The 72,089-nt window shown below is 43.7% G+C and overlaps 4 protein-coding genes and 2 pseudogenes across 5 annotated transcripts in view; 2 read left to right on the top strand and 4 right to left on the bottom strand.

Annotated features, from left to right (window-relative positions):
- Window positions 1-1,386, bottom strand: part of LOC133899131 (calcium-transporting ATPase 2, plasma membrane-type-like) — a 4,868-nt gene extending 3,482 nt beyond the window's left edge. The window contains exons 1-3 of the mRNA XM_062340078.1: window positions 784-1,386; window positions 627-681; window positions 1-549 (exon numbers count right to left, since the gene is read on the bottom strand). The exon at window positions 1-549 is cut by the window's left edge and continues 1,403 nt beyond it. Coding sequence (XP_062196062.1) covers window positions 1-549; window positions 627-681; window positions 784-960 — 781 coding nt within the window. The 5' untranslated portion in view covers window positions 961-1,386. The remainder of the gene's footprint in view (window positions 550-626; window positions 682-783) is intronic.
- A 3,190-nt stretch (window positions 1,387-4,576) lies between these two features.
- Window positions 4,577-8,816, top strand: LOC133898862 (wall-associated receptor kinase 3-like). Of its 2 annotated transcripts, XM_062339656.1 has the most exons (5): window positions 4,577-5,964; window positions 6,082-6,210; window positions 6,658-6,804; window positions 7,229-7,939; window positions 8,121-8,260. In XM_062339656.1, exons 1-5 carry the CDS (start codon window positions 5,055-5,057, stop codon window positions 8,123-8,125), a joined length of 1,902 nt encoding a protein of 633 aa, XP_062195640.1. In that variant the 5' UTR covers window positions 4,577-5,054; the 3' UTR covers window positions 8,126-8,260. The 2 variants fall into 2 exon arrangements, with proteins under 2 accessions (XP_062195640.1, XP_062195639.1); XM_062339655.1 differs by having other exon boundaries at window positions 7,229-8,816.
- Window positions 8,817-9,742: 926 nt separating this feature from the next.
- On the bottom strand, window positions 9,743-13,761 carry LOC133898863 (uncharacterized; annotated as a pseudogene).
- Window positions 13,762-42,821: 29,060 nt separating this feature from the next.
- Window positions 42,822-46,456, top strand: LOC133899227 (heat shock protein 81-1-like). The gene is made up of 3 exons (XM_062340202.1): window positions 42,822-43,050; window positions 43,643-44,065; window positions 44,720-46,456. Exons 1-3 carry the CDS (start codon window positions 42,925-42,927, stop codon window positions 46,268-46,270), a joined length of 2,100 nt encoding a protein of 699 aa, XP_062196186.1. The 5' UTR covers window positions 42,822-42,924; the 3' UTR covers window positions 46,271-46,456.
- Window positions 46,457-48,006: 1,550 nt separating this feature from the next.
- Window positions 48,007-50,997, bottom strand: LOC133899676 (pentatricopeptide repeat-containing protein At2g29760, chloroplastic-like; annotated as a pseudogene).
- Window positions 50,998-51,412: 415 nt separating this feature from the next.
- Window positions 51,413-53,423, bottom strand: LOC133899677 (uncharacterized). Its single transcript, XM_062340711.1, is given in 3 exon segments — window positions 51,413-51,897; window positions 51,900-52,243; window positions 52,246-53,423. Coding segments are annotated over 3 exon segments (1,650 nt in total). The 5' UTR covers window positions 53,324-53,423; the 3' UTR covers window positions 51,413-51,669.
- Window positions 53,424-72,089: the final 18,666 nt, after the last annotated feature.

Here is a 72,089-nt window from a genome sequence, read left to right as displayed (position 1 = left end):
TGTCGCCGGCGAGAAGGTCGTATATTGAGAGCTTCTGCCGGTAGCCGCTGCGGGTGACCTGCACCGTGATCTTCTTCTTCTCCTTGTCGAGATCCTTGAACTGCAGGGACTGGCGGTAGTCGCTCGTCGCGGTGACGAACACGACCAGCAGGATGCTGGCCACGATTCCGAGCCCGTCGTGCGCACCACGGGGCCACCCCTCGGTGGCGACGCCGACGACGAGGGAGACGAGCGCGCACGCTGCGAGGATCATGAGCGTCATGTCCTGGAGCGCCTCCCAGACGAAGACCCAGAAGCTGCGGGTCTCCGTCTCCGCGAACCGGTTGATGCCGAACACTTCCTGCCGGGACTCCAGCTTCTCCTCAGACGCGGGAAGGCCGTCAGACGCCGAGGTGGACAGCTTCGTCACCAGGCCCTCGACGCCGCCATGCGAGTTCAGCCTCTTGAGGTCGTGGCTTTCGACGACAGAGGTCAGCTCCTCGGCGCAGATGCCGAAGCCCGCGGCCTCGACGTTGGCGGGGGTCGTGTACTCGCCCTCGGGAGGAAGGCCTGTGGAATCGCGTTGATGGGTAGACTGAGACAAGGAAAGAAAAAATTTCTTGGTGATCCTGGGGTGCACGGCATACCGTGGATGAACTGAAGCGCGGCCTTCGAAACAAGCACGGCGACCCGCAGCTTCTCCTGAAATAGGTACAATCTGTACCATGTCACTTACACGATGCAATTCTCTTAAGATGCACGGCGACGTGCATTGGTGCGCACGTACGTGTTATACGTACGTACCTGGTTGGATCGCTTCATGGCGGCGGCCTCGGAGCGCTTGCCGAGGTTGGCGGTGAAGCGGAAGCGGCGCGTGGGGTTCTTGACGACGCCGACGACCTTGCGCCATCGGCCCAGCGCCTCGTCCGACGAGTGCTTCGCCTTCACGCCCCCAAAGTTCTCCTTCAGGTAGCTCTCCATCTCGCTAATCACTCTCTCCTCTCCTCTCCTCGCCAAACAACCAGCTCTGCCTCCCACCCCCTCAGACCAGCAGAATTTCTCGGACGGCGTTGTCGGGTGAGTTTGTCACGGCGGCCGATCAGAACATGCGCACGCACGTCGACCGCGCTTTCATGGAGGCTGTGTGCGATCTTGGGCAAGGATCGCAAGAGGAGTCGCCGAGAGGTGAACCGATGGAAGGGAGAGGACGGTGGTGTGGTTGTTTGTTTACGATCCGCACAAAACGGTAAGAGAAAGGCGAGGAGTGATCGGAGGGGGCGAGTGGCTCCTCCTCCTTCACTTTTGGAAATAGGCCGGAAACTGGGGGGTCAAACGGATCACCGGTCATCGGCATTGCTATTGGGGGACGCCGGAGGAACCGGGTGATCCGCCGATGCGGTCTAGCGGTGTGCAGCGATGCGCCCCTGCGAATCAAATCACTGTTGAAACGTCGGAGCCAAACCGTGAGACATGCAAAACCGAATCAATTCGCTGTTGCAGGGATGCTGGTTGCAAGCTGGATACTGTAAAATCATGTTGAAATGTGACTTAATTTATTTATAATGGGTGATTGATATTGGTATTTATTTAGTGTAATGAGCTACACGATATTTCTTAATCTATTATCTTAGTAAAAATTTAAAAAATATTATTTTTTACTATGAATTTTAGCTATTGATTAATTGTATTTTATATGGACTCTTTATTTAAGTATTTTATTTTTATAATAATTTAATTTTTGTAGACTATATTTGATATTGATCATTTATTTTTTCTATTCTAACCCCAATCTCAATTATTATTTATTTTATTTTATTTGGACTTTTTATTTAGATATTTTGCTTCCCAAACCGTATAGAAATCAAACTGTTAATTCCCGATATCTTTTCATTCCGAATTTAGCTATTTATTAATTGTATTTGATATGAACTCTTTGGTTAAATCTAGAGTGTTAGATGTTCATAATAATGAGTAGTCTGGATTATTTATTTTTTAATTAACATGTTAATTTCGTAACTTTAAGAATATATGTGGTGGCTCCTTTTTCTTCTCAAATATTAAGATAATAGATTCAAAATACCAAGATCACTTAAGGGCTTGGGGTCTGCAAACAGTGGACCAATTGACAAGGCAATGGCTACTGTGGGCATCATCTTCTTCTTTCTAAAGGAAGGAACGACTAGTTTTGTCCATCTTTTTCTTTGCCCACTTGGCAAGCGGGAAGATCGTAGGGTGGTATGTCGGAATGGACGAGAGCACCGAATTGATTAAGGTGAGATGTCCGGTTTTTGGAAGGAGTCGTCCTTTCCAACCTGGCAGACGAGCTCCCATTTTCTCAATTACTAACAGGTGCCCATGTATTGTTATAGAGGAGGAAAATAGAGAAGTCCAAGAAGTAGCCACATTAGCAGTCTAGCAGCATTGTGTACAAAATTGAAGGGAGAAGACAGGCCTACAATGTGGGAAGTGGAGATGACCCTTGAAAACTTGCTAGTTAAGACAAGGCAGGTTCCATGTAATACAACAGCAGGAGAAATGATGGGGATCGAAGTATGGCTCGTTATAGGTCAACCGATCGAGATACTAAGGAAGCAAGTACGCAATACACCATGGAAGAGGAAATATTGTTATCCACAAGCTATCCTCGTTGTAGGATCAAAGAGACTGACTAGAGGGGGTGAATAAACGGTTTAAAAATGCTAGTAGGATATAACCAATAAAGATACAAAATTAAAAATAATCGGTTACAATACATATGAAACCCTCAAAATCTATGTCCTAATGAAAGTGATCGATTCTATATCAAGATTTGCAACCTAGGGTGATATGTAAGTAATTATAATTCCAGTAATATAAATTGCTCAAAATAAATAAGCTTAAGTAGGCAAACTACAAAGGAGACACCGGATTTTTTACCGTGGTCTCGAGGACTTGCCGATCTCCCTTAATCCACATTGAGGTGAGTTCAAACCTTTAACCACTCCTCTATTAAGTATGTAATTCTCAATATGAAAAGAGGCTCACCATGAGCAACTTGATTTTGAGCCAGATTAATTCAACGAATCACTCACTACCTTAATTCCACTAGAGTTACAGTTTACCACTTCAGCAAGGCGTGCACAAAGCCTCTAACAATCACACCGGGTCTTCTCACAAACTTCTTTGAAAAGATCACTGGATCACAACGCTACCGCGCGCGTCTAGGTCTTGGCAAACACCAAGAGTAACAAGCCAAAATGAGCTCGACCCTCAACAAGTGCCTAAAGCTCAATCACTAATGCAAATACACTTGATTCTTGCCTTATAATCCTCCCTATGTGCAACACATGCACAAATGTGTGGGGAGGACTTAGCTCAAGGATGCTTAATAGGGGCAGCAACAATTGCCCAAGCCGCTGGACACAGGGTATTTATAGGCTACAACCCAAAATGTAGTTGTTGCTCAAAGTCTGACTTCTCTGCGCATCTGGCGATCAAACAGCAGTTTATCTAACCATAAGCATCAAGCACACAAGCTGTTCACTAAGCTTGTCTCGATCTTGCTCTTCCAATTCGGCACATTTAATATCTCAATTCAATATTTGACTTCATGTGTAACCTAACCATAACTTACTCTCAAGCATATATCACATAGGTTAGTCCATAAACCTCAATTGATAATTCTATACATTTAGTCACTTAACCTCCACAAGTAACTTAGCATTCACGTTTATTGTCAATCTTTTTGAATTTCTTCCTTCATCTTATAAGCATCATATAAAACTCAATGACTTTAATACATCTCTTTGATCTTATGATATTCCTCAATGAATCTATATTTTATTAGTTATATATTATTACAAATTATCAAAATTATAATTATAATCTAATATAACCATTTTTACCATAATATCCTTTCCTCCACGTAAGACTTAGTGGCGATGGAAGCTACACGGAGAACGCAACTACTTAGGGCCTGTTTGTTTCAGCTGGAGATTCTGAAAAACAGCTTATAGAAGCTGGATTATGAAAAGCTAGATTGTAAAAAGCTGGATTGTGAAAAGCTTTTAAATTGTAGATTCTAAAAAATGTTGATGAACAGTTTAGTAAAATGGATTTTCACAATCTATCAAAAGCTAAAAAAAACTAGCTTCTCGTATTCCTACAATCTAACCAGTAGATTTTAAAAAGCTATAACTAAAAGCTATCTATTTGTTTCAACTTCGAATTGTAAAAACTAAAAACCACAATCTAAAACTAAAACAAACAGATCCTTACTTGCACCGCCTGTTCCGGATGCTCAAAGAGCACGCCAGGCCTGCTATCTACGTTGGGTTCTTCGTACTTCCAATTATGACGGTTGTGGTCCCAGCTCATAACACAACACCACACCAATAGTCTCGTTAGGCCATGGGCCTGATTCAGAGCGAGAGGAATAAGTTTGGCTTTTGGCCCACATGAGGAACGTGCGCAGTGGCAGAGATGGATGCCACCGTCGTGTAACACGTTACTAACAACCACGCGGGGGAATCCCGCGTTCCTGCCGCGACCAATTTTAATGCAGGTATTTTAAGCGCTGGGGGTTAGCTCGTCGGGCGTAAATGAACGTAAAATACTGTCCTGTCCCGAATCCAGTCACGTGGTTGACACCCATTTTCTCGTTGTTAAGTAGGAGTAGTTTCTAGTCTTCCACTCGGTAACTAGACTGGTGAAGCATGAACTGTCTAACTACCAATACATATAGCCTCCGAGCTTGTAGCTTGGTGGTTGATTGCCAGTGGCACGCTCCGACTTGTCCGGATTTTAGTTATTTTTTGCTTTAAAAATCTATAAAGAGAGTTTTTAAAGTAGTTATTTTTAGTTTTAGAAATTTATTAAGATAGAGCTATAAGTACATGAAGAGTATTTAGATAAGTTATTTTATTTCTATTTTAATTTGAAAATATAGATTTAAATTATTTTATTTCAATCTATAAATACAAAATTTAAGATAGAACTAGAGCTAGATCTCTACCTAACATAATATAATAAATAATCACCGTCTAGCAAGCTTGTGAATATCAAGGCAGCAACAGTTGTCGCGTGCTTGTTTGGAGATGAGGGCAGCGATAAGCAGGAGAGTGGCGCTATTCACGGCGGCTGTGGCTGCATCGGTGCTGCTGCGGCCGCAGCTGTTGAGCGCAGCGGCGACGGTGGCACCTGCCGAGGAGGCAGCGTCGCCCGGCTGCACCAGGAGCTGCGGCAACATCAGCATCCCGTACCCGTTCGGCGTGGAGCCCGGCTGCTACATCGAGGCCGGCTTCAACCTCACCTGCGACCGCTCCCACCGCCCGCCCAGGCTGTTCCTCGGCGACGGCACCGTGCAGGTGTTCGGGATCTCGGTTCCCAACGGCACGGTGCGCGTCAACGGCAGCTTCCTGGAATTCCCTAGCGATCCTGGCACTCGTAGCGCGCGCATCGGCACATGGAGCGGCGCTCTCGGGGAGGGCGGGCCGTACACTCTGGCGTCGGAGAGGAACAGACTGCTGGCGTTCGGGTGCGACGTCCTGGTCATCCTCGTGGGAGATGACAACCAGACCGTAGCCACCTGCTCGGCTTTCTGCAACCAGATCAAGGGTGCCACGATCGATTCTACCGACGACTGCTCCGGCGTCGGCTGCTGCCAGGCGAAGATCTTGCTGGGACGCAGCTCCTACGGGTTCCAGGCTTTCCTGATGAACGGGAAGACAGCCTTCGATGCGGGCGCCGGGGCGTGCATAGCGGAGTCCGAGTTCAGCACTGACCCCAAGCTGCTTGCAATTGCAAACCCTGCGTGGACGTTCCCTGCGGTGCTCGAGTGGAGGATCAACCGCACGACGTGCCACGGCAACGCGTCCTCGCTCGCGTGCCGCAGCAGCCACAGCTTCTGCAAGAACAGCACGCTGCTTGGCGTTGACCAACAGGGGCATCTCTGCCACTGTGCTCAGGGCTACCAAGGCAACCCTTACATTCCCAATGGATGCTATGGTAATCAATCGGCTGAATCGATCGAGTACTCTGCTTTCTTTCCCCGGTTTGAATTTAGAATCTACGCAGTGATCAGCTTCTCCTAATGTAAGTGTTACTGACTTGCTGTTCGTTCAGATGTCAACGAATGCGACTTTCCGGAGACGTACCCGTGTTATGGCGTCTGCAACAACACAGAAGGAGGGTACCGGTGCAACTGTCTTGCAGGCTTCGAGGGGAATGCTTCTGTACCAAATGGATGCAAAGGTACCATATCGCAAATAAGAAATAAGACTCTATTGAAGATTACAGCTTAATTACAATTGTGACTTCATTTGAGTGCATTGTTTAAGTCCTCTAATTTCATATCTATATACATGTGCTGTTTTGGATTTAGTTTTCTAATTCCCACGGTTGAATAATCTCACCAATGTGCGTATTGGTTCATTGCTTGAGCCTGACAATTCCCACTTGCTATATATTAGGGTTTTCTCCACTTTATTCCCAGGATTGAGTTCGGATCCTGAGATGTCTATTACACTAGCCAATTGTCCGCGTTCTAAAAAACCGCTTTCCTATCTATCTAGTTTGATTTTTTTATTGAATTTCTTTATAAACATTTTTCAGTTCTTTGTTGCTCGTTGATTTGTATGGCTTCCTTTGCAGCATGTAGCTTTGTTCATGCATGTGTTTTGTTATGTTGTATCTTTCTAGACATTGACGAGTGCGCGCATCCGGATCTCTACCCATGCCACGGGATTTGCACAAATAGGTTTGGAACTTACGATTGCCGATGTAATAATGGAGCCTATGGGGATCCCTTCACAAAAGAGGGCTGCAACGTATTCAAGAGCTTCTCAGGTGACAAGCTACTCAACATCTACTCCCTCCGTCTCAAAATAGACGATGTATTAGTCTCTTCTACAACGTTCAAAATATATGACGTTCTACAATTTCGATATAACTTTAGACTAAATTTTATAGTCTTACCTCTCTATTAAGTAACTTTCTTTCCAGTGTAAGTCTTATTTCCCATGCAATAAATGGTACTAAAAGATGATAAGATGATCATTTTATCTTTCACCTTAATACTTGTGCTCAACTCTAAAACATCATCTAACCTTATTTATTTACCTATATCTTTTAATCTTTGTATAGTCTATTGTTATGTAGCTGCATAATCTTTTGTTTGTATTTGATAATCATTCACTAGCTAATCCTTTCTCAATTGAATGTGTTCTCTAAGTCCATATCCTGATATTGGCTCTGAATTTGTTTCTTTTAGTTATGAGTATCGGGCTAGGTATTGGCGGTGGCACAGGTCTCTTGCTCTTGGCTCTTGCTGCTCCCTTCATAATGCGTAAAATCAAGCATCAAAAGATTAACAAGATGAAAGAAAGATTTTTCAAGCAAAATCATGGACTGCTACTCCAACAATTGATATCACAAAAGTCAGATATTGGTGGAAGAATGATCATTACCTTAGGGGAGCTAGAGAAGGCCACAAACAATTTTGATGCATCTCATGAAGTTGGAGGTGGAGGGCATGGTGTTGTGTATAAAGGACTTTTAGACCTACAAGTTGTGGCCATCAAGAAATCAAAGATTGTAGTACAAAGAGAAATTGATGACTTCATAAATGAGGTTGCAATTCTTTCCCAAATCAACCATAGGAATGTTGTCAAGCTCCTTGGATGTTGTCTTGAGACAGAAGTTCCAATACTGGTTTATGAGTTTATATCAAATGGTACTCTTGCTCATCATCTTCATGTCGAAGGACCGATATCACTATCATGGGATGAGCGACTGAGGATTGCTCTCGAAATTTCAAAAGCTCTAGCCTATCTACATTCAGCTACTTCAACACCAATACTCCATAGAGATATCAAGTCATCTAACATACTTCTTGATGATAATTTAACAGCAAAGGTATCAGACTTTGGAGCTTCAAAGTATATCCCGATCGATCAAACTGGAGTGTCTACAGCTGTCCAAGGTACCATTGGCTATTTAGATCCCATGTATTATTATACAGGCCGTCTAACAGACAAGAGCGATGTTTTCAGTTTTGGTGTTCTTCTTTTAGAATTGCTTACTAGAAAGAAACCATTTGTCTTCCGAACTGAGGATGGTGACAGTCTTGTTTCACATTTTGCATCACTATTCGCTGATGGTAGCCTAGTTGACATAATGGATCCTCAAATCATGGAAGAGGAGGATGAACAAGTCAATGAAGTTGCCGCACTGGCGGTGAAGTGTACAAAATTGAATGGAGAAGAACGGCCTACAATGAGAGAAGTTGAGATTTCACTCGAAAACTTGAGAGTTACAAAGAAACATGTTCATCATAATACTGCTTCATGGAGGAAATATGATAGGGATCAAACTGCATCTGATTACATGTCATTTGAAGGACTTGCTGTAGAAGCAAGCACACAATACACTATGGAAGATGAAATATTGTTGTCAGCTAGGAATCCTTGATGAGATCCTGCTCTGGCCCGAACAACAATGCTTTTAGTATTCATTAATAATGCATATCAAATTAGCAAGCCAACAAACAATTGTAGTTCTTGTTCTGATCTAAGTATTCTGGAAATATTTTGCTCTTATGTTCCATAGATTTTCATTCACAGGAAAATCGTAAGCTATAAGCCTATAAGTACTTGTGCTTTGATGTTTGTTGGTTGAATGTAATCCGTTCTTTAGTGTATACAAGTGACCAAAGTTGCTGCTAACCCTTGCATAGATGTAATTGGTATAGCTATCTGCTTCTCAGGCTGGTGACAAGAGTTCAATTCCTACCGACCATTAGTTGGCTAGATTATTTGTAGGGATTTTGTAATGTGATTTGTAAGGTTTTCTTAATTTGATTTTCTGGCGTTTGAACCTTTGACATGTGGATTGTAAGCCTCTATATCATTATATGCCTACACTAACCAACTATCCTTGTCTCCTTTAAAAAGGAAAGGATTAAGGTGTTGTGCGCCCCAAATATGTATGTACTTCTGAATCCTGATGTCATGCTACTGACTTTTGCCAGAGTATATCGCAGCCTACCTTATTGGGAAAAAAAATGATGCGTCTGCATCAGACTTGGGCCTCCAAGCGTTCTATCTGTGAAATGTAGCATGACACCAATGTTAGTAAAAAAATTCACTGGACATCCATTTCTCTTCCCGTTTATAGTATTTTGTCGGTCAAGAATTCATCACAAGAAACTTGTAGCATTTCCACAATCTAGTATGTCTATGAATTCTTGAATTCTGTACTTTAGGTTGAATATAAAAAATATAGGCATCGCCGACGGCAATCTGCGATGGGGAAGAAACGCAAAGATTGCCCCGGACAACGAGCCACCTGCTTATCTTCCTCGGGATTTAAAAACAAACTGAGAAGGGTGATGACCACAAGAAAAAAAAAAATTGTTTCATGATCATCAGACGACACAAACCCAGTACTTAAATGGAGAAACAAGAAATCAAAATGGAGGAAGACGGGTGGGGCCTTGCTGTTCGAGAGGGCTCTCTAAGAATGGCTGCCATTTACACCATTCCCTTCTTCTATCCCTCTCTAGGAAAGGCATGTTGAAGTGTTGTAAGAAACAACTGACATTGAAAAATAAATGCAGCGAGTGTTAACATTTGAAGAACAGAAGAGAAGCTCACAGTGAAAAAACTGTTCATTTTGACTGATTTGACTGCAGCAAGATCTGCCAATTCAAGACTGCTGTCATGTGGCTACCAGGGTTCCTCAGTACATCACATGGGAATGCAAGCCATTCAAGTTAAGGCACAGATAAGCGAAAAAAGAGCAGCAAGTTGAACGTTGTGCATGGCATTTCGTTTTTGTGTTTTCATATACAAGTATACAAACAGTTCCTATTCAGGGAATTAGTACATGCCAATAGTCCGTTCTCTTGCTCAATATCTCCACAAAAGAAAATAAGAACCATGATGTATGGCCTTTTATCAAGCCAGGGAGATTTCAAGGGAGGACTTTGCAAGCTATAGCAATCCAGGATCGTTCCTTTTCAGTACTAGCCAATCAATTCAAGGACCTCCATTGCAGCTGGGTTTTTTTGGGGGGAGGAGGGGGGGGGGGAGAAGAAAGGAAACATTTAGTATAGGGCACATTTCAAGATTCTAGTGAGTAGTGACCACTGGTAGAGGTAACAGTTATACCTTTATAGTTTGCTACACTCCTTTCGAAATGCAGATTGGACTGCAAAAGTGCAAATGTTGCAAATGAGAAGGATTTTTAAGATTTGCTTTAGCAAATGAAAGCCATACCATGTAATGATATTGACAAAATGAGATCAACAAAGTATACCTTACGCAACCTCTTATATTTAATATCATCTGGGTGTTCTATCACATTCTTGATAACCTTAAAGAGTGTTTGAATAGCAGAATCTACCTCTGCAGGTGTTGCTTGCAACTGGAGCATTTCAATGGCTTTTCGGAGTCGTGCACAGAGGGCCACTGCTGGTTCTTCAATCCTTTGCAGCTCATTGCTGTTTGAATCACCAGTTTGAACATAAGTATCAGGTTCACCACTTCCATCTCATTTCCAGATTCCAGATCAGCTCGACAAGTAGTATCATCAGGATCAGGTTCTCCACTGTACTTCGCATCAATGCTCCGATCCTCGTTTAGAATAGTATTCAAGGAATCATCGGGGTCAGGTTCAGAATTCGAAACTGTGATGTTACTTCTCAGTTCACTCTCCGCTTCCATCTTGTTTCCAGATTCCAGAGTGTTTCCAGATTCCAGAGCAAATTCACTAGTACCGTTATCGGGGTCATGTTCCATATGGTGCCACCCATCAATCATCACCTCCTGGTTAGGAATATTAACATAGGAGGAATCATCAGGATCAGGCTCAGAATGTGGTATGTTGTTCTGCAAATGATCTAGAACCCAAGGACCCTGATGTCCCAATCATTACACCCACATGCATGGCATCATGGTCATCTGGGTCTGGCCCCAGCTTTGCATTTTCCTGAACAAAATCTTGATTAGGTCCAGCTTCTGTGCATGGAACATGATCGTCCTTTGAAGATGAAATCACTTGATTTTGGGAACTCTCAAAATCTGCTGCAGATGCATTCAAGAAACACTGATAAGCAGCAGCCCCTGACAAAGCGCGAGCACTTGCCAGTGAACTTGACTCTCCCCCAAGCCTGTGACCAACGGCAATTGTGTATGGTTCCAGAATAAATTCATCTTCATAGGAATCAGAGATTTTGTGCCCACCCAGCATATGACCTCTTGACTTGGTCTAATCCAAGGAAGCAGCTTCTTCGTTCAACTGAACAGAAGTTAAAAGTGTATTTAACACTGAATAAACTCAAATATAAAGAGATGACAACTGAACATGGTGGGGGATTATAGCGAAACTCACTTGCTTATTAAGAGCAAAAAAATTTGCATCATGCTCAGAGTGCACCATGTGTGCCTGTAATTGAAATATACGTATGTGTAAAATATAAGCCCAGAATTAAAGCAATCAAAAAGGCTATCTGCGTAAGGAAATCTTTAGGGAAGCCCAAAAGAATACATACAAGTTCATGAAGTAGAGTTTTCTTTACGCTTTCATATTTCCTAAATCCCTTCAAGTCATCTGTTCGTAGCCGAAGAGATATCTCCTCTCCCATGTTCTGTATGAGTAACAAACAGAAAGATATATTTTCAGAATTTCATGTGCGACTAATTTTTTCTATTATGTGCTAAGTGCAATTATCTGTAGCTTATGCCCACCTTATTGAAGCCTAAAGTGCATTTTGGACTGACGCCGACATATCCAACAGGAGCCATTTCGGTCATGATTCCCACTCGCCATTTATGCTGAAAACAACAAATCTGTAAAAAAAAATGAAACTCCATAAACAGGTAGACTTAACTTGTTGAAGACCGTTACCTTGTTCATGATTGCAATTATACCAGGGTCGCACGCAAGCATGTGCATTCTTTTCAGAGCTTCTGAAGGTGGAGGATTCAGCTGCAGCCAAAAGAAAATTAAATATGAACAACAGCTTAAGTCAAGACTCAAGACTGCCTGATGAGCACATCCAAGATTATATAAATCATATTCGTCAGAAAAAGATTGTGCAAGTCAGATAGGTGTGCTTGTGCTAGCATGTCCTAGAATAGTTGTGGTATGAAATAGAACATGAACCAACCCCATTTATATTGGACACTGGAAAAAAAATTAGCACAATGCTTAATCCAATTTTTAGACTTTGCCTGTAATATTAGACAGAAATTTGTGCAAAGTACACACTGATGTAGTTACTTCAAACCATTACCCAATATTTTGTAAACACATGCTGCTCAAATGAACCAAATGTTGCAAAGGAACAATGGAACATGTGAAGCAATAAGATTCATAATAACCAGACAAGATATAAAATGATATAATGTAGAGTAAGAAAAGCAAGCTGATTTGGTGATTATCATTAGAAAGATCTGCTTTGTGTAGACTACAAAGCAGGTGGGAGCGGGGGTTGACTAACCTCAATACCAGGTAAATGAAGTCTACGAATATCACAGAAGATGTATTTCCCCTGAGGAAGTTTGAGTGAAATCTGCGGCCTGCCTGATGATCGTTGCCTCAGCCGCTGTTCTTCTTCATCAAATCCAATAATACGTTGATCTGGTGTTTTGCCATTGTCTGATACTTCCTCGATTTCATCTTCATAAACACCATCATTCTGATAGGTTTTCCCTGTAACAAGAAACAATTCAGCCGCGATGATTTCATTTGCCAGTTGCCATTACAATATCCACTGGCCTAGCAATGTGTTAATGAGTATGTGAATGGCTCGCACATTAGCCACATCGTACCTCACTAATAGCCGCTTCATTCAGTGTTAATCTTGAATGTGAATACGAAAATGGCGTGATCATCTTAGAGCCTTTGTTTGTACGAAAATGGCGTGATCATCTTAGAGCCTTTGTTTGTAGATTGTGGAACAATGAGCTTCAACGTATCTGGTTTGACATTAGTCAAATCCTGCAGCAGTTGCCCAAATTCTTTCACCGTACAGCTTGAATCTGCATCCACATCAAGCTGCCTGCCTCTCCAGGTGACTGAAATTCGAGCTGTTTTGTTCTCTTCCATGTTCCTGCCACAAGACCACCTCATGCTATCAGTTTCATGGATTCAACCAAAATAATGTGGTAATGATACTAACTACTACGGGAAGATCATGATGTAACTAACCGAGTTGTCAGTTAGGCAAGGAAGCTAGAAAATTAGGCATTGAAGCCTCAGGGCATCTAACAAACACCAGGGGATCAATCCTAAACCTCAAATGACCGATCCAAATTTAAATCGAAATTAATATTAGACTGCTTCCGAATTCCCATATTTAGTCACTTGCAAAACAACAGGAATTCGAGGCTTCATCAAGCCTTCATCTTTCGCCACATCTATCTGTTGACAACTAAATCCGCCTTGGCATCACAGTAGCGCAGCAGCATCGAAACACATGAAATTAGAACTTGAGAGGCAAATTAGCGCCTAAAGCAGCCCCAACCCCCAATTCGGTCGAAATGGCGAAATCCGACTCCCAACCGCACCCGCGCGGACCAAATTTCACAATAAAACAGCAGCCGATCCGACCAAACCGAAAAATCACCGAGCGAATTGAGCTGGCCGGTGGAGGCGATGTAGTAACCTTACGCACCTAGACAAACGCTTCCCTTCGTCGAGCACGCGAGCCAGCTGACGGAGGAAGGCGAGGCGGAGATCGACGAGACGTCGTCGCCCTCCGGGACGGGCCGAGAAGCCAAATGGGCGAGGAGAGTAGGCTTACGCGGCTTACGCCTACTACTGTAAGCAAGTGCGCCTTTTACGCCCGGTTGCGCACTTGGATGCATGAGATTCACAAAGAACAGTATAATTACGCTTTGCAAGATCAGTGACGTAATTCTATCGGGGCTCTGACACCGGTTCAAATAATTTTTTGTTTCGTGTGGTCTTCATTCGAAGAAAACAATAGAGCAAATTATTTGTCATATGCTAGGATGGATCCATGTGAAAACATGGGACAGGATAAGTGCCATGATGAAAAACCATTGTAGGAGTGATTCCTGGTAATAATCCGAGTATATTGGATGACATGTGCGTTGATTCGTGTTTTCTATATGCGTGCATTAACTTGAACTCAAGAACATCGATATTTATCTAGTTTTAAGCTTTTCGTAGGATAATAGTCCTACATCATGTGTATTATTTAACACAATCTCAACATCTTTATATACTAGGAGGGAAGATATACAAACAAACAGACCGTGTGAAACCATCGGTAGACCTTCTCATGATAGAGCCAACTTCCCTTAGCATATCATAATGTTAGATAGGCATGCATGTCCTGCTCTGGTCGTACTGCGCGTCCTGATACCATCACCCGTCAGACCATCTAGACCCCAGGTCATTGTAATTCCACACCGCCCCACGACCATGTCACGTCAAAAGCAGGTGCTCGGAGAAGGGAGAAACACTCGAGTCGGAGCATTAAATGAGACTTGACCAGGTAGGTAGATACCTGCTTCGCGACCAGCGAGGACTGGTCGCAAGACCTCACTGCACGACCAGGGGTTGGTCGCGTAGTGTGGTCGTGGTCTTGACAATACTTGCTGCATGCTAACACTTCGCGACATGGGACCCCTTACCTATTACACCGACAATAGCCCTAAGCTCCCTCGTGGATATGATGGACTGAGTGGTTCTCTGTAGGGGTGCGTGGTCGCTACATGCCACATGGTCGTGGACGGGTCCGGTCCCACCATCTAGGCCCCAGATGATCGTAAATTTGTTTGGGGAGTGATCATCGACACAGCCATATTAATGACCCACTCAAGACTCGTATCCTGAGGGAGGTTAAACGTCGGGTAGAGGGAGAAAATCATTGGAGGGAGAGAGAAAAGATGTAGGAGAGAAAAACATTAATTGCTGTCAGGCCCAAGGAAATTTTGATTCCCCACACGTATCCTTTTGAATTTCACACAAACCTAATCCCGCGATGGTTGAGACACAGCGGTGACCCTTTAACCTAGCATACCCATAGCTCCTCACAAATCTTTTCACCGTCTTCCATCGCCCCTAAGCCTTTATGAGCTTAGAGCTCTTCGTCTCCCCCTTTATCTCTATCTCTGTCCTTGCCCTCGCAGCATCCTCCACCACAATCTGATGGCGTACACCGGCAGTGATTCTACCTTTTTGAGATCCAAGTGCAACACGATGAGGCTAAAGGTGCTGCACGAGGCCAGCCTGCTCACCCACCGCCTTTCCACAGTGTATCGCTGTGGGGAGAGCGTGTCCGCCCCTCACCCCTCACCCCACCCCCACCCCCCCCCACCCGGCGCAAAGGGGAGATCATATTGTTCATCTCGTTCTTCTTGGTGGGCCTCGTGCCGTCCTTCTCCGAGTTTTTCACCACTGTCATCTCTTTTTATAACATCTGCCACCTCCATCTCAACCCCAACTCCATTCTCATGTTGAGAAGTTTCGCTCACCTATATGAGAACTTTGTTGGGGTCGAGTCGTGCCTCGACCTCTTCCAGTTCTTCTACACAGCCTAGTCGGTGACCGGATCGGCCACCAGGAGCTGCGAGTTTCGCCTCCATGATGGTGCCATAGACTCCTACATCGAGGTGGGCCTCAAGTCATCGTGGTCGGACTGGAGGGAGGATTGATTCTACCTTGCAACCGACGATTCCCTAGACAACATTCACATGCTGAGCGTGTCGGCACAGGTCACAGAGAACTAGGGGAATTCGCCCGCGATCACCCTCGAGCTACTAACCCTGGTCAAACGAGTTGGCCAGCTTCAAAAAGCCAGGCTGACGGGGTTGGTCGTCGCCCACAACTACATCAAGTGCCGATTGTGTCTCCTACGGAGGTGAGCACACCCAACGTTCATGTACTCCAAGTCAAACGACGACACTTGGTCGAGCTTTACAGGTTACCCTGCCGTTTGAATCCCGGTACCGCCCTTTCTTCCAGAAACTATGCGACCTCTCACACCCTTTTGTTATTCAGATCTTACCGACGACATCGTCGACTCGCGGGTTCGAATCCTAATGCCAAGCTCCCTGAGGAAAGACGGTCCTCCGACCGGCGCCCTTCCACTATGTGATATCACCCCTCCAAAGAGAGCACAACACAGGAGGGTAAGTTCGGCATTTCCACAATTTACTCCCCCCCAGGCACTATCCGAGCTGTCTTTTTGTACTCAAGGACATGTTTTCATATAAGTTTTTTCGTGCTCGTGCGGTGAGTAGGCTCGACTAGTTGTTACTTCCAGAGGGGATCTCAGTTTTCTGTACCGCTTGCTAGCTAGGTTCATGGTGCCTAGGATAGGCCTTAGCCCAACAAGCCCTTCTGTGGAGACCAACGCTCAACCCGAGTTTGAACTTATGGCATCGTGGTCGATATCCATCAGCCGCCCATACCCCCTGAAACTAAGTGGGCGACAGTTTTTATTCCTCCCCAAACAATCTGGCACTTACCACGTGAGCGATCAGTCAACATAAAGTGACAGCGTAAAAAGAAAACCCAAAATGCTCTAGCTCCCCATCGCTCGGTTGGCAGGAACGCTGCCAACTAAGCGATCTGGCTCATGAATTGGAAAAACTTACAAGTTGATAGGAGACCGTTCTTTCTGGGAGATCCTACAAAACAGAGAATTTTATCTTTGAATCAGAAAAACTTACAGGCTATGCTCCACCCTCGTCCAAAAGATCCTGCAAAATAGAAAAAATGGCTCATTTTTTTAGCGGCCTTACATATAGGACTTGCGCAACTGGACTATGTTCCATGAGATGTGCAATTCATGGCCATCCTACATGGCTAACCTGACCGCACCAGGTCAGGCAACATCGACCACTTTGTAGGCCCCCTCTTACTTGGGGGAGAGTTTATTCTGGCATGCCTTACTCTAGACCTGCCTAAGGATGAGGTCACTTACGACTAGTGTCCGCCCCTACACCTTGCATTTGTGGTAGCACATGAGGCTCTATTGGTATTGGGGTACTCAAATTAGAGCGTGGTCGCGAAACTCTTCAATTAGGTTTATGTCATCCTCCCGTCGCACCACCTGGTCGTTGTCCGAGTAGCTGGACACTTGGGGAGACTAGAGGGTGATATCGTATGGGAGCATTACCCTAGCGCTAAAGACCAGGAAGAAGGGAGTTTCGGTCGTAGCCCTGCTGGGGGTCATTTGCAGCGACTAGAGTACCGTGAGGAGTTCATCCACCCAATGTCTTGAATAACTCTTAAGCCGATCAAAGATCCAGATTTTGACCCCTTGCAGTATCATCCCATTTTCCCTTTCGATGTGTCCATTACTTTAGGGGTGTGCAACCGACGCATAGCAAACTTTGGTCCCGATCTTTTCGTAGTAGTCACTGAAAGCGCTACTAGCGATATGAGTCCTGTTGTCCATAATTATACGGTTTGGATTGCCAAACCGCACTACCAACCCTCGTATGACCTTTATCACCGCTGCGGTGGTGATTTTCCTGATAGGCAAAGCTTTGATCCACTTAGTGAACTTGTCAACTGCCACAAACATGAATTCAAAACTGCCAGGGGTCTTAGGGAACGTCCCACGATATCGAGCCCCCATACAGTGAAAGGCCAAGAGAGTGGTTGTTTGCAGTGGTTTGGCTGGTAGGTTGGTCTGTCGGCCATGGTACTGACACAGCTCGCACTGTTTCACCAGCTCGCAAGCTTCCTAGAGGGCCATAGGCCAATAGAATACGGTATGAAGCGTGACCACCACATATGTCTTTGTGGATATCAGAGAGCATTGTGCTCCCCTCTTCTTGAATGACGCATTTTAGTATAAGGTTGTTGCTCCTCCTGCTGTAAAGGTGTCCCTCTATTAGGGAGTATCTGTGACTTTGCAGCATGACCCTTTTTGTCGACGCATCATCATCAGAGATTGCTCGATTCTGTAGGTATGCCAATATCTTATCCACCCATGTCGTACCCGAATCAAGCTGGGCGACCACATAATGGCCGCCTGAGGACTACGCCAAGGAAGGTGTTGCCTCTAAAGGTGTTACCTCGGGTGCTCCATTTCCAGGTGAAGTATCCCCTTCATGTTGGCTTGAGACTGTGGTGGATGGTCATGTGAGTCTTTCTTCAAAGACTACTACCTGAACAGTGCGCAAGAAGAAGCTAGACGGGTCAGCTCGTCGGTGAGGAAGTTGTCCCTACGCAAGACATGCTTGACCTCGAAACCAATGAAGCAGCGCTCCAACCTTCTCACTTTAGCGATGTATGCCATCATTGTCGGGTCAGAGCACTGAAACTCCTTTTACACTTAGTTCATGACCAATAGCAAGTCCCCTATCTCTAGCAAGCGTTTTATACCGAGTGCTGAGGCTACTCTCATTCCGAACAAGAGGCCCTCATAATCTACAATATTGTTAGTAGCAGGAAAATATAATTGAACTACGTACCTGAGAGTGACACCAATAGGTGATGTCAAGACCACTTCAGCCCCCGCTCCCTTCAGCGCGAACGACCCATTGAAGTGGATGGTCTAGTGCTCGTCCGTTTCTGGTCGCTGTTCTTGTTGGTGATATGCCCTAGAGGTGATCGAGTTTGCGGATTGGATCTGCTAATGGGCTTTAATGCTGATTAAAGGTCCATTAGGGTTTAGAGTCATAATGGGCTTTAATGTTGATTAAAGGCCCATTGGCGTGCTCTATATAAGAATAGGCAGGGGCCAAGGCGCATTGAGTTTTTCTGAAAACAGATCTTGCCACCAAAAACCCTGGCCGCCTCCTATTCCCGAACTCCCTTCGAAACCCTAGCCAGGCGCGGTGCTAGCACACCGGCGCACGGCGATTCCATCCTTGTACGTGTGGATACCGTAGAGGCGCTGCTACTATTGCGATGCTGATCTGCTCGGGGGTACTCGGGACGTGCTCGGGGGTATTCGGGACGTGCTCGGGGTACTCGGAACGTGCTTGGGGGTACTCGGGACGTGCTCGGGGGTACTCGGGACGTGCTCGGGGGTGCTCGGGTCCTGCTCGGAGGCACTCGGGTTGTGCTCGGGAGTACTCGGGACGTACTCACGAGTACTCGGAAGGTGCTCGGGACGTGCTCGGGATGAGGTTGACGATCGACTGCTTGACGCGCACAACGTTGGATTGGTCTGCTCCAACTCTTCTTCCGCTGCATTGCTCGTCAAGTGGTAACGATTCATGATCCCCTACTCGCATGGCTTCCTGGTTGAACGCGGTAGAGAAAATTTATTTTGTGCTAGTGTAGCCTACCCATTCCCCAACAGTGGTATCAGAGCCATCCTGCGTAGTTTTTGATCTGGATCAGTCACATATAGAAGATATGTGATAGAAATAGATTAGATCTATTGTTTTTCTGATCAGTTCATATGATGGATTGATCAATGCACGGTTGGTTTGGTGAATTAGAGATCGGATGAGATGCCAGTCGATGAAACCACATAGCCAAAAAGATTAGCTCGATCTCCCACCTGTTTTTGCGTGCGACTTGCCCCTACCGGCTGGAATGACCACTGGGGCTAACTGTGTGCATCGCGACATGGTCGGGAGAACAGCAGATCGAGGTCGTGTGTGCAGTCATCGTTTCTGGAAAAACCTCACACGATGATCAATGGGATTGATCTAATGGAAATTGAGGCATTATGAATGACTCGAAATTGGCTCGATACGATCGATCCGATGAGATTTTCATAGCGATTTCATAGACCGCCATCGCATACATGCATAGATTGTTGTAATAACATGATCCCATCACGACATTAGAATTCGATTCTACACTTAACTCGTTTTTGCAGAGAATATTGTGAGTGGTATGGCCTTGTGATATGTGATGCATGCGTGTAATTTTCATGGCCTGTGTGTCATGGTTAATTGCAGCCCAAGGCTGTCACGTTATTGTATAACGACCTGTGTGTCGACTTGTGATGCTTCTTCTAATGTAATTTATCTAGTGCTATTAGGTGTAATAGACTAGAACAAGATCATGGAGATTTGAAGCATGATGACCCGGAGGACAGGAACCGTGGCGATGGTGATCACCATGTGAAGGGGTCATACTATGTCACAGTTAATATGATTGCCTGTGATGTTTTTATGTTCCTGTCATACTATTCTTTCATGTTTTATATGTGGTGAATATGATTTTCATGATAGAGTAGTTTTCCTCAGAAAAATCAAGAGTAATTGATGCCCTTCCAATAGCTGCACCTACAAAGGTTTTGATCATTGTGTGGTAGGTCTGCCAAAGCAGAGTGCCATCATTTATCTTAACTAGTTAGAGTGGATGTCTGACATCCACACACATATTATTGGTTTACTTGATAAAGCTATCAAAACGGTTTTGGGCTTTGGGGCATGGTGTTGGGCGCCGGGGCATTCGATGCCACCTAACAAACAAGAGTCACATAGGGATATGATTAGCAAGGCGTTGCTTACCTATGTCACTAAGTTTCTAGCAGTGATGCGAAAGCTCACTAGAACTTAGTTGAATATGGATCTTGATCCTCTATATGCTGTTAGAGGGAAAACACATATAGTGGAGTATCTTTTGTTAAATTGTTTAATAGAAGATTCACATAGGCATAGTGTTGAACCTGCATTTTCGGTTGTAGATTATGGCACCGGCCGCTAGTAACACTTCCAGTTTTAATTTGCGATCGATTCTTGAAAAAGAGAAGCTTTCTGGAACAAACTTTATTGATTGGTATAGAAATCTGAGAATTATTCTCAAACAAGAGAAAAAGGAATATGTTCTAGAGGTCCCCTATCCTGATGAACCAGCTGATAATGCACCTGCCACGGATAGGAGGGCTTATGAGAAGCACACCAACGATTCACTAGATGTTAGCTGCCTCATGCTTGCCTGTATGTACTCGGAGCTTCAGAAGCAATATGAGAACAGGGATGCCTATGATATGATTGTGGGACTTCGAGGCATGTTTGAGAACAAAGCTCGGGCCGAGAGGTACAACACCTCAAAGTCCTTGTTTGCGTGCAGGTTAACAGAAGGCAGTCCAGTCAGTCCTCATGTGATCAAAATGATTGGTTACATTGAGAGCCTGGAAAAACTTGGTTTTCCCCTTAGCCCTGAGTTGGCTACGGATGTAATTCTCCAGTCGCTCCCTGCGAGCTTCGAGCCGTTCATTTTGAACTTTCATATGAACAGCATGGAGAAAAACATGGCTGAATTGCATGGGATGCTAAAAACTGCTGAGGAAAGCATTAAGAAGAGCTCTAGTCATGTGATGATGGTTCAAAAGGATAGCAAGAAGAGAAAGCGCAAGGGCAAGGCTAAAACTTCGGATGAGATCTCGAGTTCTAAGCCTAATCCTGTTGGAAAGCCCAAGGTAGCCCTGCCACTTCTGACACTTGCCACCACTGCCATAAGACTGGTCATTGACGGAGGAACTGCAAATTGTACTTGGAAGAACTCAAAAGGAAGAAGGGAAGTAAGACTTCCTCTTCAGGTATAAATGTTATTGAAATTAATCTTGCTACTCGTCCTGATGATTCATGGGTATTTGATACCGGATCAATGATTCATACTTGCAAATCGTTGCAGGGACTGAAAAGGACTAGGAAGTGTGCAAGAGGCGAATTGGATGCTCGCGTCGGCAATGGTGCAAAAGTTGCTGCGTTGGCCGTTGGCGTTTACTCCTTATCGCTACCCTCAGGATTAGTTTTGGAATTAAATAATTGTTATTATATTCCTGCCTTGGGCAAAAACATTATCTCTTCTTCATGTTTGGAAGAAGATGGTTATGAATTCATAATAAAGAACAAGTGTTGTTCGATATTTTTGAATGGTATGCTCTATGGTAATTGTTCATTAGTAAATGGATTATATATATTGGATCTTGAGGATATAACTATTTATAACATTGATACAAAGAAGCCTCGGCTTGATGATTTGAATCCCACTTTTGTTTGGCATTGTCGATTAGGTCATATAAATAAGAAGCGTATGCAGAAGCTCCATAAAGATGGTCTTCTACATTCATTTGATTTCGAATTATTTGATACATGCGAGTCTTGTTTACTTGGCAAGATGACTAAGACGCCTTTCACTGGTCGAAGTGAGAGGATAAATGAATTATTGGCCCTAGTACATACAGATGTATGTGGACCGATGAGTTCTACAGCTAGAGGCGGTTTTCAGTATTTCATTACTTTCACCGATGACTTTAGTAGATATAGTTACATCTACCTAATGAGGCACAAGTCTGAATCCTTTGAAAAGTTCAAGGAGTTCCAGAATGAAGTACAAAATCATATAGGCAAGACAATTAAATTTCTGCGATCAGATCGTGGAGGTGAATATTTGAGCCATGAATTTGGTGATCATCTAAGGCAATGTGGAATCGTTCCACAGTTGACTCCACCGGGTACGCCTCAATGGAATGGGGTGTCCGAGCGGAGGAACCGAACTTTGTTAGACATGGTCCGGTCGATGATGAGCCAATTTGATCTTCTGTTGTCCTTCTGGGGATACGCTCTAGAAACTGCTGCTTTCACGTTAAACAGGGTTCCATCTAAGGCTGTAGAGAGGACACCATATGAGATATGGACCGGGAAGCGTCCCGGATTGTCTTTCCTTAAGATATGGGGTTGTGAGGCTTATGTAAAACGTTTGTCGTCCGATAAGCTCACTCCCAAATCTGATAAATGCTTCTTTGTGGGGGTATCCTAGGGAAACCAAATGATATTATTTCTATAACCGGGAAGAAGGCAAAGTGTTTGTCGCCCGGAATGGTGTCTTTCTTGAGAAAGAATTTCTCGCGAAGAGAGTTAGTGGGAGCACGGTGCAACTCGAAGAAATTCGGGAACCACGTGAAAGTGTTTCAACTCCTATTGAACCACAACTCGGTATGCAAGATGTTGCAGAACTGGTTGTCGAGACACCAGCCCCACGTCGGTCGGAAAGGTCCAGTCGTGCACCTGAGCGGTTTATGTTCCTAACCACAGAGCAGCGTGACATATCATTGTTGGACAATGATGAACCTAAGACTTACTCGGAAGCAATGGTGGGACCAGACTCTGAAAAATGGCTTGGAGCCATGAGATCCGAGTTAGAATCCATGCGAGAAAACCAAGTTTGGAACTTGGTTGATCCACCTGATGGTGTGAAAACTATCGAGTGTAAATGGGGTTTTAAGAAAAAGATAGACGTTGATGGAAATGTTCACATCTATAAGGCACGATTGGTGGCGAAAGGTTTCAGGCAAATTCAAGGTGTTGATTATGATGAAACGTTTTCGCCCGTCGCAATGCTGAAGTCTATTCGGATTCTCCTAGCAATTGCTGCATATTTCGACTATGAGATATGTCAAATGGATGTCAAAACGGCTTTCCTTAATGGAAACCTAAGTGAGGATGTGTACATGACACATCCTGAAGGTTTTGTCGATCCAAAAAATGCTGGGAAGATTTGCAAGCTGCAAAAGTCCATCTATGGACTAAAGCAAGCTTCTCGGAGTTGGAATCTTCGTTTTGATGAAGTGATCAAAGGGTTTGGTTTCATCAAGAATGAAGAAGAGCCTTATGTTTACAAAAGGACTAGTGGGAGCGTACTTGTGTTTCTGATCTTATATGTAGATGACATATTATTGATCGGAAATAATGTTCCAATGCTCGATGCTGTCAAATCTTCATTGCAAAAGAGTTTTTCAATGAAAGATTTAGGAGAGGAAGCATACATATTGGGCATAAAGATCTATAGAGATAGGTCGAGAAGGCTAATCGGATTAAGCCAGAGCACGTACATTGACAAGGTATTGAATCGGTTCAATATGCAGGATTCCAAGAAAGGTTTCTTGCCAATGTCACATGGCATCACTCTCAGCAAGAATCAATATCCTTTGACATCTGATGAGCTCGAGAGGATGAGTGCGATCCCGTATGCTTCTGCTATCGGGTCCATCATGTATGCTATGTTTTGTACACGCCCAGATGTCTCCTATGCTCTAAGTGTTACGAGCAGATATCAATCGAACCCAGGTGAATATCACTGGGCTATAGTAAAGAGTATCCTCAAGTACATGAGAAGAACTAAGGATATGTTCCTAGTCTATGGAGGTGAGATGATACGTCACGATGTCCCGATCTTCACGACGTAGGATCAATCACCAGATAACTAGCCTCAAAGAAGCCAAGATAACTTGCTGCAAGCAGCGATAACTAATGCAACCTGGCAAATAAAACTCGAAGCCAACCACCGTCTTTAACCGGCAACCTGAATCGAGGATTCGCCCAACCACACTCTCAAAGAATCAACCAACATAGCCTACAATCAATCAAGGCGAACCTTGAAGGGAGTAGGAGCACCAATTGGGAGCGGATGAAGCCGCTGCTTCTGTAATCTCGCGAAGGAAATCACAAGAGCAAAGAGGTAGAGATCACTCTCAATATTTGTTAGCACACAGCTGAACAAAGGGGTTCTGTATTTCGATTATCAAAAGTCTGCGTTTGCTATGAAGCAATGGGGTATTTATACTAGGAACAGCCCTCCTAGATAGGTATAAACACGAAAAGAAAATAAAAAGATAGACTATGTGAATAGGCTTCCACGAAAAGAGTCTCTGAGTAGTTCCCGCGTGGCTCTTGATCTTCTGCGCAGTCTTCAGTGTTTTGGCAATAACTCCATCTTGGAAAGTCCAAATGATGTGCTGTTGGTTGCGTTGGAAAGATAACTTGATAAGCTTTCACACCATGTGCAGAATGCACCACAAAACTTTCTAGAGTGGTACAGTTTTACACAGTAACTTGAACATCAGGATGACTGTTGACTTTCTGACCAGTCTTCACTAATCCAGTCGAAACTCAGCATTGGAAATTCCAAAGTACTCGGCCCTGGTGGCATTGAAAACTAGACTTAATAAGCTTTCCAAAATGTGCTCATTCACCTTCATAGCCTTTGGAAATCAAAAGTTATGAATGTTTCTTTCTGACTGTTCTGCAGGACTGGCCTGGTTCGAGTGTGGTTCTTCTCTGTAGTCATCGCCTTGTGTGTTCTTGCCATCCTCCTTGGTGAACCTGAGCAATAGCAACGTGCACGACTTAGGCAGTATATACTTCTCATTAATATTAAGATGAACTTTATAAAGTAGCGCGTTCACCTCTTGTTGTAGCTTCTTTGCTCGACTACGTGTAATCGGTCCATCAAAGATTTGGGCTGGTGTCGATGTAGGTGGTACTTGAGTTGGTGTAGCTTGAATTGGAGGTTGTAACATGTTGCTTGATGGCGTGGTCATATCATCCTCCCCCCCTTGAAAAGGAGTCGTCCTCGACTCTGAAGCGTCTTCACTTGTGAATGGTAATAGGTCAGCCACATTGAAGGTGTTGCTCACGCCATAACTTGCTGGAAGATCTATCTTGTATGCATTATCATTGATCTTTGCAAGAACACGAAATGGACCATCTCCTCGAGGCAACAATTTGGATTTGCGCTTATCAGGAAAGCGATCCTTGCGCAAATGTATCCACTCTAAGTCTCCTGGTTCGAATATCACTTTCTTCCTATGTCTGTTCAGACTTGCAGCCTTGCGCTCTGCCTTTAGTTCAATTGCTTCCTTAGTCTTCTCATGTATCTTCTTTACATATGCAGCACGCTTGGAGGCTTCCATGTTGGTTCTCTCCTGCAATGGAAGGGGCAACAAATTTATCGGAGAAATAGGTTTGAAACCATATACAATTTCAAAAGGACACAAGTTAGTGGTAGAGTGCACTGTCCTGTTATAAGCAAACTCCACGTGTGGCAAGCAATCCTCCCAAATCTTCAAGTTCTTTTTCACCATGGTTCGCAGCAACATTGACAATATGCAATTCACCACTTCGGTTTGCCCATCGGTTTGAGGGTGACAAGTTGTTGAAAACAACAGCTTGGTCCCAAGTTTGGCCCATAACGTTTTCCAAAAATAGCTCACGAACTTGACATCACGATCAGACACAATGGTCCTAGGCATTCCATGTAGCCTCACAATTTCCCTGAAAAATAAATTAGCAACATGTGAAGCATCGTCGCTCTTGTTGCAAGGGATAAAATGAGCCATCTTTGAAAATCTATCAACCACAACAAAAATAGAATCCTTTCCTCTCTGAGTTCTAGGTAACCCCAAAATAAAATCCATGCTTATGTCTTCCCAAGGGATATTAGGAGCAGGTAAAGGAGTGTATAAGCATGAGGATTTAGTTTTGACTTAGCTTTGTGACAGGTGACGCATCGCTCCACAAATCTGATGACATCTCTCCTCATCTTGGGCCAATAGAAATTATCACTCAGCAGTTCGTAAGTTTTCTTTTGTCCAAAATGACCTGTTAATCCACCTCCATGTGATTCCTGTAACAAAAGCAATCTAACCGAAGAATTTGGAACACAAAGCTTGTTAGCTCTAAACAGAAATCCATCATGTATGTGATATTTTTTCCAACCTTTTCCATCTTTACAATGATTATATGGTTCTGAAAATTCAGGATCATTATTATACATACCTTTCAAACTTTCAAGACCCAACACCTTCACTTCTAGTTGATTTAGCAACACACTCTTTCGGGACAAGGCATCGGCAACCACATTGTCCTTACCTTTCTTGTATTTCACAATGTATGGAAATGTTTCAATGAACTCAACCCATTTGGCATGGCGACGGTTCAGCTTAGCTTGTCCTTTCAAGTATTTTAAAGCTTCATGATCGGAATGAATAACAAACTCTTTTGGCCATAAGTAGTGTTGCCATGTTTCAAGCACACGCACCAAAGCATACAATTCTTTGTCATATACAGAATAATTCAATTGAGCACCTCCCAGTTTTTCACTAAAATATGCTACTGGTTTTCCTTGTTGCATTAAAACTCCTCCTATGCCAATCCCACTAGCATCACATTCTACTTCAAAAGTTTTTGTGAAATCAGGAAGAACAAGTAATGGTGCTTCAGTCAAATGTTTCTTTAATTCTTGAAAAGCATTTTCCTGTGAGTTCTCCCACTTAAAATCAACCCCTTTCTTTGTTAATTCATTCAAAGGAGCAGCTATGGTACTGAATTCTCTCACAAATCTCCTATAAAAACCAGCAAGACCATGAAAACTTCTTACTTGACTTACATTCGTAGGAGTTGGCCAATCCTTGATGGCTTTCACCTTTGATTTATCCACTTGTATTCCTTTTCCTGAAACAACAAAGCCAAGAAACACAACATGGTCTGCGCAAAAACTGCACTTCTCAAGATTAGCAAATAATTTCTCCTTTCTAAGCTCATCCAAGACTTGGCGAATGTGATTCACATGCTCTTCAAAAGAAGACTTGTTGTAGATTAGGATATCATCAAAGTAGACAACAACAAATTTTCCAATGAAAGCTCTCAGGACATGGTTCATTAATCTCATGAAAGTACTAGGAGCATTAGTCAAACCAAATGGCATAACTAACCATTCATACAGCCCAAATTTAGTTTTAAATGCAGTTTTTCATTCGTCTCCAGTTTTTATTCTTATTTGATGGTAACCACTTCTCAAATCAACTTTAGTAAATATTATGGAACCACTCAATTCATCAAGCATATCATCTAACCGTGGAATAGGATGACGATAGCGAACAATGATATTATTTATAGCTCTATAGTCAACACACATCCTCCAAGAACCATCCCTTTTAGGTACTAATATCACGGGAACAGCACAAGGACTTAAGCTTTCTCGAACAAAACCTTTATCAAGAAGTTCTTGTACTTGCCTTTGTATCTCCTTCGTTTCTTCAGGATTGGTTCGGTATGGTGGACGGTTAGGGAGTGCAGCCCCTGGAATGAGATCGATTTGATGCTCAATTCCACGAATTGGAGGTAGTCCAGCCGGTGTTTCTTTTGGAAAAACGTCTTCATAGTCCTGCAAAAGATGAGACACAACATTCGGAAGAGAGGTGATATCGTTAGGTGAAATTAGAATATCTTTGCACACAAGTACAAAGAGCACTTGATCTGGGTTGTTCCTCACTTCTCTCAGCTCAGATTTTGTGGCTAGCATAACTAGATGCTCTCCTTCTCCTTTCTTTTTATCCCTCAAATTTGGCTTGTGGCACTCACTCACCGAATTGGGGATGGCACTCAATTTCTTTTGCTCTTCTTCTCCTTTACTTGCTGGACTAATTTCAGATTTCTTTTGTAAGTGCTCAGCCATGATTTGTTGAGGTGTCATAGGCTTGAGTACAAACTTCTTCCCTTTCAAATCTAGTGTGTACTAATTTATTCTCCCACAATGCTGAGTATATCGATCATATTGCCAAGGTCTTCCGAGCAGCATGTGACACACAGACATGGGTGCCACATCACACTCTACTATGTCAACATATTCACCAATTTTGAATGGAACTTTTACTTTATATCCAATCTTGATATCTCCCGAATCATTCAACCATTGGACATGGTATGGATGAGGATGCTGCTGTAGTTTCAAACCAAGCTTGTCAACCATCTCACGACTAGCAAGATTATGGCAGCTCCCGCCATCAATGATCACCTTGACTACTTTATCTTGCACTTTAGCTCTGGTTTGAAAAAGATTATGTCGCTGTCCAATTTCAGCTTCCTTCATCTGAACACTCAAGATTTGAGCCACCACAAGAACAGTGCCTTGCTCAAATTCACACCTGGTATGTTCCTCTTCTTCATGGGCTTCATCAACATACTCTTCCTCAACTTCCTCTTCACTAGCTGATTCAAATTCTCCATTATCATTCACAATGATCACACGATTATTTGGACACTCCTTAATTACGTGCCCACGGCCTCCACACTTGAAGCACTGAATCCCACTACTCTTGGCTGTAGAACCCACTGAAGTAGAGGTGGATGCTGCAGGTTTAGAACTCATGCTTGGGGCAGCAGTGTTCTTCCCACTAAAAACACCTTGAACATTAGAACGTAAGCCTCCACTTGAGTTTTTCACCGATGAGGGTGCAGCAGCAAACCTTGAGATTGACTTGCTTCCTCCTGACATAGTCCTCGTGCCATATGACAAGGACTTACTATTCTTAGCATCTTGCTGCAGTTGGCATTCAGCTTTGGTTGCTTGATGTACCAAATCAATAAGATGATGGTATGGCTGAAACTCAACAATGCGCTGAATATTGCGATGTAGACCAGCCATAAAACGTGCAATAGTTTGCTCTTCATCTTCATACACATTGGCTCTAATCATAGCCTTCTCCATCTCTTTATAATACTCTTCAACAGAGAAACTTCCTTGCTTCAGATTCTGCAATTTATCAAAAAGATCACGCCGAAAGTGTTTCGGCACAAAACGAATTCTCATTTCTCGCTTCATCTCATCCCAAGTAGCAATAGGATTTTCTCCATCTTCTTCACGATCACGGAGAAGTTGTTCCCACCATATCAGAGCATATCCATCAAACTCAAGAGATGCCATTGCTAATTTCTTCTCCTCTGAATAATTATGCAGGCGAAAGATCTTGTCCACTTTCAACTCCCAAGTGAAATAAGCTTCAGGATCAGACCCGCCATCAAATTTTGGCATGGTAAATTTCAGCTTTCCGAACCTCTCCTCATGGTTGCCTCCTCTATGACGTCGGCGACCAAAACGATATTGTGAATGGTTATCATCATCCACATCTTCAGATTCATCATTGTCATCATTTCTTCGACCTCGTCCTCTTCCTATACCATGTGCAGCACATCGGTTCCTTCTTTCATGTTCTTTTGCTCTTCTAGCAGCAGCTCCTCCTTCACTTTCTTCCCCATCTTCACTATGGTTGCTTGCACCATCATGAGGTTGGCGACGTACTCTGATTTCAGCCATAAGGGCCTGAAGATCTTGTGTCAACCTATCTTGCTTATCTTCAATACTTTGCTTTAGTTCATTAAATTGTGCCATAGTAACACAATCTCCTACCTCAATTCCACCCATCTTCCTGTAAAGTTAGCTAAACACGGACAATAGGTATTTGTGGAATTATAAAAATTTGGTAGCTCTCACAACCTCACCTCTCTTACCAACCGAAGCTCTTATAAAGTCCCTGCGGGTTACAGGAAAAACAACGTGTGGTGGTAAAAGAAAGTGATGGTTAGGCGAATACAAGTCCAGAGTACCGATTACGATGGCTTGTATGTGGAGCTTGGTGGGGAGTGATACACAAGGAATGCAATCTGAATTCTAGTTGTTGTAAAGTTAAATAATAATCCAAACTAGAAGTACTCTGCCTAGTGCTGACCACAAGATATGAAAGATATAAATGGATCACACTCACGCGCAAAGAAATTTCAGAGTTGATGCAAACAAGGAATATGATTGGGATGCAAGTGTTGCGATCAAACCCAACCAAAATTTTGCACCAAACACGAATAGCCAACTGGTTGCACAACTTGATGTGATAAACTTTCAGCACATGCACATAAACAAACTGATCTTCAACTATTCTTTCACAATCTTTCTCAACTCTTTCTTCTTCTTTTTTGCAACTTTTCTTTCTTCTCTTTTTTTTTGACACACTTTTTTTTATAGAACTAAACACAAGGATCAGCTATAACACTTGCACACTTTATGATAGAACAAAACACAACCAGAAGCTATAACTTGATAGGATCAAAGTTTACGCGAAGGATGATGTTGGCTATAGATTTATTTTTTTTTGTAGGGATTTTCAGATATATGAAAGAGGCTCAAAGGATACGCAAAGGATGATATGATCAGCAACTAAAACAAAGACTCTAATGGACTGAAACTTAACAAAACTCACTAAAATAACAGATTGAAACAAAGGGCTATGGCCAAATATATTTTTTTTCAGGCTTTTTTTGTGTGGATAGGACGAAACAAAAATATATGTAGCTAAGGGTAAAGAATCCTACTGTGGGAACGAAAGCTCTGATACCAGATGATACGTCACGATGTCCCGATCTTCACGACATAGGATCAATCACCAGATAACTAGCCTCAAAGAAGCCAAGATAACTTGCTGCAAGCAGCGATAACTAGTGCAACCTGGCAAATAAAACTCGAAGCCAACCACCGTCTTTAACCGGCAACCTGAATCGAGGATTCGCCCAACCACACTCTCAAAGAACCAACCAACACAGCCTATAATCAATCAAGGCGAACCTTGAAGGGAGTAGGAGCACCAATTGGGAGCGGATGAAGCCGCCGCTTCTATAATCTCGCGAAGGAAATCACAAGAGCAAAGAGGTAGAGATCACTCTCAATATTTGTTAGCACACAGCTAAACAAAGGGGTTCTGTATTTCGATTATCAAAAGTCTGCGTTTGCTATGAAGCAATGGGGTATTTATACTAGGAACAACCCTCCTAGATAGGTATAAACACGAAAAGAAAATAAAAAGATAGACTATGTGAATAGGCTTCCACGAAATGAGTCTCTGAGTAGTTCCCGCGTGGCTGTTGGTCTTCTGCGCAGTCTTCAGTGTTTTGGCAATAACTCCATCTTGGAAAGTCCAAATGATGTGATGTTGGTTGCGTTGGAAAGATAACTTGATAAGCTTTCACACCATGTGCAGAATGCACCACAAAACTTTCTAGAGTGGTACAGTTTTACACGGGAACTTGAACATCAGGATGACTGTTGACTTTCTGACCAGTCTTCACTAATCCAGTCGAAACTCAGCATTGGAAATTCCAAAGTACTCAGCCCTGGTGGCATTGAAAACTAGACTTAATAAGCTTTCCAAAATGTGCTTATTCACCTTCATAGCCTTTGGAAATCAAAAGTTATGAATGTTTCTTTCCGATTGTTCTGCAGGACTGGCCTGGTTCGAGTGTGGTTCTTCTCTGTAGTCATCGCCTTGTGTGTTCTTGCCATCCTCCTTGTTGAACCTGAGCAATAGCAACGTGCACAACTTAGGCAGTATATACTTCTCATTAATATTAAGATGAACTTTATAAAGTAGCGCGTTCACCTCTTGTTGTAGCTTCTTTGCTCGACTACGTGTAATCGGTCCATCAAAGACTTGGACTGGTGTCGATGTAGGTGGTACTTGAGTTGGTGTAGCTTGAATTGGAGGTTGTAACATGTTGCTTGATAGCGTGGTCATATCATGAGGAGGAGCTCGTTGTAAATGGTTACACCGATCCTAGCTTCCAAACCGACAAGGACGATTCGAGATCGCAGTCTGGTTTTGTGTTTTGCCTCAATGGAGGTGCGGTGAGTTGGAAGAGTTCCAAGCAAAAACGGTTGCTGATTCCACGACGGAGGCCGAGTATATCGCAGCTTCGGAAGCTGCAAAAAGAGGCTGTTTGGATCAGAAAATTTGTTTCTGAGTTGGGTGTGGTCCCTAGTGCGTCCAGTCCAATAGACCTCTATTGTGACAATAGTGGTGCCATTGCACAAGCCAAGGAGCCTAGGTCGCACCAGAAGTCCAAGCACATACTTCGGCGCTATCACCTCATTCGAGAGATTATTGATAGAGGTGATGTAAAGATATGCAAGGTGCACACGGATTCAAATATTGCTGATCCGTTGACGAAGCCTCTCCCACAGCCCAAGCATGAGGCACACTTGAGCTCTATGGGTATTAGATACTTGCGGGATAGACTCTAGTGCATGTGAGAGAATGTGTTCTGTATATGCTAATGTACTTTTGGATAATTGTTATCTGGTTCCATGAATAATTATCATTTACATTGATCAGCAAGTATGTAACTTGTTTGTGAAACTCTTTGTTTTTATGATGTTGTTCTAAATAGTCCCTAATCTCATATCATTATGTGGGACAATAATGATTTATAGATTAGCACATTTGACTGAATGATGATCATGTTTCACGGATCATAGATATGGAGATATCAAATCAGTAATGTGGACACATGTTAGAGAACATGATGTTGGATAGACCCACCCTGAGATACTGCTGGGATTGTTATTTTTAATGTGCCATCAGTTGTTATCTCAAATGGTGTACCTACAGAATCCTTTGACCTGAGATCATCATTGATTCCAGAATGTGTAGTAACACACTTAGGGGCTTCCAAATGCTATTCCGTAACTGGGTAGTTATAAAGGTTGCTTTCGGGTATGTTATGAAACATGTCGTGGGATGTGAGTGATCAAGATAGAATTTACCTCTCCTAAATAACGGGAGAGATATCTCTGGGCCCCTCGAGGTAGTTGGATTGGAAAGTGCATGGCCATGCCAATGTGATTAAAGAGTTAATCATGGTGAATCCACTACTTGATCGAGTGAATGGTCGAGCTATCACAAGGGTGGCATGAATCTCGCCTTGAGCTTGACTGGTATCGTGTGGTAAAGGGATTGGTGCATGAGTATATCAAGGTTCAGCTGATATGATCTTTGTGTGCATTCGGGAGTCAATATGTCCTGCTAGGTACCGCTATTGACTTGCAATTCGGAAAAGGGTTTCCGGGTAGCGGCCGTTTACACATGAACCTAACGGGTCACACACTTAAGGGGATAGAATATAAAACTTGTACTGACTCTAGTGCAAGTGGGAGATTGTTGGTGATATGCCCTAGAGGCGATCGAGTTTGCGGATTGGATCTGCTAATGGGCTTTAATACTGATTAAAGGTCTATTAGGGTTTAGAGTCATAATGGGCTTTAATGTTAATTAAAGGCCCATTGGCGTGCTCTATATAAGAATAGGCAGGGGCCAAGGCGCATTGAGTTTTTCTGAAAACATATCTTGCCACCAAAAACCTTGGCCGCCTCCTATTCCCGAACTCCCTTCGAAACCCTAGCAGGGCGCGCGGTGCTAGCACACCGGCGCACGGCGATTCCATCCTTGTACGTGTGCATACCGTAGAGGCGCTGCTACTATTGCGGTGCTGATCTGCTCGGGGGTACTCGGGACGTGCTCGGGGGTACTCGGGACGTGCTCGGGGGTACTCGGGACGTGCTCGGGGGTGCTCGGGTCTTGCTCGGAGGCACTCAGGTTGTGCTTGGGAGTACTCGGGACGTACTCACGAGTACTCGGAAGGTGCTCGGGACGTGCTCGGGACGAGGTTGACGATCGACTGCTTGACGCGCACGACGTTGGATTGGTCTGCTCCAACTCTTCTTCCGCTGCACTGCTCGTCAAGTGATAACGATTCATGATCCCCTACTCGCATGGCTTCCTGGTTGAACGCGGTAGAGAAAATTTATTTTGTGCTAGCGTAGCCTACCCGTTCCCCAACAGTTCTTGCTCAGGCTCAACGAACGACCACTCGGCCACAAAATCGACCAGCGCCTAGGACTTGATAGCTGTTTGGGTGATGAACTAAATATCAAACTCCCGGAACTCTACTGCCAACTTCGATGTTCTCCCTACTGCATCCCTGTTGTGTAGGATTTCTCTAATTAGGAGCAAGAAGACTACCTTGACTTTGTGGGCCTAGAAGTAGTGCCCGAGCTTGCAAGAGGCCATCAACATGACGTACAACAGCTTCTGTGCATGTGGGTACGGAGCCTTCGTGTCATGTAGGAATTCACTGACGTAGTACATTGGTCGTTGAAACCCCTCGTGCTCGACGACCAGGACCATGCTCGTGATATGTGGAGTGCCTGCAACATAGAGCAAGAGATCCTCATCTGGTCAAGGAGCGGTCAGTACAGGAGGGGAAGAGAGGTACCTTTTGAAATCTTGGAAGATCACCTCTGCTTCTAGCGTCCATAGGAAGTGGTTGCTTTTCTTCAGGAGCTTGAAGAGTGGCAGCCCCCTCTCCCTCAACCTCGACATAAATTAGCTCAAAGCTACCATGTACCCCGTTAGTTTCTGGACCTCCTTTAACCTGGTTGAGGATCCCATTTGGTCGATTGCTCTGATCTTGTCTGGGTTCACCTCTATTCCCCAACTCGACACGAGGAAACCGAGCAATTTTCTTGATGGGACTCTAAACGTGTACTTTTCCGGGTTCAGCTTCATGCGGTATTTTTGAATGTTGTCAAACATTTCTCGAAGGTATGCGATCAGGTTGTCCTTGGTCCTGCTCTTTACGACCATGTCATAAACCTATGCCTCGACATTTCTATTGAGCTGTGGTCGAAGGATGAGTTGAATACATCGCTGGTAAGTGGCACCGTGCTGACACTTCACGGCATGAGACCCGCCATGTGGGGCACCCCCTTATCTATTACACAGATAACCATGTACCTCTTTTTCTTAATAAAATGAATGGAAGGAACTTTGATGTTTAGTTGAGAAAACGGTGGACATCTATGTTTGAGCCTCAACATGGTACTCAACAACACCTCTACCAAACGAGCAAGTGTCATGTCCCAACACCGTATTACTAATACCTACCTCATTCTCTCGAATCTTTTGAGATTGACGTAATGTACCATCTCTGTTTCCTCGATGGCAATGGCGGGTTCAGAATTTTCAACTTGGGTGTATATACTGTATTATATATAGCTATTTTTTTTATAACCACAAATATTAAACAATGATAAGTGCTCGAACCTTGGTTCTCATAAAAAAGGCGACTCGATGTGTGTCACTTTAGTGTGGTCCTGGACGACTATGAAGTCACTTTTAGCGATGCCCCTGGGTGGCCGGCCTTCAGTGCCTTTTCTCGACCTTTAGAAGTAATGTCATGGGCTGTCTTCCCCCATAAATTGACTTTTAAAAAAACAATGACAAGTTCCAAAGTACAAATTGCTCATAATAATCCATGACACACAAAGATCCACAGTTTTATTTAGTTCAGATGCTACTAGGATGCAAATTTCCACGAGCTGGGCTGGATATAGTCCTTTGAGTGGGTTAGCCTGCTAAGGGGCACAAGCGGTGCACATGCATCCAAGCTGAGTGACGGGTTAGAGGACAGCATGGCCAGAGCCGGTTCCTTCGCGACGGCGCGTCTTTTGCCGGAGTACCACCGGAACCAAGCTAGAGGATACGAGTAGCTACGGGATACACGGGTCAGGGTTCTATGTGGCTAGGTCAACCCATTTTGCTTCTGCTCAATGTCGGGCAACGACTAGGATGAGCACAAGTGGCGGATGGAGAAAGACTAGTGGCAGGGAATTTTTTGGCAGCATCTCTCTTGTTTCTAGTGTGTTTTTCCATCCTTGCAGGAAAACTCTATCTAGCATATTCCTACACGGCACGATGACCGGCTTCACAAAGGGGGGAAATGGGCGCCAGTGGCGATGGAGTTACTGCCATGGAGGTTCATGGCTCTCCGCCCAAAATAGCCATGCGATGACGGGACAAGACCTTCTCAACGCTTCTAGGAAGGAGAAGGGATGAAGGGAACTCACTGGTGCTCCATATAGACGGAGACGGATGGTGACGTCAATGAATCTTGTGGCGACAATGGTCCTCTCCCCAAACTTTGGCACCTAGGGCTCCGCATTATCTCGACAAAGGTGGTAGAGCCATAGAGGAACACATCGGTATGCCTAGCGGCTGGGCTTGAGGAGGTACCGTGAAGTGCAACTCGGAGGGGCAAATCATAGGCGGCTTGTGGAGACCAACGAATCTGGCTGCCCAACCCCGGATTCCATCGATGTGGTCCTGATCCATAGCAAGGGCAGTGGCTGCTCTAAAGGGATCTGCCTCGCACGCTCTAGTATCCACGCTTGATGTCACATCCCAAATCTCAGAAACATGTCATTAAGCATAATTATGCATCATGAACATCATGTTTAATTGCTGAGCATTTGATGAGTGTTTGTTAGTTCCAATGGTGGCTTAAGATTTTGCTAGGAGTCAGGCGAGTGACCTGTTTCGGAGAAACTTTGTTTGTTTTTCCAAATAGGCTTTGTGAGTGAATCCAATTAAAATGGGATCAACTCGTATTGTAATCCTGACACAAAAGTTTGTAGAATTTTTGGAGCATTAGAGCAACCTCTTTTGGCTTAATAAAAAAAGAGAAAGAAAATTAGGGAGAGAAAGAATAGAAATTGCAGCTAAAATGGTTTGTCTCTCTAGCGTGGGACCCACCTAGATGGCCAACCTCCCCTTCCTCTCTTTTCTGCAGCAGCAGCACCCCTCCCTCACTCTATCACACTCTCACTCCCAATCCCTCTCTCCCAAACGAACAAAACAAGGGGCGGCAACAGCTCCTCTCCACTCCTCTCCCTTTCTCCCCCAAAAATCTCTCTCAAGAACTTGGAATTAAGGTATGTGATACCATTGCTTTCCCCACATCCCTAGCTCTTCATCCATCCAAGTATTTCTCGCATTTCCGGATTTTTGACGTCGTTCTTCATCTCCTATGTTCTTTGGTTGAGGCAACAAGGAGCAGCAACTTGTCCCCTTCTTCTCTAAGCTTTCCCTTCGATTTTTCTTCCACAACTGGCGGTCACCGACCTCGACAAAAACCTTGAGTAAGTCTCCTAGGATCCCATGGTGAGGCACGTTCTTAGTTCAGTTTTGGATAGATTTTTGAGCTACAATCGGGAAGTGGCGAAACACTATTGTGTTCTTGATGTTTTAGAGCCAATAGAAGGATTTTGGAGGGGATAGAACCTGTGAACCATGTTCATTGGCGGGTAGATGAACTTTAGAATCCATGCATTAGTGGTTATATATGCTTATGTGGGTTAGGTTAAGACATGCAAGTTTAATCGGTCGTTGAATCATCGAAAAACTCATCTGTGGCAGAACCCGGAAGTTTCGGATTCTATCCCAAAAGTTCCGGGTTAAAACGAGTTAAAACATCCTGAGAACCCCTACCAAGAAGTTTCACATTCTAGCAGGAAATTCCGGGTTAATGCATTTTATCCAAACCGAGAACCCCTATTCGGAGCCACACCCGGAGCCACACCCGGATGTTTTGGCTCAACCTGGAAGTTCCGAGCTTAATCTGGACCAGTTTAATCCAATTTTCACAACCCGAGGGCCCTTGCTTGGAAGATAGTCTAGAAGTTTCAACCACTCAGAAGTTCTGACCTTGACTCGGAACTTCCGAGTCAATCAAAAGTTGCAACCTGAGGACCCCTGTTCGGAGTATGACCCGGAATTTCCGACAACCCGGAAGTTCTGGACTTCCATATTTCAATCAGAATGTCAAATGATGTTTAGATTAGATGCTTCATTATTCTATCACGTGTCTTTGTACACTTAGCTTGTTGTATTGCATCCTCATGCTTTATGTATCTTGTAGCATACCTCATTGCACCTCATTCATGCTCATTACATTGCATGCGTTTTTTTAAGAATGAAGGACCGAAGCGTGATGCGGGTGTCATCGGGGGCGATCCAGACTTTATTGCTTTGGATTGTGAAGCTGAGCACTAAAATAAGCATCTAAGCATATTTTACCTTTGTACTTTGGATCATGTGATATCTATATTGATAAACTATAGGTTTATGTATGTTATGCATGTTAGCGAGTTAGTGTCGAATTTTATGGGTAGAACCTATATTGATGCATTGTTCCCACCTTAACATTGATGATCTTAATCCTTGTAACTTGGGAATAATCATGATTAATGTTTAACTTAAAAGTATTTGATATGCTTAGCAATACATAGGTTATCGGTAGAAATCAAACGGTGGTTCGATCATCGTTCACGAGCTTAGAGCTTATTAATTTCACAAAGATAATGATGATATTGGTTTATATGAGTTATGAGGATTAGACGAGATGTGGATGATGCTAGGGGTAGGTCGGGGGAGGAACCCAGATGCTACATACCGTTTGCATCGATTAAGCAACGTTCATTGTTGCAGTTAGCTTTAACACTTTTTCGTACTTATCACGTATCCGTATATAAGACAGATGAGCTGAATACCTTTGTAGCTGTGACTCTTTGGCGTGCGAGTTTATGGTGTTGTAGGTATAATAGGCTTGTAGAGATATCTAGTTTGCTCGTGGAGTAGTTCTAGATGACCTCCGCATCTATAAGCGCACATTCAAATGGTTGTGGCTTATTGAGAAAGGTTATCATGAGTATCCCTTATGTGGACTTTAGCGGGTAGCACAAAACGAATGGTCCTCGTGTCGTGTGGGTAAAAATGTACCTCATGCAGGGTATAAGATCAATTCGAATCGTTGTGCTCTCGACCATGAGCACGCTTCTGTCTATTTACATCAGCTGTAAAGTTCCGATGTGGAAAGTGGTTGTGATGGTTGAGGTTGGTTATGAGATGTTTCCTTGTAAACATATGTCTACGATGTTGATCTCTGGATAGAAGAGTATAGTTAGTTAAGTTGTATGTGCTCATATTCTTGTATCAAAATTGTTTTACATATGAATTCACTTAATGTTATGATCGATTCCTTGCTAATTCATCACCAAATACATTATCTTTGGAGTTAGATTATTATATGTACATGTCGGAGGGTTAGCTCCTGTCGTAGGGATCCTGAGGGACCCCTTTTTAGAGATTCGGTCGGGGGATGATTCTGAATAAGTTTGCTGGAGAAATAAATAGATGTAAATGCGATGACTGGTGAGGTGGAATGATCTAATGCAGAAAAGAGTAAATGCATTGGGGGTTTAGATAGGTTCGGGCCGCACGGAGGCGTAACACCCTACTCCTGTGTGGATGCTATAAATGTCTGAGAATGTCTCTCAGGAATGTGCCGGTTACAAGAATGTCTGTCTATCCTAGAGCCTAGGGCTCCTTGTTCTTCGGTTTCTATGCTCGTACGAAGGTGTTCTTCGATCTGTGTGTGCCTGTTGGCTCTGGGTGCCCTTGGACTTCTCGATCTTCTCTACTTCCTTAACTTCTTCAACCTTGCCGAGCTTTTTTTTTTGAGCTTGTCTTTGTCCGTGCTGCCGGCTGCCTTAAATACCCACCGGCGGTAGCGTGCCCCGAATGGGAGGGCACGAGTTCCAAGGTGCCATAAATGGAAAAGACGTCATCATGACCTCTGCGCGAAGTGACGGGGGTTGAAAACACGCCCCGCGCCCGGTCTTCCGTCGTCATGATGGCGTTGGCAACGAGCGCCGTGGCGAGGGCCCACCGGGCAGCCACAGAGCGGCCCGGCGTGCCCGCCTGGTCTTGTTCGCCTGCCACAGCAGCGCGGCAAACGAAACACCTCGGGCCTTGCGACGTTATCCCGAGGCGCGCTGGATGGCACGGGATGGAACCCGTACATTAAATGTCCCCACGCCCTTCTGCCAGAATATGGCAGGAACTGACACCAAGCGTGGCGGGAGCAGTTGGAGGTGACAGGCCACGCGCGCTCTTAAATGCGGCCTCGGGCCTTTCACCGGCTGACACCTCATCGCTGGACCCCTGTGAGGGCCACTGACGGGGGGCTTTCCTGGGTAGTCGGGGAACCGAGTGCTCGGGGGTCACTGTTCACCTCCCTGAGCACTCTCTCCCGAGAGCGTCCTTTCTTAGTCCTCGGGGAACCGAGTGCTCGGGGGCCACTGTTCATGGCCCGAGCACTCTCTCCCGGTCTTGACTGTATGGATCCTCGGGGAACCGAGTGCTCGGGGGCCGCTTCCCGCGGCCCCGAGCACTCTCTCCCGGAACTACCTTCCTTGAGTCCTCGGGGTACTCGGGTGCCCGGGGGGCCACTGCTCGCGACCCTTGGCACACCTCTCCCGGTACTTGGCTCTCCTGGTCGTCGAGGGACTTGGGTGTTCGGGGGTCGCTGTTTACCTCCCCGAGCACTTTCTTCCCGGTCACTTAGTTTTCACAGATCATCAGGGAACCCGGGTACTCGAGGATCACTGACTGTGGCCCCGAGCGTCCTCTCCCGGGACTTAGTCTTTTTTACCTCGCGGAGCTGACCTCTGCGGGAGGGCGCCACATGACGAATTGCTGGCCTGGCCTCGGGATTCGAGGACCCCTGGTTCCTGATTCACCGACAGTACCAATTATGGATTAAGTCTTGCAAGTACTTTCGTACTCATGTTGCTTTGCCGTGCAGGTGAGGAGTTAGTGTTAGGTTACTTCATGCCTACCGACGTTGATGACGGGCGAGATTAGCGATATCTACTCATGTGATGTCATTTTGGGGTAGTGCTTGTGCGCACGTGGCACTACTCGTATTTTGTCATTCAAGTATTTATTTTTTGCTACGTAGTAATTCCAACCAACTAGGAGTTAAACTGTTTTTTATCCTCCTAATATTCGTACTATGTAAATTATGGTTAAATTGTAATAACTAAAGGCTTGTAATATAATTTCATTACTCTCTCTTTATTATAACTTGATGTGATAAATCATATTGTAAAAGCTTATCTTTCGATCTTAGGTGTAAAACACTTGCCAAAACTATCCGGATTAGATTCTGGTTAATCATTATAATCATAATTGTGTAAATGATCGTCATAGTGATTAATTAGAATACAATTTGGATGCTTCCTCACACTGTTATCCCATTCAGGTTGCTGCCTCCACGCTCTATCTTGATTCCTGCTAGGGGCATACGTTAGCTGATTGAACTGGTGGAGACGCGTAGGTCTAATGGTGGTCTAGTGACTCATGAGTTATGGAGGTTAGCTAGGAAACTAGGGTCATTTGGGATGGTCATGGCTGTATCTTAGGACCTGTTTGTTTCAGCTGGAGATTATGAAAAATAGTTTGTAGATTGTAGATTGTAAGAAGCTGGATTGTAAAATCTGGATTGTAAAAGCTGAATTGTGGATTGTTACAATCTGGTGAAAGACGGATTGCTGGATTGTTACAATCTAGATGTTGGATTGTAACAATCCAGCATTTTCAACCAACTATTTGTTTCAGCTTTTAAATTGTGATCACAATCTAACTTTTACAATCCAGCTGTTTATTTTAGCTTTTAAATTTTGATCACAATCCAGCCTTTACAATCCAAAACAAACAGAAACTTAGTTTGGTCATTTGCTTTGTTGAACTTGTTGTTGCTTGGAAGATGTAGAATAAAATATATACAATTTTTTTAAAAAAAAATTGGATGTATTGTACACCCATGATCCTTACTAGCCCGCCCATGCTTGTTGGCGATTCAACGTGGTCCCAAAGGTACATATTCCATCTTGTTGCCAAGCAAAGAATCATTCTTTCCGTCTCTCTTAACTCTGGCGAGGATGCATTTGTTTTGTAGTTGACGTGGTCGTGTATGAAATAGGAAATTTCAAGGGTCCAAATACATGCGTTGTGTTGTGTACTAGTATTTATTTTTCTATGTTTTTATGGGAAATACTATTTTTTCTATCGCCTATCACGTTTGATATAAAAAGCTACGAACAAGGCTACAGCTCACAAAATCGGGCATTACAAATTGCTACGGCATGGTCAAGAAAAATAAGGCGTGTCCAAATACGTACGTGTGCTTTGTCTTCTTCCAGAAGCTTCTTTGCAAATTGCATAGATACACGCAGAAGAACTACTACGAAAATAGTGGGGAAATTCCACCGAATTTGGACAAGCCATACCATTAGAGTCCCATTGGAAAAGAACAATTTTACACAATTTAGATGGAAACGATATTAAAAATCGTGCAAGACTATGGATTTTCTTATCAAAACAAAGCCTTTTGAGAGCACGACAATTGACGATACACAAACCCAGGATGCCAATTTTGTTTTACATTTTTTTCTTCATCAGGTGAAAATGTTGAAATTCGCAAAATTACACTGAAATTTTCATCATTTTTCATTATCTTCTGTATAAGTCTCGCATGTTAAAATAATTTTTTTAAAATTAAATATTCCGTCCTTCTAAAATTTATAAAATTTCGGTAAAATTTAATCCGACACAAATTAGTATATGGATGGACGTGCCAACTGCCCGTTAATGGTACCACTCCTTCGATCTCCAGAACCTTCCAAATCCCAAAAACAAAACCGCAACACCAACTGACTCGTGGGCCACACCACATCGGGCCCAACGGCAAGTCAGTCAACCCGCTCCCCGCGTCCTGCACGCCTTCCCGTCTCTGGTAGAACATTCGAGAACCCCGCCTCTCCCCCAATAAATTCCGACCCCTCGCGTCCTCCCATTCCACCTCGCCCTCTCTTCTTCGGTTATTCCTCCAATCCCACGCGCCATCGTCCTCTTTTCCTCGCCTTCGAGAAGGTTTCGGCGCCATGGCCGCGGAGACCGAGACGTTCGCCTTCCAGGCGGAGATCAACCAGCTGCTCTCCCTCATCATCAACACCTTCTACTCCAACAAGGAGATCTTCCTACGGGAGCTCATCTCCAACTCCTCAGATGTAAGTTTCTCGACGCGCTCGTGCTCTTCTGTTCGCGGTTCTAGATCTGTGCGCTTAGACCTTTCGTCGCCCTATAGACCGCTGTGTTCTTTGTGTCGCTTTGAATCTGGCGATGGGTTTTGTAGGGTTTTGCTCCAGTCAGTGGCAGCGCCTTTCGATCTCCTAACTTAAATACGCGACTTGTGTATCAATTTGTACTTTTGTAGTAGCAGACGTCGGTCATTGACTCAGTTGGATCTCCTTTGTGCGTGGTATCTGGAAGTCTGCATGTTTTGTGACTAAATTGAACGTCTAATGGAGCGAACATTTAGAGAACATGATTAGTCGTTGGAAGCATGATTAGCCTTTGTTACAGAGTTAAGCGCGGCTTTTGTGCCAAGTTGGTAGAATGCTTTGATAATATAAGCTAAACATCTATAGGATTAAATTGTTCATGCGCTGATCTATAGAATCTTGCTGTGCCAGTATAGAATCAACAGTAGGATATAGCAGTTTAATCTGAAGATAGTTGATATTGTGCACGGTTTTACTGAAACACTTCTGAATTTCTTCACCTTCTTCTGAATCTTGTTGTTTTTGTCGGTTTTAACAGGCCTTGGACAAGATCAGGTTTGAGAGCTTGACGGACAAGAGCAAGCTGGATGCTCAGCCAGAGCTTTTCATCCATATTGTCCCTGACAAGGCCAGCAACACGTTGACAATCATCGACAGTGGCGTTGGTATGACCAAGTCGGATCTGGTGAACAACCTTGGCACCATTGCACGGTCAGGGACGAAGGAGTTCATGGAGGCGCTGGCTGCCGGTGCTGATGTATCCATGATTGGTCAGTTCGGTGTTGGGTTCTACTCTGCCTACCTTGTTGCTGAGAGAGTCGTTGTGACCTCCAAGCACAACGATGATGAGCAGTACGTGTGGGAGTCTCAGGCTGGTGGGTCTTTCACCATCACACGTGACACATCTGGGGAGACCCTTGGCAGGGGTACCAAGATGACCCTCTACCTCAAGGATGATCAGGTATAGCAGACATTCGCTATGTTTTTGGTAAACTCAAATTGTATAGCTGTTGTCATGGTCTGTTATTTGTAGATTACTGCTTCTGTTGTTCTGTCTGACAGTAATGCTAGCATAAAGCTTGAATTTGTTAGTAATAGTATATGGCTACCGGGAAGGTTTGTGGGTGTGGTTATATAGCTCCTCAATTGTTGAATACAAGTGTTCGGTTAGGAAGTCAACTGTTATTGATGAATCTGGGGTTGGTAATCTGATGATTAATATGAACAACACTTTGCAGTTTGTCCGAGAATCTTCTAGGGTATTGTTTTGTTCTGTTTTTGGGCATGCTCAATTTTTGCATAGTAATCTCTTTTGATGTTTCCCTGATTATGCAACTTAATCCAACAATGTTTGCACGGTGCATCCTTCAATGTTAATCCATATTTTGTGTGTACCTGATGATGCTGCATTTGTCAAGTCTTAGTACACTGCTACAGTATCAGACGGGGCCATTGAGGGCATGAGATGAACATGCTAGTACAATTTTTTGGTTCAACTCTTACCTTCAGAGTTTGTTTTTTTTAGTTGTTTTAGAGCACTAAAGGGTACTTTTAGTTCATTGCGATTGTTGATTTCATACTTGTCCTTACAATATGATGATGTATTTTTCTGCAGCTAGAGTACCTGGAGGAGCGGCGACTCAAGGATCTGATCAAGAAGCACTCTGAGTTCATCAGCTATCCCATCTCCCTCTGGACTGAGAAGACCACTGAGAAGGAAATTTCTGATGATGAAGACGAGGAAGAGAAGAAGGATGCTGAGGAGGGCAAGGTTGAGGAGGTTGATGAGGAAAAGGAGGAGAAAGAGAAGAAAAAGAAGAAGATCAAGGAGGTTTCTCACGAGTGGCAATTGGTCAACAAGCAGAAGCCAATCTGGATGAGGAAGCCTGAGGAGATCACCAAGGAGGAGTATGCTGCTTTCTACAAGAGCTTGACAAACGACTGGGAGGAGCACCTTGCTGTCAAACACTTCTCTGTTGAGGGTCAGCTTGAGTTCAAGGCTATCCTCTTCGTCCCCAAGAGGGCCCCCTTCGACCTCTTTGACACCAGGAAGAAGCTCAACAACATCAAGCTTTATGTGCGCCGAGTCTTCATCATGGACAACTGTGAGGAGCTGATCCCTGAGTGGCTGAGCTTTGTCAAGGGAATTGTTGACTCTGAGGACCTTCCCCTCAACATCTCCCGTGAAATGCTCCAGCAGAACAAGATTCTCAAGGTCATCCGCAAGAACCTTGTCAAGAAGTGCGTTGAGCTCTTCTTTGAGATCGCTGAGAACAAGGAGGATTACAACAAATTCTATGAGGCCTTCTCCAAAAACCTCAAGCTTGGCATCCATGAGGACTCCCAGAACAGGAACAAGATTGCTGAACTCCTGAGGTACCACTCCACCAAGAGCGGTGACGAGTTGACCAGCCTGAAGGACTACGTAACCAGGATGAAGGAGGGCCAGAGTGACATCTACTACATCACTGGCGAGAGCAAGAAGGCTGTGGAGAACTCCCCGTTCCTTGAGAAGCTGAAGAAGAAGGGCTATGAAGTCCTGTACATGGTTGATGCCATTGATGAGTACGCTATTGGCCAGCTCAAGGAGTTTGAGGGCAAGAAGCTTGTCTCTGCTACCAAGGAGGGTCTGAAGCTTGACGAGAGCGAGGACGAGAAGAAGCGGAAGGAGGAGCTCAAGGAGAAGTTCGAGGGCCTCTGCAAGGTCATCAAGGAGGTGCTAGGTGACAAGGTCGAGAAGGTCGTTGTCTCTGACCGTGTCGTGGACTCCCCGTGCTGTCTCGTCACCGGCGAGTACGGCTGGACCGCCAACATGGAGAGGATCATGAAGGCCCAGGCGCTCAGGGACTCGAGCATGTCTGGCTACATGTCCAGCAAGAAGACCATGGAGATCAACCCCGAGAACGCCATCATGGATGAGCTGCGCAAGCGCGCGGAGGCAGACAAGAACGACAAGTCCGTCAAGGACCTCGTGATGCTGCTGTTCGAGACCGCGCTCCTCACCTCCGGCTTCAGCCTCGACGACCCCAACACCTTCGGCACCCGGATCCACCGCATGCTCAAGCTGGGCCTGAGCATCGACGAGGACGAGACGCCGGAGGCTGACACAGACATGCCGCCGCTGGAGGACGACGCCGGCGAGAGCAAGATGGAGGAGGTCGACTAGGCGACGGTCGTCTTTACCTGAGTTCCTTGCAGAAGTTCGAGTTCGAGTTAGCCTTTTGAACCTTGCGTGGTCGGTTTATTTTGTGTGGTTGACTAGACTGTAACTCGTGGGGCCAGCTGTCATGGGCTGTGGGTTCTCGAACTGTGAACGTTAATTGTCGGTGATATGATATTATTATTACTAATATCTTCCGTTTGCGATTTTCTATCGATTTAACTTTTCTTCGTTTTTGTGCATTGCGTCTTTAGGCTGTGCTTAGTTAAAAGGGATATCTTTTGGATGAGAAATAACCATTTAGTATTTTAAAGTGTTTGGTTGGAGGATAAGTTAGAGAGTATTATTTTTAGATGTTGGATGAATCTATTTGTTAAAATCTGTTAGAAAGAGTTGCTCTATCTTTATTAATATGGTATATTTTGATTAGTTAGAATGGATGTTTTAAATGATATTATTTTTTAAAATTATTTATTAGATTTGCGATTCGATTTTACTATTATATATTCATCATAATTAAATTAATAAAATAAAATCTTGTATGATAATTATATTTGAAAGAAAAACACAAATAAAATTTTAACTAATCTTATTTAAATTCTATTTGTTCATAAAAAAATTAAATCGTTATATCTATTTTAACAAATAAAAAATTAAATCATCCGATCTAATAAAATATAAATAATCATATACCTGGTATGCTTTAGTAATCTTTCTTCATTTGTTCCACTACGCTCTCGATCGGCCTGAATAGATCGTCTGTCGGGGAGTGAGGCAGCCTCGTATCGGCTAGCAGGCGCCTCCTGCGACGCCCTCGGCGGGGCGTGGAGCCGGGGAAGGCGGCAGCTTCACTCGCTGCCTCGCCTTCCTCGGGCAAGGAGGCAGGCGGCAGACCCGATCGTGCTGCCTCAATCTACCGGTCGTGGACTAGGGAAGCCGTTTGGAGCCGTGTCCTGTTGAAGGGGACCTGATTAACCGGCCATCGATAAATTCGTCGAGATGTAATTGGCAGCCACTCACAAAAGAGACTACGGCGATGTACACGGTGGTCCTACAGCATGCATGCATAGCATGTGTGCTGCAATGCAGAAGAATTAATAGTCCTAACAGAATAATTGGGCCGATTATACTCTAGCTTTATTATTCTGATCAATGTAGAATATTGCTTGGTATCATCCCTTTGGGTGCAAGAGGTTAAAACAAGCCAGGTACGAGCTTGGTGAAGCACTCCGCAAGCTCTAGAGTATAAGAGTATGTACAATAGGGTGCTTAGAGAGCTTCTGAAAAATCAGTTTTTTTTTTCTCAACTGTAGTAGTATATGTGCTTAGATAGAAGACAAAGTGCTTATTTAAGCAACACTGTTTATATTAGTGCTAACAAGATAATTAATCATATTTAAGCATATATACTCCTTGTTTGTATTGTAAATTATAACTTTTAAGCACCTGTATTCCTTGTTTATATTGGAAATTACAAAAAAAATTAGATACTTAGGACTCTTTTCTAAAACACCTAGCTATAAACATCTAATATTGTTCATGCCCTAATATAGTCTTTCTAATACATCCAGATGCCCTGAAAATCAAGAGCTAAGTACACAATTTGTTGGAGTGGAATACAGTTACATGGTACATGTCACCATCACAAGGAAAACCAGAGTACCATTACCATGACATATGAATTGCTCTTCTATTGTATTTACCTTCATGTCATATCATGGACCGGATGCGGCTAGCACATTTTTGGTCACAGAGCTAATACTTAGGAAGCAGATAAAGCATGTTAACTATGTTACTGGGGTATCACTTGTTGGGATTCCTGCTTATAGAAGAGTAAATAATGCTGGGGCAAGGGCATGTTTCGAACACAAGAAGTTGATGTGATTTTTTGCAGGAATTTCAGAAAACAACTCAATTTGCAAAAGAATGGGGGAAAACCCTCATATTCCAAATGGGGCATAATTGATGCATGTAGCATGTAGTTCGAAAAGCTTGGTCCTAATGTTACAGGATAAGTATAGGGGCTTGCCCAGTTCCAAAATGTCGGCAGCAACTGGGCAACTTATGGTTAAAGACTTGCGCCATGGATCCTCAATAATGTATCAGCAATTTCCTGCAGAGATAGCAAAAATATTTATGAATAAGTGAGCTCTGCTATCATCTTCAGAACGACAGAATATATATAGTTCATAGTCCACAATTCAAAGTCAACACAGTCCTATCTTTAAAAGAAATTCAGTGTTTCTTTTTCCTTTGGAAAAAAGGAGATATGTTGAGATCATACTTAACATTAGGATGATAAGCATGTCATTATCCATTTTTTTCAAACGTCTTAACAGGCTTTGAATGTTTGAAGAGTCTCCCAACAATAGCATGATCGTAAGAAATACATGATGTGTAACAAAACTGTTCTTTTAGAGCAGCAACCCGAGAAAGAAATTTATTTGCATTCAAAATTCACCAGCTCCTGATAAGAAAGCAAAAATGGTACAATCAAATTGGCTCTACTCTGGAAAGAGTGTCTTATGATTTAATTTTAATGACTATCTTGAGAGGTGAAATTACCTAAACGGCCATGAGGTGGGCATCCAATATGAGTTATCGAAGCGCGCTTGCACAATATCCACTTGTCATGAATATTTCTATGATAACCATAGATTGTCCAGGACAATACAACCAGGAGAAAAAAATCATAAAAGTTAGTTTTACCTGTTCATTTTAATATGTTTATGTCTGCGTGAGAACTGGTTGCACATGGAAAAAGACAAATCTTCTGTGTTTGGGGATAAGATGTTTCCAGTCAGTTCTTAAGCATGAATTGTTTTGCTGAAAAGGGTTTCCAATCCCAAACACCTTATTGATTATATCCACAAGCTACAGACTTACTGCAAAGAATGTAACCCAATCTGAGATGTTATAGCCTGTGCAAGGCTAAAACCTATTGCATTGAGCTGGATGATCCGGGCAATTTCCTAATGCTTTGCTTCTGCAGAAAATGCCTTGCATCTAGAGCATCAGTCCATTTGCCAACAGCAGCATAAATGTCGGATATCAAAACATGGCAGCCAGGCTGCTGTGTATCGAGACTCCGGATTCTACTCTGAACTCTTTCAGCTACATCAAATCTCTTATGCATCCGACTAGCACCTAGCAGTGCACCCAAAACCTTGACATCCGGAGCCATCGGCATCCTCCTAATCAGCTCCTCTGCCTCATCAAGAAGCCCTGCTCGGCCTAATAAGTCAACCATGCAGCCGTAATGCTTTATCTCCGGCGGCACCCCACAAGCAGATGCCATGCTCTGAAAGCACTGCCGACCCTCGTCAACCAGCCCAGCATGGGCACAAGCTGTCAGCACACTGACAAATGTTATGTCATTTGGTTTTTTTCCTGATCTCTTCATCTGCTCAAACACATCAATGCATTGCCAAGCATAGCCGTTTACTGCCAGCCGGGTGATTAGTGCATTCCAGGCAGAGACATTCTTCTGGTAGGAGTGGAAAATTTTGACAGCCATGTCTGTTCTCCCACACTTGGCATACATGTCTATGAAAGCAGCACCAAGATTGAACTCATTGTCGAGCACCATCTTGTGCTTGTCGATGAAGGTGTGAGCCCACCTCCCTTCCTCCAGATCTGTTAAATGTGCGCATGCTGAGAGCACACTCACCATGGTCACCTCATTAGGCCGAATATCACTCACTCTGCATTGCCCTGAGTAGATCAAGGGTTTCAGCATTGCGTCCAGCCTGTGCGTATCCGGAAATCATGCATGTCCAAGAAACCACATCCTTCTCCGGCATCCCATCAAATAGTTCCCTTGCACCACCCATCTCGCCGTTCACCGTGTATCCCCGGATCATTGCGTTCCATGACACCAGATTTCTGACCGGCATTTCATCAAACATCTTCCTCGCCAACGGCAGCAGCCCATGGCGTGCAAACCCCGTCACCATCGAGTTCCATGTGACGATATTCCTCCCAATCCCTGGCATCTGATCAAACATATCCCTCGCTACGTCCAGCTTCCCTGCCCCCGCATACGCCCCTACCATCGTGCTCCAGGACACCTCATTCCTCTGCGGCATTTCGTCGAACACCCGCCTGGCATTCCCGATCTCCCTGTTATCCACCAATCACCGTGTTCCAAGAGACCACGTCGGCGACCCTGGCGCACAAGCTGAACACGTCCCACATCGACGCCGTGTCGCGAAACGCGGCGTACATCGCGAGGAGCGCATTGACAACAAAGACATCGGCCAAGAACCCGCGCCGGACGGCCTGGGCGTGCACCTGCGCGCCCGTGCCCGGCAAGGACGGGAGCCTGGAGGCAGATTTGACGAGGGGTGGGAAGGTGAAACGGTCCGGGAGGCATCCAGACCGGAGTAGGGAGGAGAAGGCGGCGAAGGAGAGCCGCGGGGAGGGGGACGCGGCGGAGGAGCGGAGGAGCAGGTTGTGGAGGAAGGTGGCGGAGGAGGGGAAGAGCGGGAAGTAGAGGCTGGAGAGCGCGGCAGCGAGGTGAGGGTGGGAGGGGTACTACGCGGCAGAGGTGGGCGGGGCTCCGGCGGATCTCGCCGGCGACGAGGAGGCGGCCGAGGAGGAGCGTGAGGAGGCGAGGCGGGGTCATTTCCCCTTTGGCGGTGGACGTGGAGTGCTCGTTCGAATATTTTGAAGCTCCTCGCAAGCTTGAGCCGTTCGATCGACATCGGATGGATGAGATCAGAGTTACAGAAACCGCGGGATGCCAGTTCTGCCAGGTCCCCTGGTTGAAACCGCAGTAACTACTGACTAGACGAATTCACAAATTTTAACGAAGATTTTTGAGTGGGAATTGAATCACAGTTATTCCAAGTGGTAATTGGTTGGCAACCGATCAAATTCAAATGTAAGTTTGAATTTGTTAACTGAAACAGTGAAACCATCAGAAACCAGTGCCGCCGGCCTCCAGGGTCAGGCATGGCAGTGGCAGCATTCTTTGGCAAAATCCGGAGACTTAACTTGACCGAGACCAGAAAACGCTCAGAACATAGTAAATGGTAGTAGAATTTAGCAAGGAATGCAAAATATAGACCTAAAAGAAGCAGGAACACGATTGTAGCAACAGAAGAAAAATTGCAGGCTTGCAGCTCATAAAAAAGAAACGGTAATCCTGGATATGTATAATGGCAAGAAAAAGCCTCCATAGAAATTGGAGTAATATATGACAGCTCTGCATAATTGCATACTTCAACTATAGAAGTGTGAACTACTTATGCCATTTAACAAAAATATATCATCAAGGTAGGCTTCGGTCAATCTGGCGTCCTAGGAGAAAGCAAAAAAAAAAAGCTTATTTACTATGTTAGATGGATGCTAAGTTCCGTTGCCAATCATGTTCAGCTCTCATAGTTTGCAGCTGCCAGGCTTCAGAGTTTGATTGCCTTTGCTTCCATGTTGGCCATGCTGGTCCGCACACTCGGCGACACTGTATCTTCCTCCATGGTTGAGGTCTTGATTGGATCCACAATGTCAAGACTCTTGCGCAGCTTCCTCCTTGGCTAGGTGTAAGGGAATCGATGTGCTTGTTCAACTCCGGTAACAGGCATGGCAAGAGGTATCTTCAGCTTCAGGCCGTCATGATACTTTTGCATGGTTTTTCCAACTGCTCTGAGAAGTTGTTATAAGGTGGATATATCCTTGTGCTCAGGTTCAACATCTCCGAAATACTATCAGGATTTCTCGAACTATGCATTGTCGTGTATCCATTCATTTGATGACCAGCACTAACTCTTGTATATGGATCAGAAATTCTATGAATTATGCTGTTTTGTCGACTAAAGTTCTTCAAAAGGTTTACCACGTGCGGAAATTCTCCGGTGTCATATGTTTCACTGGAATATGCTAAACTATGGTTAGCTGCTGGCTTATAGAAGCCTCTCAGCATCACGGAAGGGTATACTGCTTTTAGCTCCTCTGGAACTGTCATTTGGACTCCAAGTAGGCTTTTGGCATCAGAGTGTAAGTTTCCGGTGCACCTGTCCATTGCAAGGGACTTGATGGTGAACTACCGGAAGTATATCTGATTGTGTTGATGCGAGAAGATGAATTATCAGCAAAACCATGTACACTATGTGCAAAAGCATGAGGTGGAGTGAAAAAGCTGGAGCTCTGCATCTCCAGTTGATCAACTAGGATCAGTCCAGGTGTATGATGTATCCCTTCACTGCCATCAGTAAGAGAAGCACAACTACTCCTTATTTTCAGCACACCTTTTGGTAGCTTACTACCAACTTGCCTAGACTCATTGGGATGATGGAAGATTTGACTATCGGATGTTTTGTCTATATGGAATGTTTCTTTATGTTTGGTTGAACAATGAGTGGTTAATGTCCCATCCATAAGTTTGGCTTGCTTCAATGGTGAAAAAGTGGCAGCTTCACCCTTGACGGTAACTGGTAGAGTGGAACTGCTAAGACCAACACATGGGAAATGCTTCTCATATCCCCTATTGTGCGAGATGGGAACCATCTCACCAAAACTAGCACTTGTATCAGAACTTTTCAATAGCTTGTCCTTGGATGCAAACTTCCCAACCATGCCATCATGGTACAACTTCAGAAAATGATAATGTCTTCATCTTTAAAAGATCATCAGTAACTCTCTTGCCTGAGAAACTTCAGGAGAATAGAACCCACTGTTCAATCTGAGGAAAAAGCTTCTAAGTGGACTCCCAAAGAACATAGCATCGCCACTAAGCAGCTCCTTCATTGTTGTAGGAAAGTCATGCTGGTCCATGTCTGGGACGTAGGCTGCTAAACGGAATCTATCATGTTCTGTCAGACATAAGTTCCAAGTCTCCAAAGAAAGAAACTCCGTCAATTCAGTCAGATCATAAAGCCCATAGGGGACACTACACATCTTACCTCTGGACACTGCAAGCTCGCAGTCCACCTCCGCACGTTCAGTCAGGCTGGGAAAGATCTGAAGCAGCATTCTGTCATCTCATGTGAGGTCCTCGTCTCCACAGCTGTAACCACTCTTCTCTGCAGGCTCACGACTTACTATCTTGACAATACCCATTGGCGAAAAAAGAGGTCCAGCACTCCAATTGGAATCAGAGATAATCAAGTAGAGGACAGTCAACAGTGTTTTGAATACAATGCCACATTATCCAATAGGAGATTCCTGAGAGAGAGAAAAAGAGCAACCAAGCCCTTTAAGCACCTTATAGTCATCAACATTTCAACATGGAGAACACATTGTTCAGTACAAAAAAGAATATGGAGGACACGTTTCATGGATATATTATGGTGACCAACAGGCAATGCATTTCAGAACCAAAACAATTGAAAATAACAAGTAATACTGATCTCATGGCAGGATTATGATTTTTTCATGAACATAATTCATGGCAGCATTATGTTTTTTTTAGGAACATAATGCATTGCAGCATTATGTTTCCAACCAACGTTTTCTATTTTCTCTGGTTATTGAACTAATTATGCACAAATGGTTCCACCAATGAATAGCATCACTGCAGCAACGCAGTCTATGAACATCACGCTTAACACAAGCCAATCTGATCTCCTAGACCTTCAGGAAGCAAGCAATCGAAACAGCACAACGCAGCACGATTTTCTCATCATTCTATCCTGCGCATTTTCACATTCACTCACAGAACCCGCCCAATTTTCTTCCACATGCGTCTAGTACCACGGAAATTCCACAAGAAGAGAGCCAAATTCCGCAATGAGAAAACTAGAAAAAACGAGCAATTACACGAACCTAGCAATCTGCACTGATGCCAAACGCAACCACGCAATCCCGGACAACGCACGGACCCCCAGTGATCGCCGAAGCAAGTAAGCTAAACCCTCAGTGCTGATCCCCTCAAACTCTAATCGGAATAGCAGCACCCACCCAGCCCTACCCGGAATCACGGATGATCGGTCGCTCCACGGACGGTGCGGGATCAGGAGGGGTGCTCACCATACGTATGCCGGGGATCAGATCGGAGCAGCAGCGCGGCGGCAACGATGAAGGAGGGGAAAGGCAGGCGCTCGGCGAGCGAGGGGCCTTCCGGGATTGGAAGCAAATTACTCTAGTGAGACTTTACCTATATAATCTATTTTATAATTTAATAGTTAAACTGAATAGAAAAGAGAATAGATACATATTATTACAGATAAAAAATCTTTTATATGATCATATAAAATTTGCTTCTTAGGAGATTAGATCCGTTCTCCCTCTCGTGATACTGAGGAACGTGCTCTCAGTGACACCTCTCAGATATAACTTACCTCTAAGGGTGCTGCTTTGCGGTAGATTTTTTAATATCAGTACAACTTATAAATACATATACTTACAAAATGTCTATCAAAGATTAGAGATGCAAAATTTAGAGATTGATAAAGTCAATATAGGTATCTCGTTGTCGATCTATACATCATCTACTGCTGAAAGAAAATTTCACTTTGATACATAAAAATTAAACATTCGATCTGATACTTAATGAGCAGAAGATACAACCACCTTCACTAACCATTGAAGCCTGATTTTTAGTTTCTTTTGGGTTGCTTTTTCTCTTCCATGCAATTCCCTCCCTGGATCAGGAGTTTGCATTTTCCGTGGAGAAGTTTTTGTGGTGATACATATAGTAGTAAATTTCCGCGTGAAAGCCATTTCGGAATGCCGGACTCCTATAATATTTTGAATGGTATCGTTTTCTGCAAAATTTCCACGGATTCTTTAGAGCAGACGTTACAGTATACCACACAAACCGCGAAAACCACAACGTAGCAAGTAATCTGGATGAAAGACGAGATTAGTATCGTGCCAGCCGTAAATTTTCTTCACCAGCTGCGGATGATATCCATATCCTCTTTGATGGTTTGTGTGAAGCATCTCCTTTGCAAAGAGGGGCACCTGATATTTGAGCTGGCATTTGTTGTATTATTATACGAATTGTAGAAGTTGCGCCGCAACTATTTGTCTACACCGACACATGCCGTATCGATGGAAATTACGAAATAGTGATTGGAAAAGGAAAAGGGTGGAAGAACGTTTTGAGAAAAGGCTGAGCAGCTGGGAAGGAAAGCTTATGTCTGTAGGGAGCAGATTGGTGCTCATCAACTCTGTTTTAAGCAGCCTCCCAGTGTTCATGATGTCTTTCTTCGAAATTCCCCGAGATGTTGTAAAGAGACTCGATTATATAAGGTCGAGGTTCTTCTGGCAAGGAGATAATCATAAAAAGAAATATAGACTTTCTAGATGGGATATTCTCTGTCAACCCCGTGATCAAGGAGGATTGGGCATTACCAATCTAAGATTAAAAAACATTTGCCTCCTTAGTAAGTGGTTATTTAAATTACTAAATGAGGATGGGGTCTGGCAACATCTACTAAGGAATAAGTACTTTGGTACAAAAGTACTCACCCAAGTCGAAGGAAAGCCAGGGGATTCGCATTTTTGGTCTGGGTTAATGAAAATTAAGGAGGATTTTCTTAAATTGGGTTCTTTCCACATACACGATGGAACTCAAACAAGATTCTGGATAGACGCGTGGTTAAGAACAAAGCCTCTTTGTGATCAATTCTCCTCTCTTTACAATATAGTAAGGAGAAAGCATGACACGGTAGCGGAGGTAATGAGATCAACACCGCTAAATATTTCTTTTCGTAGACCTATTGTTGGTGACAAATTAATTGCCTGGCAGAGGTTAGTATCTAAGTTAATACATGTTGACTTAACAAATGAAGCAGATAAGTTTCGTTAGGGCCTACATGACAATAGCCAATTTTCCGTTCATTCCATGTATTGCAGATTGATCCATCGACCCTTCTACCCTGGGGCACGTATGCTTTGGAAGCTTAAACTCCCACTCAAAATAAATGTCTTTTTATGGTACTTATCAAAAGGTGTAATTTTGACCAAAGATAATCTGGTCAAAAGAAACTGGAATGGGAACCTCAAATATAGCTTTTGCAATCTCAATGAGAGCATTGATCATCTTTTCTTTAAGTGTCCTTTGGCTAAGACAATCTGGCATATTATACAGATCGTCTTAGGGATTCCTATGCCTACGAACATAAATCATATTATAGGTGGTTGGATAAGTGACATGGGAGTTAAAAAAAGAAGATAATTCTGGTTGGGGTAGCCGCTCTATTTTGGGCGATTTGGCTCTGCCGCAATGATTTGGTTTTTAAGAAAACAGAAACAATCTCTTTTTTGCAGGCACTATTCAGGGGCACCTATTGGCTCAGATTTTAGAGATTGCTACAAAAGGAGGAAACAAGGGAAGATATCAAACTGGTGTGCCAAAATTTGGAGGTAGTGGCTATGGAGCTTTTCGCCGAGAAGGGCTGGCGGTTTAATCATAGATTATGTGCTGGATAAAGCCATGCAATCTTTTTATAATTTATTCCTATTTATACTTCCCTATTAGCTTTATGTTGAGATGATGTAATAATTCAACTAGGGCTGTATGCATCCTTGGATGCAAAAGGTCGGAACTTTTCCTTTTTCTAAAAAAACAAGATTGTTGCTGTGTGAGTTTTCTTCACAATTGCAGTTGATATCCTTTTCCCGTTTGTTGATGATTCTGTCTCATTTTCCCCTATATTTATGACTATTATTTTTCTTTTATTTAATTAGCAAAGTGTCTGTACGTTATAACGAAAACATAAATATTAGATATAGTAATATCAACCAGAAACTCAAGGTATATAGGTATAGATGTGCTATGAGAGTGTTACTGAATAAATATATCGGGAGCGATGCCGTAGTTTGATTTTAGATGAGATCCGAAAAATGAGAAGGAGATTATCCACTAATTTGCCTCCTAAGTTCTTTATTTATTTAATTAGTAAAACAAGTCATATGTCTGTAACCGAGACATAGAAGCTGGAGGATAAGGGTGGATGACAAAAGTGAACAAGTTATTTAAATTTTAGAGGTTTTTATTAGATGTGAGGAGAGCAAGAAAAGATATAACGTAGAAACCAACTCGTGTTTCGTAGAGCTCCAGTTCCAAAAAATTTTAGAGTAGATTATTTCTAGCTTCATAAATTTTGGAGCTAGAGCTATGAATAGATTGAGGATCTTGGTTGAGATATTTTGTATTCATTTTAGATTAAAAATATATATTTAAATCACTTTATTTTATCCCATAAACTCTAAATCATATATAAATCTTGAAACTGTAGAGTCTTTGACAACGAATGGAGATTTTGAACATGGAAACGTCAATGGAGTTGCACCGTACATTCAGTTTTTGGAGCAAGTCAAGCCACTAGGACAGTCCTCCAAGTCTTTCGTTGTAAAAGTAGGGATGGAAAAGAAGCTAATAGTCTACAAAGTAGTAATCAGTATGGCATTTAAGCGCTTAAGACGATGCAAGCGAACATAGAAGTTATGCATTATTCTGTTCAGAATTCTTGCATGAAAAGAAAGGTAGGTTTTGGGAAGGATCTTGCTTGTTGGCAACATGGAATTTCATGCGGAGTTTACAGATAATAGTGCAATTTACCGAAGATTATAGAATTCTTCCTAACTGTGGTCTTAAAGAATCAGAATCTATATCTATATCTATACTCCTATAAAATATATAAATTGTGACAGATCTAATCGATTTCCACCATCTATCCAAATTGATCAAACAATTACCGTATAAAATTAGATTATGTTTCTTTTTCAAAAATACATTTAATCTCCCATTATTTGATTTTCATATCTAGACGTTTGATATTTATCTTCTATATATTTAAAAATACATTTAATGACATATTATTTATCTATCATACATAGACGTCTAATATTTCCTAAATTAATTTCATATATATAAAATATGTGTGCAGTCGCTATTATCTATCCAAATGAACGAGTGAGAATTTAATTATTTTCTGAACTAAGCCGCACTCGCTGCTCTGAATCTCAGTATAAATTGTTCTTTTTTTTCACCGCACGAATACATAATACGATATCCGCAAAAAGATTTTTTTTAAGAAAAGACACGCCATACGCCAACACCTCAATGGAATCCTTGCCACAATATATCATGATGTCCTTGCACAAGCAAGTCAAACAAAAAGATCTGAAAAGTACATCACCACTTGTCATTTTTCACAAAATATAAACACTCCCCGATTCGGCAGCTCTCACTTTCTTCTGATCCATCCGCAATGACATCGAAGGACCCCAAAAATTGTTCAAAAAGATGAAACCGAAAAAGGCTACAAGGCCTTCAAAAGCATGGCGACAGGTGAGTGACCATTGTTACTGTGTGAAGGAAAGGAAAATGCAGAAACGGAAGCAAGGAAAACTGAGGCGACAGGTGAGTGACCATCCATGGATGCTACCCACCAGTCTCTAGAGTAGTTCAGAGAACATAGTGTGACCTAACCTACGTGGCATATCAGCCTTCCTGCTTTGATTTGTGTTATATATATAATAGTGCTTAATTATCATGTAATTAGCAGTTACTAATGAAAAGATATCTGTTGGTGGCAACCCACATCCCAACAGGTGCCTTACCATCCCTTCATTTCCTTATAAATATGTAAATATTATTCATAAATGAATACAAGAATTATCATTCTCTTTGTTGGCGAAAGAAAATATCTTCTACGAATAAGTACGGCGAGAGCATATTTACACGAATGGCTCAAACTTAGAGAAGAAGTGGAGAGGAAGGAACATCTTGTATATTGATCGTCAAAAGATTCGTCATTTGGTCTGGTGGTCAGGGGTCTGTATTTATAGTGCTATTGAGGGTGTAAACGTATAAGTATGTCCTTACAGAGATAAAGGTATAAGTTACTAACATACTGCAGGGACTCAGGACCCGTCAAACTTACACAAACGGAGCTCTGGTAAAAATATTTTTACCCCTACCTAGAAGACATTATCTATTATGGCAAATACAGTGGTGCAAGCAATCATAGGGGTGCGATGCTGAGTCGATCATTAATTGCGACACGATGCCGCACTGTCTCAGGTGTCAGGATGGCCTCCACTTACACTGGCATTAACTGTCGGTTACTTGTCAGATGACTGCAGGGGGTGTTCTTCCTTTGCTGATATTTCCTCTGGAGACTAGTTGCCTCCCTTGCTTGGAGAAGGGGCGACCTGATGAGCTCTTACGGCCTTCAGAGGTTGTAGTTTCTGAAGGGAGCCCGGAGGGGTCTGGAGTAGCACCAGATGGTGACTCCCTAGTAATGCATGTGGGTTGGGACATTTCCCCCAATAGTACCCCTCATTTGTTGGCCCTGAGGTGTGGAGGGGTGAGTAGATGTTTAGAAGGAATTAGCTCCAGCCCAGCCTCATAGTCAAGATCTCCTGAACAGCCCTCGCCATCGGGGAGTCTCTCCGTAGTGACCGTGAGTGATGGCGGCGAGGCTTTGACGGAGACGATGTAGTCCAGAGGGAATTAATTGGTTCCCTCTGGGCTTCGGAGTCTATGTGGAGGTTGGAGGTGTGGTCGTCATGGGAGCCAAAGGCTGTCAAGGTTGTGACAGAGGCACATGCTCCGAAGCCCATGTGAGGGCCAGAGTGAGCCCTTCAGCCCCCTTGATGGTGAGTCCTTTCGCCATTTGAATTGTCGCAGTGGAGATTGCATGTGGAAGTAATATTCTCCTTGTTTTCTTAGCCCAAGAATTTAAGGACGTGAAGTGATAGTGGTGTAGTTGATCGGGTAACACGTAGGTTCACGGGGGTCTCGTGCCTGCGGCTCTTGCATGCGTCGAAAGGAGACTCGAGCCATAAATGCGATGAGACGTGTGCGCAAAAAAAAAAAACCAGGGTGTCATCGTAGGATGTTTCCACTCGTACGGGGATCGACCAGGATGTAGCCACGAGCCCCCAGGGGATTAACAGGAAGTGCTATGAAGGACGCCCGCGGCTGTTCTGTTTCCTTCCCCGGGCATGCGTGACTAATTGGTTCAGCTATAAAAGCTGGGGTTCACCTAGCTGATCCCTCACTGCTGTGTGAGGGAGCGCTTCTCCTTGGCTTGAGCATGGTACCCTCCCTCCTTATCATCGAAAATGACGATGGCCTCGACTGATTCATCACCTCTAACGCCTACCGTGGTGCCTACGGAGGCGAGCGATCTCATGGGCACACTTGCAAGGCTAGAGCTAGTGCTTGCAAGGTTAGAACCGACAACCATCGTGCTTTCATCCTTGCAGAGGGGGCTACCTCCCGCTGCTTTGGCTCAACCTCCAATCCAAGAAGTTGCTCCCGTCGAGATCATCGACATCTCTAGCGATGAAGGGGAGGCCTACTGGGATCTCCTAATGAAGGAGATCAACGAGGAGAAGGCGGAAGCGAAGAATGGGGTGGTCCAGATGGAAAATTAAACCAAGGAAGAGGGAAAGAGGGCTGTGGAGGAGGTCTCTTCATCCTCATCCTCGTCCTTGTCTTCTGACAGCTCAGGGGCTGGCTACTGCATCAGCTTACGTAACGGTAGGCCTTAGATGAAGCGCATACGCTGCTTCATGTGCGACCGCTGTTAGGGCTCGTAGTTTTCTTTTGTCACCTTGTACTCTTTCTTCCCCTGGCTTGCTCTCTCAGGATTTATTTCATGTATGCCGGTGCTTCCCTTTGTAAGGGTCCTTTGGATGTGCAAGTTTTTAGTACTATAATTAAATCCTTAGAACCACTTAGTGTTTTTTTCTCAGATCAAAGTGTATGGTGATCCTCCGAATATGTGGCCAGACATGTCTTTGTGCACTTCCAGCATGATATACCCTTTCTTCTATCCGATGTCGGTTCAGACTCCTCTCCAAATTTGTTCTAGATTTCTAACTCAAAGGGATCCACTCGTAGCTCAGTAGATGGGCTCCAGAGTCGGGGCCATCTGGAGCTATGCGGCGGTGCACCGGAGGAGTTACCAGAGGTGAAGGCAATGGCGAGGCTAGGGGAGACGGTTCGTGACCCCCTCAGCCCTTAGCCATGGCTAGGCTCTAGAGGTAGGGTCATCCGAAGCTCCACGGTAGTTTGCCGAAGGTGAAGGCAATGGATAGGCCGGGGGAGGCGGTCCACGACCCCCTTGGCCCTTAGAGCAGCCAGGCTCCAGAGGCATGGCCATCCGGAGCTCCGCGGTAGTTTGCCGGAGGTGCTGGGCCGAAGTGGGGCGGTCTGTGACCGCCTCAGTCCTTAGCTGCGGCCATGCTCCGGAGGTAGGGTCATACGGAGCGCCGCAACAGTTTGTCGGAGGTGAAGCCGATGGCTGGGCCGGGGGAGGCGGTCTGCAATCCCCTTGGCCCTTAGCCATGACCAGACTCTAGAGGCAGGGCCATCTGGAGCCCCGTGACTATTTGCCAGAAGTGAAGCCGATGGATGGGCTGGGGGAGGGGGTTTGCAACCCCCTCGGCCCTTAGCCGTGGCCAGGTTCCGGAGGTAGGGCCATCTGGAGCCTCGCAGCGGTTTACCGGAGGTAAAGCCGATGGTTGGGTCAGGGGAGGTGGTCCGCGACCCCCTCGGCCCTTAGTCACGACAGGCTCCAGAGGCAGGGCCATCCAGAGCCCCGTGGTGGTTTGCCGGAGTTGAAGATGATGGTTGGGTCGGGGAAGGTAGTCCGCGACCCCCTCGGCCCTTAGCCACGGTCAAGTAGTGGGCAGTAGAGGAGTTCATACCTGCTTTCATGCCACGCAGAGTGGACTTTTACTTAATATTTGGTATGTTCTTTATATATGATATATGAATATGTATAGATGAGACTGTATTGTACTGACCTCACCTTTTGCCTTACATTTTTTGTCGCACCAATGCTTCGGCTCTTTACCCTTTCCTGGCCCCCTCGCCTCCTACGGCCGCTAGCGGCCGGTGGGTGTGATTCTCTAGAGGTATTTTGTTGAGTTGGGTGTGAGCAAAGCTGAATTCTTGTTTCCTTCTAAGTGACCCAGGCTACCGAGGATGTCCCTTTGGTGCGTGGCATCCACATTACCGAGGCTATGCAATGCCTTCTAGGTAACCTAGTCATAATATGCTTTTCAGGTGACCTAGACATGCTACGCCTGTAGGTGTGTAGGCTCCACTGCCTACTAAGGCTATGCAATACCTTCTAGGTGACCTATGCTCAATGTCTTCTAGATGACCTAAGCATGCTATATCTACAGGTGCATGGGAGTATCCACCACCGAGGATGCCCCTCGGGTGAGTCACATCTCCGCTACCGAGAATGTCCCTCTGGTGCGTGGTATCTACACTACCGAGGCTATGCAATGCCTTCCAGGTGACCTAGATATAATATGTCTTTCAGGTGACCTAGACATGTTGCGCCTGCAGGTATGTAGGCTTTTATTGATGTATACTATTTGAGTGAAGGCATAACTTAAACTAAGTTTTGCTACCTACTGTTTGAACAAAGATACAGCTTAAGTTTGGCAGTCTATTGTTATTAGCGAAAGGCTAGCTACAGCACAAGTGATGACTAGGTCAGACGGCTATTCTCGGCACATGCCAAACTAAGATATAACTCAAGTTTCGCTATCTATTATGAACAAGAATATGACTTAATTTTTACTATCTACTATTGAAACAGAGATATAACTTAAGCTCTATGATTTCTACCTGATAGCTATCTATCATAGAGACCTACAACAGCTAAGCTAGATACCGGCTAGGCAAACTATTACTGGGTGATCATAGGCGTACCTTTGCCAAAATAAGGTCCCCACCACAAGGTCAGAGGCCCGAAGCCCTCGTAGCTCCGAGGTAGGGGAATGGTTGGCCCCTCCAGCCTGAGTCGCCCGTCGAAGGGTTTTGGTCTTGTGGACCCTCGGAGCACCCAGGGCCTTCCTGCGGGGCCCAGCGTCCTTTTCCTCCGGTCGACCCTGTACGTACTGAGCCTGACACGGGAGGCCCACCAAGAGCTCTGACCGTTAGGAGCCTAAGGCGGGGGCCCCTCATGTCTGTGACTTGTCGGGCTCCATTATGGTTAGGGCTATCAGGGCAGCTCATCTCTCATCACTGGGGTATTGTATAATCGGCGGCGGAGTTGGTGGCAGCAAAGCGAGGTTGGAGGCCTGGAGACCTGCCCAGGGGCCCACTCTAGTCTCACGACCCATGTGTCGCCTGTCGTCAGCTTCCTCCCCAGCCAGGTGTCCTGTCTGCCTTCCTATGTACTCCTCCCAGAAAGTTATGAGGGTCTGGCAGTCGTTTGTATTGTGGCCATGTTCGGGCCCATGCAAGATGCACTCGTATACTTCTGGTGCTACCGAAGCTTATGGTTGGCGGGGGCTGTGCGCACTAGAGCCCGTGGTTTCTCCGGAGCCCTTTTCCACTCGGGGAGGCCGATGAGGCTATCGGGCGAACCGGCTCTTAGAGCCGGAGTAGTTCTGACTACGCCTTCTCGACCAGGATGGACTCGGAGCCTCTTTCACGCAGTTGACATCGCAATTGCTGTGTCGACAGTGTTGGTGGGGTCTATGCGCCCCAGAGTCCTAGGCTCCCTTGGAATCCTCTTCCGCCAGAGGGGGTTGAGGAGGATGCTAGGCAGCCAGACTCTCCGAAGATGTCGGTTCGACAAGGGTGTCCCAGGTGTTGTTAGAAGAGATGCCTCGGATCTAGGCCCATGCATGAATACCCTTGGGTTCGAGCACCCAGAACCATTGGAGAGCAGCCTGTGTGGCTGCGGTCTTGGCCATAACCTCCCGTGGTGCAGTGAGGTCTTCACCGCGCCACTGTTAGAAGGCCTCCATGCCGGCCTGGACCTCCATGACAACCCAATCTATTGGGTCATTATTGGCCGGAGGGTCGCCGTTCAGCCCAGCTACAAAGCTGGCAGGGGCACATGGTGTGCTTGGTTGCAGCTACCATGCATATTTCTTCATGGGTGTGGTGATGGTAACGGCTGCTAGGGCTAGCACCTTGGTGATCTTTGGTGGTGTCTTACCTCTCTTTTTATTTTTATGTTTAGATCCCCACGGACGGCGTGCTATTGGTGGAAGAAAATATCTTCCATGAATAAGTACGACGAGAGCACACTCATACGAATGGCTTAAGCTTGAAGAATAAGTGGAGAGGAAGGAACACCTTGTATATTGATCGTCAAAAGATTCGTTCTCTGTTTTGGTGGTCAGGGGTCTGTATTTATAGTGTCATTCAAGGTGTAAACGTACAAGTATTCCCTTACAGAGATAAAGGTACAAGTTTCCGCCATATTGCAAGGACTTAGGACCGGTCGAACTTACACAACCTGAGGTCTAGTAAAAATATTTTTACCCCTACTTAGAAGATATTATCTATTATGGCAAATATAGTGGTGCAAGCAACCGTAGGGCTGCGATGTGAGCCGGTCATCAATTGTGGCATGGTGTCGCACTATCCCGGGTGTCATAATGGCCTCCACTTGCACTGGCATTAACTGCCGGTCACTTTGTGTTAGATGACTGCAAGAGGTGTTCTTCCTTTGCTGATATTTCCTCTGGAAGCTAGCTGCCTCCCTTGCTAGGAGAAAGGGCAGCCTGATGAGCTCTTACGGCCTCTGGAGGTTATAGTCTCTGTGGGGAGCCCGGAGCCTTAGGGCTCCGGAGTAGCACCACATGGTGACTCCCTAGTAATGCCTGTGGGCTAGGGCATTTCCCCCAACACTCTTAATCTCTCTTTGTCTCTCTACTTCTACTTTCAATACGTCATCAGCATGCTCTCCGCTGAGCGATCGAGAAGAAGAACACCAGAGGCACAAAGGCCTCTGCATAGAGGGGCCTACGTGAGCACATCAACACACGCCATCGACCAAGGCAACCAAGGCATCATCTTCTACGGTGCCTTCCACGCCGTCATCACGGTAGATGCCTACATGGACTTCCACATTCCACTACCATGACGTCTCTCACCCGACTTCCACTCCTCTTGCAGTATCAACATGATGACACATCACTCCAATCTCACATCACTCCAATCTGGCTCTCCAGTGCGCTAAGAAGCTGACCCACCACGGTAAGAATAGAAGCGTGTACCTGGTGATAGTGATGATGTAGGCCGGCAGGCGGTGGCTCTCTAGTTCCTCAGCGCTCCTGGCACGGCTTACTCCCAGCCGCACCACCCAAATTGGGTAGATCCGGCGGTGGCGACGGCCACTTCCTCATGGCGGTGACCAACCTCTCCAATGGCGTCCCTCTAGGCGCACAGCTCTTGATGACCACCGATGGCCGCTCGGCCGCACCCCACCGGTAGTAAATTCAACGGATCCAATGGGGGAGGGAATGCCACGGCAATGGTGATGGCCACCCACGGCGGTGACCCTCCTCCACCAGATCCAAAGACACGAACACCCTTTTCACCTGCGCTGTCGGTGCTCAAAGGTGTCCACGGAACCCCTCCCTCCGCTATCTAGGGTGTCGATGGCGTCCATCCCCGGTGGAAGGACTTACCGACAACCACCACGCGGGCCGCTATGCACCTCCGTGCACGCCTTGGCCGCCCATCGCGCTGACCCATCACCCCTCCTCGGCGACAAGCCTCCTTCCAAGAGGTGCTCGGACCTTTCGATGAGTGCCATCTCTCCGACGGCCACCAGCACGCATCGAGCATGGCCACACAGAGGGGGACTAGCACACATCGAGCATGGGCACCAGCATCGAGCATAAGCATCGCCACCTCTTGGCCACCATGGCACACCCCTCTGTCGGCCATCACGTGCGGCGGCGCTCTTCCGAGCGACCAGTACGGCGGCATCACTGCCATCCAGTAGTGCACGCTAGGCCCCCAACGGCGAGCGACGGTGGAGTGGGAGGGGATGACCGAAACCCTAACTGTCGCCCCCATCCCTCCTGTCTTATACGGCGCGCGGCAACCCTCGCTTGGGCTGGACGGGCCAAAAGGCCGCTTGAGCAAAGGCCAAGGTTGTATCAGCCATGCGCATCCCCGCCTGGACCGTATGGGCCAAAAAGCCAAACAGACTTGGGCCCATGTTTGCTTGGCCCACACATGAAAAACACTGCCACCTGATGAGTTGGGCCAAAAACGGCCGCACAACTTCAGCCTAGGTTATTTTTTTGCCTGATTACATCACATGAGGCTGACTATTTTGCATTTAACCCTTTGGGTTTTTAGTCTTAAAATAGTATTGTTTAGTATTATTTGTATTTTAGCCCCTACGTGTTATTTATAATTGTACTATTTGTGTACTTTTGTAAATACGCAATTCCAAACCCTATGAGTACTGGATCTTAGTCATGTTCTATGTGTATGCATTCTCGCATTCCCAATAACATGTCTTTACATTTTCAAAATTATTATTTCTTGCAATTGAATACTTTCTGCACTTACAGTTTGATTAAGCCCAAAAAGGCTTTTTACAAGCCCAAAGCACTTAGTTCAAGCAGAATTAAATGCAAAATCATACAAAGTGATTACCTCCTTTAATATTAGGATAACATAAGGTAGTGGAGAATAAGGCATCTACTGTAAATATGTGCAGACTATGCTCCCACTATCGTGAGGTCTACACCATGTTATTCCGACATGGTGACTACCTTGAAAGTGATCATCCAATATTTAAGTTAGTATAACACAAGGTGGTGGAGTATAAAGCACCCACTACAATTTTGCAAAGCATACTCTTAGAAGCGAGTTTCTCGCCCACTACTGTGAAGTCTACACAAATGTGATGACTACCTTCAATGTGTTATAGAGACTATATCTTGGCTATGACTATCGTTCAACCTTGATATTAGCAGCGGTTTTATCACTTATCTTATTTGAGATCTACTATGTAATTCAAGTCTCAACTTGACTTTTCAAATTTTGCATCATTATCATAGCATTACTATGATGATTTTTAATTTACCTATAGTAAATTAATCAAATCTATGGTCAACTCCGGAAAAAATTTCGATGAACTTGCACTCGATGGTCACAATTATCCAACATGGGTAATGAACGTCAAAATCAGTCTTGTAGAATAGTAGCGGCACTCCAACCTCCCCAAGAGAGATATCCATCGCTAGCAGATCAAGCTAAATATTGAACTTTATACATAATAAGGCATCATCTGGATCTCAAATCTGAGCATCTGATGGAAGAGAATCCAAGCACTCTATGGCTAGCTCTCAAAACAAGATATGAATAGCAGAAGCCAGCCATTCTGCCTGATGCAAGTTATGAATAGACACATCTTCGACTCCAAGATTTTAAATCTGTCAAAGATTACAATCATGTTGTTCATAAAATCTGCTCAAAATTATATATTTTTTTTTTCGAAAAAGAACCTATAAACACAGAAAAGATAGAGAACACTTTATCCACTATGTTTTCCGCTAATAAGATCTTGCAACAACAGTACCATGTAAGAGAATACCAAGTTTTTTTTCTGACTTAATTCATATATTACTTCAGGCCAAAAAGCATGATAAACTCTTTCTAAAAAATCATCATCGTCCAATTGGCGCTGCTCCTTTACTTGAAGTACATGTTAATGTCCAGGATAAAAAGTTCGGTGGCTCTTTTAGATGCCATCCAAAGAATGTTAATAGTAAACGCAAATGCAATAAGAAGTAGAATACTATGCAACAGATCAGGATCAAAACATTTCCAAACATGACAAAACTAATATTTGTCGCAAGTATGAATGCTATAAGCACTCCACTAAGAAATACCGCACCTCGAGACATTTAGTTGATCTGTATTTACAATCCGTAGAACATAACTGACCTGCTCAAGGATAAAGATATGAAGCACACTTCAATCTTCAAATCGACTCCACCAAAGAGGCTAGTTGTTCACAACAAGTTCCATAAGAACCAAGTAACAACCAGACTCTTCTACAGCCAGAAAATCCCACGAGCACAGAAAACAAGATTATTGAATTTGCTTCACATAACATATTTGGAGACCTTAACTAGTCTCTCAATTCCTTAGATACCATGTTATCTACGTCCTATTAATAGTTGTAATATAAAATGTTGACATCAATTTACTAAATTGTACGTTACAATATTGTATCAGCACTATAATACTACATAAAGTTTGTATGTATTCTATATATCTGAAAAATAATTTCATATTAAATTCTTCATTTCTATATATATATTTCTATGAGAGTCAATCCGATGGAGAAAGAAATATGCCTTGTAGATTGTTGCACCACAAAACTCTATACTACGGAGAACTAAAATATTTCCAAACTCTTACTAAGAGACAACAAAATATTTTGACAATTGTTGAACACGATACAGTGATTGTTGGCTCCGATTGTGCCATAATTACTCTCCCTATGCGTACTCAAATTGCAATCAATGATGTACTATTGTATCTCGATTCAAATCGTATCATCCTAAGTTATATAGATATCCGTTAGAATGGTTTCCATATTGAAACCCATGAAGATTTCTTCTCTTAATCAAAATAACGGATATGGTAAGCTTCCCTATATACCATCTGGATTATACTACACATACATCAAACCTGCATACAAAATAATTTTTTTATCTTGATCAAATCAAGACTTGCCATGATTGCTTTGGTCACTCTACCTTAGAGATGATGAGAAAAATTATTAACAATTCTATTGGTCACAATATCAATTCCTAAAAAAAATTTAGGTTTGTGTTCACTACATGTGTCACAGGGAATTTAATTTTAAGACTATCTTACCATAAAATTTATAATACACTATTCAATTTCTTGAACACATTCAAGAACATAAACGTGGCTCTATGCAATAATTTTAGGGACCATCTAGATACTCTACAATGCTGATTGATGCATCTACAAAATAGTCTCATATGTGTCCCTTATACATAAGTCGCCACATTTTGCCAAACTCATTGCTCAAATAATAAAATATTTAAGCAAATTATCATGGACACATGATCAAATCCATTCATATGGATAATGTCGTTCCTTAACGTGCGTTCAATTATTGTTTGGCTTTGTGCACTACTGCATTAAGTACCATATGTGCACATTCATAATGATTTAACTGAATCTCTCATCAAGACAATCAAAGCATTTGCATGACTAACCATAGAATTGCAATTTGTTGATATCTTATTGATGGCATACGGTTTTACACACCACATCATTAAACCAAATTCATCCAACTGCAATCATATGGCTCCCTCCATTACAGTTAATACGTGTAAATTTGGCCTCATTCAAGTATTTCTCATCTGCGAATTAGTTACGTTCTGTACATACCGATATCACCATCGTACATCATACATCAAAGAGCATTGAGGATTCATACGAGGTATAATTATCCGTCAATCATATAATATCTTGAGCCCCTCACAGGGGACATATTTATTGTCAGTATGCTCATAACATTTTGAGGATAATTTCTAGCATTAGAGAGAGATTAATACCATAAAGAATGCTAGAAATCATAAAAGAATGTCACAAACATTCATATTCAGTCTTTATATCTACATATAAGAGAATCTGAACTCCAAGTTCAGAGAATCATAAATTTGCAACATATTACAAATAACCTGCCAGATGCATTTACTAATAATAAATGTGTCACCAAATCCTATATTCCTGCTAAGAATGTGCCGAAAAGAGTGGATTTACCAAACAAAACCACACAGCTCCCATCTTAAAATAAGATGGGGAGAAGTACGGTCACAAAGGATAAAGCTTCTTACAAGTTGCCGTGGAAATAGACAAATCCCTCATTTACAATAGCAAATGCAAATCAACATCAAATTGATAGACACCTTATGGATATTCACTATCCAAACACCTATGGATGTTCATCATCTAAATGTATAGCATAAATGTGTACACAAATTCAAGCGATGTATCATGGGAACATCCTAACTCTATTATTTTAGGAAATGAACGGAGTTAAACAGTATAATATTTTCACAAACTATATTGATTCCATAAAATCAATCAATACTAAAGACTACAAATGATCGACATATATTTCTCCTTAATTACAAAGGTGGTAATTAAGGAGAATTGCTTTCGCTTAACAACACAATATCTTCCATATATAAGCAAAATGGATTTTCATTCCATAAGATGGTGAAATAGCGAGGTTTGTAGCGCAAGGGTTCACACAAAGATCAGACATCAATTACGATACTACATACCTCATGGTATGTGTGGAAATTACGTTCCCATATTTGATATCATTGGTAAATCAAATGAATTGGATAAATTCGGACATATAAGTCTCTAATGAACTTCATATTCTGAATTTAAATTCAAATCATAATATATATTGTGTACAACTTAAGTCACTCCATGACTTCAAATAGTTAAGTTGATTACGGTACAACTGACTAAATGAGTTTCTTCTACAGAAGGGTTACTCCAACCACGATGATTGCATATTTGTGTTCATAATAAAATTCCAATTGGATTTTGTATCATTTTCAAACCACACATGACAAAGTATGTAATCATCTTAAGACGGAATTTGAGATGAATGATTTAGGTAAAACCAAATTTCGCTTAAGTCTACAACTTGAGCATATTCCTTCAGAAATATTTATTCATTAGTACACCAATATCCAAATGATATTGGACAATTATATCCATCAAAACACTTATAGTCATTTAATCCCTAAACATGAATCAAAATCTATTCATATCTTGGGTTGACAATAAAAAGATATTGAACCTAAAGTTCTATATTTTAGTGCAATCAAAGCGCTCATGTATCTTGCAAACTGCAACATGCCTGATATTATATTTGCAGGTAACTTGCTAGCTAAAAAGCGTAGCTCTAACAATACCATTAGGTAGAAGTCAAAGAGAATATCTACATATATCTTTATGGTACCAAAGATCTAGGTTTTTCTATCAGAAAAATCAAGATATGTGCATAGTAGGATATCCAGATTCTGGCTATATAACTAATCTCTATAACGTCATATCACAGACTGATTTCATAGTGATATAGCCTTCTCATAGGAGCTATCAAAATATATTTCAGTGGCTACTTCCATCTATTATTCTAAAACATCACATACATGTATATGGCTTCACAAAATGATAAACCACATACATCAATCGTGTGGTATTAGTTCCATTGAATCATCAACCATTATCTATGAAAATACTTCTGCATGCATTGCTCAAATACAAATATGTTATATAAAGAGAAATATAACCGAACATATTGTCACTAAAATTTTCTATCCTCATGAATTGCAAAACAATGAGAAGATAGAAATCTTGCAAACTAAATCATGTAATAACCTTGTTGGTTTATTCACTAAGTTCTTGCCAACTTTTGCATTCCAAAATGTATTCATGGAATTGGTATGCGACGATTTCGAAATTTGCAAGGTTCAGGAGGAGTTGATCCCTAAATAATAACATATTCTTCTTATATTATACTCTTTTTCTTTATGAGTTTTTTATACAGTTTCTCATATAAGATTTTTAATAAGGCAATATCTATCTTATTCCTCCTATTTTTTTCAAAAGATTTTTGGAGGTTTTAATGTGATCCATAGATTATAATTATTGTTCTCTAACCTCACCAATAAGTTTTTCTATCTAGATTTCTCATATGAGCCTACAATAAAGCAAGAATCAATATATGTCATATCATTTTCTCCTTATATTTTCCCTTTGGATTTTAAAGGAGTTTTAATAGCATATCAACATATTATATTTCTCCTCATATTTTCTTATAGGGTTTTAAAGGAGTTTTAACAAGAAGTTTACATTAAGGATAATTGATCAAGATGGAGTGTTGTAAATATATAATAGTACTCAATTATCATGTAATTAGCAATTCCTAATGAAGAGACACCTGTTGGGGGCAACCGACATCCCCAATAGGTGCCTTACCATTCCTTCATTCCCTTATAAATATGTAAACACTATTTATCAATGACTACAAGAATTATCATTCCCTTAATCTCTCTACTTCTA

This window comes from Phragmites australis, chromosome 18, assembly GCF_958298935.1.
Source record: "Phragmites australis chromosome 18, lpPhrAust1.1, whole genome shotgun sequence".
Taxonomy (NCBI): domain Eukaryota; kingdom Viridiplantae; phylum Streptophyta; class Magnoliopsida; order Poales; family Poaceae; genus Phragmites; species Phragmites australis.
Note: the sequence above shows the minus strand (reverse complement) of the source record. Positions and strands in the feature narration are given on the sequence as shown.

Bases quoted from the DNA above. Each gene is read 5' to 3' on its own strand.
- LOC133899227 (XM_062340202.1), top strand. From the start codon at position 42,925: ATGGCCGCGGAGACCGAGACGTTCGCCTTCCAGGCGGAGATCAACCAG. The intron at 43,051-43,642 runs GTAAGTTTCTCG...CGGTTTTAACAG, and splicing joins TCATCTCCAACTCCTCAGAT to GCCTTGGACAAGATCAGGTT. The intron at 44,066-44,719 runs GTATAGCAGACA...ATTTTTCTGCAG, and splicing joins TCTACCTCAAGGATGATCAG to CTAGAGTACCTGGAGGAGCG.
- LOC133898862 (XM_062339655.1), top strand. From the start codon at position 5,055: ATGAGGGCAGCGATAAGCAGGAGAGTGGCGCTATTCACGGCGGCTGTG. The intron at 5,965-6,081 runs GTAATCAATCGG...CTGTTCGTTCAG, and splicing joins CATTCCCAATGGATGCTATG to ATGTCAACGAATGCGACTTT. The intron at 6,805-7,228 runs GTGACAAGCTAC...TGTTTCTTTTAG, and splicing joins CGTATTCAAGAGCTTCTCAG to TTATGAGTATCGGGCTAGGT.